This window comes from Anguilla anguilla, chromosome 10 (assembly GCF_013347855.1).
Source record: "Anguilla anguilla isolate fAngAng1 chromosome 10, fAngAng1.pri, whole genome shotgun sequence".
NCBI classification, from domain to species: domain Eukaryota; kingdom Metazoa; phylum Chordata; class Actinopteri; order Anguilliformes; family Anguillidae; genus Anguilla; species Anguilla anguilla.
The window spans coordinates 457,373-518,320 of record NC_049210.1 but is presented as its reverse complement, the minus strand read 5'-3'; the positions used below and the strand labels follow the sequence as shown (position 1 = coordinate 518,320).

The following is a 60,948-nucleotide window of genomic DNA, read 5'->3' as shown; positions in this document are numbered from 1 at the left end:
CTTGCTACCAGGGCAAAGTAAAAGGAATGAGTCTTCTAGCAAACTTTTTCCTACTCTGGCCTAACTATCTATAAACGTGTTAAAAACAAGAAAAAAAAAAGAAACTGCCTGACCACCTTCAACAGAAAACAGAATGAGATCGTTGCAAAGTGTAACGGAATCTCTGAAAGGCCCCACAAACTAAGGTGTCTTCAGGCTTTATCTGATTGGCTGTCAAGTGGACACAGGTGCTCATCATCAGGCAATCAAGCCCTAATCAGCTCCACCTGCAGTACTGAGACTGGCACGCGGACTCCACAAAGCACGGGAATGTTACAAAATGGAGAACCAAACTGAAACCTTAATACAAGGAGACCCCCACCCCGTTCCGGCCGGTGGAGTCCCTCAGTTTAACCGCTGACACCTGAGAGGTAAATACACGACCATATCCGCAAAGACCATCGAACACAACAATGGCGCTACTTGAAATGCATTTAAAGGCTTGCTCGTTTTCAGTGGGCCAGAATTTTGGTTGAACTATAAAAACAACAAACAAACAAAGAACCAATTTGCAAAAGGAAACCTTTTTACTATGTGAAACCGTATTCTGCACAGTAGCCTATCTGATGAGCTACTGTTGTCGATAATGGACGAGAAAAACGCAGACGAGGAGGAACCTTTCACAACGCTCTTATCTACGTTCACCTATGTGTCGCTTCCATCATTGCAACATCGGCTGTGTAAGGCTTTGGTTTGGCGAGGGCAATTCATACTCGGTCTGACCTGATGTCCCGGCCAATAGTACTTTTAACGCTGTCGGTCCAAGACCACACCATTCCCCACCCCACCCCCCCGAGTCTCCAAGTAATTGCACAATCAAAAATGAACAAATGCATAAATGTCTATTCTGAAACATCACGCCGTACTTTAAAACAATTAACTCTTTATTTGGATGTTGGCAATATCTCAATTGAACATTTTAACACCTGTTAGTGTGGATTCAGGTATTTACTCCACAAAATTAAACTGTGATAATCCGATATTTTTTTAAATTGCGTAACGTTCATATTGTGGGCTGTTCGTATTATTTACTTGGAGGAGCTATCAAGTGTTAAACGGTCTACGGCGAAACGCCTCTGCTGCATTTTGATTGGGCACACCTCCAAAAAGGCTGTTTCATATTGTCCCTCCTATTGGTCAACTTCCTGAATATCTAGGGAGTAGCAAATATTTGTTCTCTTATTGGCTGGTTCTGCTTTCAGTCTCTAATGCGCTACACTTTTTCATACATTGGGTTCTCGGCTGATGTGGAACCAGGCTTCTTTCAACCAATCAAATCGGAAACTTGGTAGTGGCGTGCCCCCACACGATATCATTCCGCAAGCATCAGCTTCTGGAAAAGAAAGAGACGGTGTGGTATTTTTATTCAGCGGATTGTCAACATGTAAGATTCTGATTCTGGATTCTGGTTTATACAGCAATTTCGTTTTTATGGACCTAACCGTTTAGGCCGTCCTGAGGACTTGCGATATCCCCGCGCTTTTACAACTGCCTGATACATCATAGATCGTGCGTGTGCAAGTTATCTGTGGAAAATGAATAAAATGATTTATTTTTATTTCATATCTGTTGATGTAACTGGCATACTTACTGAACAAGGGAAAAGCTTGTTTACTATGTTTTATATTAAGATGATGTATGAGGGAACAGCTGACAACTGATTGATCCTATCAGGAATAATTACTTGTTGCACGTGATTTCATTTTAATTACTCAAAACTCAACAGGAGTAAGTGATAGATATGACACTAGCCTATATACTATTGGGGAAAAAGATAAATGTGACATTATTTGAAAATATATATGATTGTGTGCATGGTTAACTGTAGATAAACTGATATCTAAACTCATGTTTAGCTTGCCAGGTACAGATAGGATTAAGAAAACATGGATAACAAGACAAATCATCATATTAATAATACCTACAAAACTGATTACATTTGGTATTATGATGTCCTTGGAGGTTGCACTGGAAAGGCGGCTCCTGATACAGAAGTAAACAGAATGGAAGTTTATTGCACACATACCACAGAGAAACATGAGATTTGGGCCTGTAATGTCTGCTGAAATGAAATGGATCAGTGAGTGAGCTGTAGATTCTTAGTCTTGGATTAAATATTACAGCATATAAGGTATAAAATCTAATTCACAAACCTAACTGTCATATATGCCTTACTACCAGTCAGTGGTAGAATCATAAGCACAAAGACCTCTTCATTTTAAGAGCTCATTCAATGCAGTCCAGTGCTATGTTGGCACTATATCAAGAAAGGAATAAAACAAACAATCATTGAAATTACCCAAATCTGCACAAGGGCATATTGCTTTAGATTGTTTGACTGTTATCCCTGCTTGTGATAACCTTGGTCTGCTCTCGACGCTACGCTAGCACTTTATCTCTGCCCCCATTGCTTGGAGATTTGTATGTGCTGCAACACTGGTAGTTTATGATGCTCAAATTACTGAGCCTCTTTTCCTCTAGAATAATGACATAAAACTGGGAGATGAGAGAACGCCTCTTGGGGGTTGAACCACTGGTGATGCATACATTTTTCAGTCTTTGCGTTTCAATGCTGTATTACTGTGTAGGCTATGCTGGCCTCTCTCTCAGAACAGATGTGTTAAACAATAAATTGCAATGCAATTTTTAAACACACCTCCATATTTAGTTAAGGACAACACATTTTGTGTTACTTTCAACACAGTCAGTGTTAAAGTCTTCCTTTATAACATGTAAATAGTATATTTGTTACACAAAAGCAGTAACTTTGACACAAAATGTGTTGAAAGTAACAGAAAAGTAGGAACACGGTGTGTGTCTGTGTGTGTGTATGTGTTGGATATTAACACATTGTTCTAAGTGTAGTAGTAGTAGTATCTTATTGGGAGGCAAAACTGGCAGCATATAAGCTTAAAAGGCTGCAAAGCTTTTTGTCTCAAGGTAGGGTTTTAATGTTCTTTTTTTATGGAATAACTGATTAAAGTCAATTCAATTCAGATGATCAAATTTCAGGCTCTTGATACATAGTAATATTCCTGGAATGTCACATTCAATGTCCATTTAAATCAATTAAAAGGTGTATCCAGGCCACAAGCCCTTAAAATGGCATTCCGTGTAAATGCCTTTTTGAATTCCAGTCAAAGAGAATGTTTCCTTGGATTGCCACATTACAAGGATGAGGAATCAAATTATTTTACAGCCCCCCCCCCCCCCCCCCAGTAATACTAAAACCTGAGATGATATACTACCACCCATTAATCATTTAATATTGCTTGATTGCATCATGTTTTAATATAAAACATATCCATAAATATAACATCGGCAGGCGTAATCGGTCTATATTGTTGAGAGGAAGGATACTTGTTGCACGGGAGGAGCACAGACGGTGCGGGGCGGGGACGGGCGGCGGTGGGCGGGGACAGCAGGAGTTTATTCGCGGCTGTTGGAAGACACAGACTGCGAGTGTGCGTGGAACGGAGAAACTTGGCAGCTACTGTGGGCTCCAGCAGGTAAATAAGGAACATCCGCGTTGTGCTAAGAAGGATCCGCAATGTCTAAAGATACCGAAGCAATGCGTGAGGAAATCATGGAGTCGAAGGTATTGTGGTACCCGGACTCAAAGAAGAATACTCAGATGGACAGATTCAGGACGCAGGTCAACCGAGACTTCGGACTTAATTTAGGTGAGTAGCCGGACCCCGACGGATGACAGTGGTGATCACATGTAGGTGACCCACTGCGCGAGATAAACCACTATAAGCGAGGTGACAGCTAGCTAGCGTGACATTTAGGATTCATCGATGCATATCTGGGTCGCTTCCTATCTACGTAATTAGTTGTTACGTTTTGTATATTGCCAATGTTTATGGCTGAAGTTTATGAAGCGCACGCACGTTAGCTTTTGTCGCCGAACCTCAGAGCATGCTGGGGAATGAAGACACAGCATTGACTGGTCCCTGACGTTACGCGTTTGGCTACGTGTGCTGCGTGCGGAGGCGCGGCTGACCGTTGCTACTCTTTTAGTCTGAAGAATGATTTCTTTATTGAATCTGTTCCCCGTTTATGAATATGCACCTATTACAGCCAGGGAGCCAGACATCGAGAGAACGAAAGGAATGCCATTCCTGCCCATGCCATCTAAACATGGGCCCAGGCAGAGGGCTAGCCGAGCTGGATGCCTCTGATATGCCAGGGGTTGCTAACATGTTAGCGAGCGTTAAACTTTAGCGTTAACCCTAGGATGCCGAGAACAGTACCGCAACAGGAGCACGTTTGTGTTAGGTTGTGTGCACATCTCGGGGTTACGAGATGCTCTCTGTAATTTGTTAACAGTCTGGTATTTTCTTCCCCCTCGGTTTTGTTTAGCACACTTGCTCACATTTTTGATGGTCCAGGCCTGATTTTTGCGCAATGGTTCATTCTGTTTACTCTCAAGCGTCTTCGTGCCACTGTTTCTGTAAAAATCGCTATGCAGATAAAATTGATTTGAGAGGCAGTAGGCTGTGAGAATCTGCTACGGCATCAGGATGCCTGCGCTCAGGTAGCCAGATGCGACGGCAGGTGTACCGGCATCTGCGGAGCAGACCCACTCCCCATACCTGTACTGCCCTGAGAGTTCGGCAGCTTTCAGGGTTTCCCACGGAAATACTTATCACCAAAAATAGACATTCTTAATTATTACCTCAATTATTTTTATTTAACTTGTAAACTGCGCAAGACCCGATGTTTTAGTATCACTACCTGACAGAAGATTTTTTATTTTTATTTTTAATTTTTTTTTTAACATTGCTATTCTTATTTACTTTTTATGTTTTTGAAAAAACATACCTGGTAGCAAGTGAATGTTGGAACACAAATGGGCAGCATTCCTATGTAGCTGGTTTAGTTTTTGTGAAAGCTTATTTGTAACTTGACATCATTTAGAATTTGTTTTTAATGCAGACAGGTGCATAGAGAAGTTTTGCTTTCCGCATACAAGTAACCTTTGAAAATGTCTTTGTCGAGATCATGTATAACCAGAATGTATTATAAAAATAAACAGAAAGCTGGTCCCATTTTTACATATAATTTTTACTTTCATGTATAATCTATTAAAATTCCTTGCTTCTCCGTTAAGACTTTTCTCCCAGGAATCCTGATTTGATTTAGATGTTAATGGTAAATTTCTTGGTAAGTTGGTGGCAGTCAAATGACACATTCTTCTCTGTGGGCATGATCTCTACATTTTTGTCTCTTGCTCTGCAGCCAATTACAATGATCTGTACCAGTGGTCCATCGAGAGTTACCCCGAGTTCTGGGCCGAAGTGTGGCGGTACTGTGGTGTGGTCAGCTCTAAGATTTATGAAGAGGTGAGTTCCTCTCACGTGCTGCTAAGCAACAGTGCCCAACCTCCACACGACCTCTGCCCTCCCCATCCCCTTACTGATATGTAGCTTAAACTGAACTATAATGAGTCCTGTTGCCTAACATCTCGCCCTGAAGGTGCTCTGCTCCTGTGGAGATGGGCTGGCCTTCCTTGTAATTCAGGTGCCCCGGGTGTGTGGAGCCCCGGGTGTGTGGTACCCGGGGTGTGTGGTGCCCCGGTTCTCTGCTGACAAAATGGCCGCTCTCTCTCTCTGACCTCTCCTGTGCTGTGGGTGGTCTTTGCATTTTCCCTCATTCACACACACAAGTTTTTCTTTTTTTCTTTCTAAACTGCCCTGTCCCGTGCAGGTGGTGGATGTGACCAAGAGAATTTCGGACGTTCCGGAGTGGTTTAAGGGCAGCCGCATGAACTACGCTGAGAACCTTCTGAAACATAAAGACCAGGACAAAGTAGCCCTCTACGCAGCTGGTGAGTGCACTCTGATGGGTGGTGTACGTGGCTGGTAAAAGCCCCCCCCTGACTGGAAAGCCCCACCCCCTGACTGAACCAGGGGAACCTGCTGGATGTCTCCACTCCCTGCCCTTTCAGTGTCTGCAGGGGGAAAAGCACACCTTGTTTGGTGAGGTGTGGTCCAAGGGACTTAATGCAGGCTAAGGAACGGGGCTGTGGTACTTTCATCATCAGATACTATGAAAGCTGACCACTGATTGGCTGGAGTGCATGCTTCTGGAACATCATTGGCTCTGAGGTGACCAAGGTCCCCTCATCCCCTCAGAACCCACAGCTTAAAACACAATTGCACTTCAAGTATAAAACCTTATATATGGCTGGAGGGGTATTTTCATAAGGGTAATTTCATTTGGGTTACCAGTGTGAGTGTCTGTACACTGTTTGCTAACCTCCCTGCCGGTGCTGTAAGGCCTACTGCATCCTTTCCTGTTTGAGCTCAGTGCAGTCAGAGCGAATCTCAAATGTTCCTCCTCGCGCAAGACATCCTGCTAAACACGTTTCCACCTCTGTGTCTCTCATTCTCCACCTCCGTGTGCAAGGTGTATAACCACGTTCCATAACTCAGTGTGAAAAGTACCTGCTTGGGCACTGCCCCAGCCACCTGACTGCTGTGATGTCACACAGGAATTGAATAATCTGTGATGTCACACAGGAACAGAACGCTCTGTGGTTCTTACACAGAGAGTATAGAGTGTTACTGTGACGTCTTTTTGTAGGCTAACTCGGACTTTTCTTCCGCCATGGCTTCCCTCGACAGATTTCCAATTCTTTTTTTTCCCATAGGGACATATCGCAACTTGTTAGAAACTTTTAAAGCACATAACTGCTTTGAAATTCACGGTTCAGATATTAATGGGTATAATTTCTTGTAGAACAAAACGTGAAACTCTCTTAGGCTAACGTTCACCACAGATCATGTTTTCTGTAGAAAACGAAATCCCTCTGGGGGAAACGGCACTGGAACTCTGCCGAGGAACCCGGGGCTCTGAAGTACAAACTTACTTTTGGGTTTTAGGGCTACAAACTGTTACACTATTGGAAGGACACATACTGGCAAAACAAACTAGGCCATTAGTGACAATATGCCATTTACCAGTGTCTGGTGAAGCAAGGCACTTAATCTGCATTGCTTCAGTATATATCCAGCTGTATAATGGATGCTATGTAAATGTTGTGCAAGTCGCTCTGAATAAGGGTGTCTGCTAAATGCCTGTAATGTAATGTAATTATTAGTGAAAGAGTAAATGGATTTAATGGAGAGACCCTGTGATTGGTGTGCGCAGAATAAAGCTGTAATTTGATTGGTGCGTGTCTGTGGCTGCGCAGCGGAGGCCAGGGAGGAGATCACCAAGGTGACCTTCGGGGAGCTGAGGCGCGGTGTGGCGCTGTTCGCCGCTGCCATGCGCAAGATGGGCATCTGCACCGGGGACCGGGTCGTGGGTGAGTACCGGCCGAATCGGCCTCCGTCCCTCAGCGCGGCCGTCTGATTGGCTGTCTGACTCTCTCACAGAGGACGTGGGGGTGTCCTGTGATTTATGTTCTCTCCGCCTCAGTGGAGAATGTAGCAGAAAGACAGGACTGAAATCCAGTCGTGGAATTCATATTTGCACATAAGTGCTTTTAAGACAGGACAGGACACCTCACACACATTACACACGGTAGTCACAATACACACAATACACTCAGTACACAGGGTACTCTCGATACACACAATACACACAATACACACATTACTCATGGTACTCCCAAAACCCATAATACACTCGGCACTCCCAGGCCTCACAGTCAGCTGGGAAACTGTGCTGGAAGAGAGAGAGGTTGTGTTCTTTAGCTTGTGTTGGGTAGCTGGGGACCCCTGTTTTCTCTGTCCTGTAAATGTGTCGTTGTCATGGAGATCATGTGTACAGAAAGCCATTCGATGCAGCAGCCCTGTGCCAGGGTGTGGTGCCCCGGGGTCCTGTGCTGTGACTCCGCCCCTCCCTGTAAGACCGGCGGCCGGTTTGACAGGCGGCCTGCAGAACTGGAATGTTGGGGTAGCCATGGCGACACCGGTGTGATCTGACACGTCTGATGTGGACACAGCAGGGCTCAGAAGCAGGAAGTGAAACAGGGCTGTGATTGGATGAATCACACGACAGCCCTTCAGACTTAGGACAGCCCTGCTGTGCATTTTAGTGAACACTTTAATGTCCTTTTTTATTTTGGTATATGGGGGCAGCAGTGGGATAGGGAAAGGGGCAGTAGTGTCTGTTCTTTCTGAAGGATATTCTGAATGGCTGTTCTTATTCCAGCTTTGCTCGTCATCATTTGGCCTGAACGCTGCATATGTGGATCTTGTGTGACGCCTGCATGATCTTGGACCTTGGTATAAAAGCGTTTATGTGAGAGGAAGTGGTGATTAGATAAAGCAGGTAAAAATGGAACTGCTACTGTTACATGACCTCACTCAGGGACGAATGAAGACTAAACACAGTGCTGTCTCTGCACTGACACGCCTGCCTCCCGCAAGGTCTCCTCTGTCTGACCCCTCTTCAAGTCTCCAGCTCTGTGATTGGTCGAGCCCTCTGCCCGGTTTGGAGGCCTGCTCTGTGATTGGCTGAGGGTTAGGGTTGTGTGGGAGGCTCTGTCCAGCTGACCTGCAGCCCAGTCTTACGCCAGAGGATCTTCCGTGGCGCTTGAACCTGGAGCCCAGGACTCCCAGACCTTACTCCAGTCCGCGTGTCCAAACCGCGCGGTTCTGCTCTTTTTGGGCCCGGTGTTTGTTTTGCGTCAGTGGGCTGTTTGCCTTGTAACTGGGCCAGTATGTCTCAATGCCACCAAACAGCAGCTCTGATTGGCCCGTCCCCGTTGGCAGAGTTCTGGCTGAGCCGATGTGCCCATCGGGAAACTGTCAGGCCACCGGTCACTGCAGGGGACATGAACTCGCTATCAGTCCTGTTCCCTGCGGGGCTGTGAGCTGCTCCTGTTCCCTCTCTGAGCTGCTCCTGTTCCCTCTCTGTGAGCTGCTCTGTCCCCTGTGGCTCTGTGAGCTGCTCCTGTTCCCTCTCTGAGCTGCTCCTGTTCCCTCTCTGTGAGCTGCTCCTGTTCCCTGCGGGGCTGTGAGCTGCTCCTGTTCCCTCTCTGAGCTGCTCCTGTTCCCTCTCTGTGAGCTGCTCTGTCCCCTGTGGCTCTGTGAGCTGCTCCTGTTCCCTGCGGGTCTGTGAGCTGCGCCTGTTCCCTGCGGGTCTGTGAGCTGCGCCTGTTCCCTGCGGGTCTGTGAGCTGCGCCTGTTCCCTGCGGGTCTGTGAGCTGCTCCTGTTCCCTGTGGGGCTGTGAGCTGCTCCTGTTCCCTGCGGGGCTGTGAGCTGCTCCTGTTCCCTGCGGGGCTGTGAGCTGCTCCTGTTCCCTGTGGGGCTGTGAGCTGCTCCTGTTCCCTGTGGGGCTGTGAGCTGCTCCTGTTCCCTCTCTGTGAGCTGCTCCTGTTCCCTGTGGGGCTGTGAGCTGCTCCTGTTCCCTGTGGGGCTGTGAGCTGCTCCTGTTCCCTCTCTGTGAGCTGCTCCTGTTCCCTGTGGGGCTGTGAGCTGCTCCTGTTCCCTGTGGGGCTGTGAGCTGCTCCTGTTCCCTGTGGGGCTGTGAGCTGCTCCTGTTCCCTGTGGGGCTGTGAGCTGCTCCTGTTCCCTGTGGGGCTGTGAGCTGCTCCTGTTCCCTGTGGCTCTGTGAGCTGCTCCTGTTCCCTGTGGGGCTGTGAGCTGCTCCTGTTCCCTCTCTGTGAGCTGCTCCTGTTCCCTCTCTGTGAGCTGCTCCTGTTCCCTGTGGGGCTGTGAGCTGCTCCTGTTCCCTGTGGGGCTGTGAGCTGCTCCTGTTCCGCTGACCTTGTCTCTGCTCATTCCATTAGCCATTTACCGCACTCATCTGCTTAATGTGTGCGGTGTGGCGGTGCGGTGAGTCGAGGGACGGCGGCTCGGGGGGGCTGGTGGTGGCGGACGGTGGGGCGGGGGGGGGTGGACGGCGGGTCGGGGGGGCTGGTGCACGCGCTCCGTAACGAGCCGCCTGCCGAGGAAATTGGATGATGTGTGTGTGCGTGACGTCCTGAGCTGCCAGAGTTCTGTCTCCCGGCAACGGCCGTCCTGTACTGACTGCTCTGCCCTGAGGCTTAATCAAGCTGAGTGCAGCGGGGGGGGCGGGGGCGGGGGGGGTTAGGGAGCTGGAGTTGTAAATCAGAGGGTGACCGTTTGATTCCATGCTGAATGGAACACTCATACCCTTGAGCAGTGTAAAAGTGTTCAGCTGTGAGTGGACAGGAAGTTAATATCTGAGTGTAAGTGGATAGTAAGTTACTATCTAGTATTAGTATAAATAGTAAGTATATAGTATAGAAACATTGGCTGCATCTAAGTGGCTAACTGTGAAAGTGGGGAAAGGGGGCAGTGTTGTGCAATCATGGGGCACTGTGTGTTTAGAAGAGGGGCCCCTGTCCCCCCTGTGGGGTCACCCCCCACCCCCCCCTCCCCGAGCCAGGCACACTCTCTCAGCTCTTGGGCCGGTCGTCCTAGCTGATTCCAGGTTCTGATTGGCTGAGACGGTGGGGCAGGTTAAGCCTGTGTGAGTGTGGGTCAGGGATTGGGCGGGTGGGTAATTAGCAGTTGTAGGTCAGAGGTTTAATGTGAGCTGCTGGGGGGGGGGAGGGGGGGGTTTAACGCAACTGACCCAGTCAGAAACGCACACACTCACCCCACACACAAACATCAGCTCTCATCAATTCTCTGGCCCACAAAGATGGTGTGAGTTTTAAAAAAGAGACTCTCTGCATGCACACACAATGCCATTAAAGGAACAAACTCCATCCTTACGGTGACCTCTTGACTGACTGTGTGTGAGGGAGACCCTCTGTGCCATTAGCATTTAGCCGCTACGCTTCACCAGCGGCTGCACACCCCCTGCAGTTCCGTTAGCATGTAGCCGCTACGCTTCACCAGCTGCTGCACACTGCCTGTGGTTCTGTTAGCATGTAGCCGCTACGCTTCACCAGCGGCTGCACACCCCCTGCAGTTCCGTTAGCATGTAGCTGCTACGCTTCACCAGCGGCTGCACACCCCCTGCAGTTCCGTTAGCATGTAGCCGCTACGCTTCACCAGCGGCTGCACACCCCCTGCAGTTCTGTTAGCATGTAGCCGCTACACTTCACCAGATGCTGCACACTGCCTGCGCTTTCGTTAGCATGTAGCCGCTACGCTTCACCAGCTGCTGCACACCGCCTGCGCTTCGAAAGCTAATTTAGTTAAAATACATGGAGGATAAATTTATTAGCACAGTTTTGAGATGTAATTTGAGAGCTGGTTGGCTGGCTCTGGCTACCCATAAATTTAGAAGGAGAGGGAGAGAGAGAATAAGGGGGAGAAAGGAAGAGAAGGAGAGAGAGGGGGCGGCAGATCAGTACAGCTGTTGGTCTCTGGCCCAAACGAGGTCAGGAGGTGCTAGATCATGAGGGCCAATCAGCAGCCAAGAACCTCAGCTTCAAAGCCACGCCCCTTTTCGTGGTGTCGTCGTGTCATGACTAAGCATGGCCTTGATTGCATGTTGCCAAGGTTTCACCACAGATGATATCATGCTGGCAGCAGTAGGGTGTGTGTGTATATGGGGTGGAGGTTGTGTGCGGTTATGTGCAGACCTGTGGTATTACTGCACAGATAAGCATGGCAGACAGGAGGACTGTGTGTGAGGGGGACACAGTTATCACCGAGGCTGCTGCAGTATCACTCTGAGAGACGACCCGCTCCCGCTTCCTCCATAAATCTGCTCCTCGTACATCAGCTCCTTCCTGCTCGCAGACACCTCCAATCGCACTCTCTTTTATGAGCATGGCAGCTAGCCGAGAGCGAGAGAGAGGCTGGCCTTTGGTCGATTTTATTAATTTAGTCGCTTCATTTTTTATTTTCATTGGATGATTAATCGCTCCGTGTATTGATTTGGTTTCGGTAGTAAATGGGCGCTGCAGTGCACTGAAAGGCTCTCAGTGCGCGTGTGAGATTTGTGCAGATGTGTGGTAGTGGAGCTTTCACCCTCCTGCACTGAAAACCTCTCTTTATAAACCTGCTTATTACACAGTAATGGCTTAAACTGGTTATTGAGCGTTGTCCTATTTTTTCTTTGTCTTATTTTCTTCTCCACCATCATGTATTAATCACTTGTCCTGACACAGCTTCTTAACATACAGATTCTCTCTCTCTCTCTTCCTCTTCCACCCCCTAACCTGCTGCTTAGTTGGTTTCGAGGGTTAGGGTGTTCCTTTTCCATCCTTCATTGGGGGATGAGGTACAGTGTTGTTACAAAGGGAAAGGGTTATCTGATTTATGAGTCTGGCTTGGCTAAACTGTGTTTGGAAGACGTATTCGTGGGGCTGGTTCCGCTGATCCTGGAAGTATTCTTAAGGGCACGATGGCTGCAGGCTCAATTTGCGTATCGAGTTTCAATTAATGGCACACTGGGGTTTTGTGTGAGTGTGAGTGTGAGTGTGAGTGTGAGTGTGAGTGTGAGTGTGAGTGTGAGTGTGAGTGTGAGTGTGAGTGTGAGTGTGAGTGTGAGTGTGAGTGTGAGTGTGAGTGTGAGTGTGAGTGTGTCTTTGCTTCGTTGGCGATGATGGCCCAGTTGACTTTCAGTTTTTGTAATTTGATGTACACTGCTCATGCTCATGAATTCTGTCCCCTGTGACATGAAAAGGGAAAATGACTGAGATGTATTGAGATGTATTGACTGGGTCCTGCAGTTCAGGGTAACCCACCGCCCGTGTAAAACATTGAACAATAGATGGTTTGTTAAATGAAATCTCTCTCTCTGTCTTTCTCCCTCTTTTCCCCCTCTCTCCCCCCTCTCTCTCTCTTCCTCCCCTCCCCCTCTCTCTCTTCCTCCCCTCCCTCTCTCTCTCTTCCTCCCCCAGGTTATCTGCCCAATGGGGTCCATGCGGTTGAGGCCATGCTAGCTGCCGCTAGCATTGGTGCTATCTGGAGCTCCACCTCCCCAGACTTCGGGGTCAATGTAAGTACTTAATGCAGTGGGCTGGTGGGCTGTGTGCAGTGGGCTGGTGGGCAGTGGGCTGGTGTGCAGTGGGCTGGTGGGCTGTGTGCAGTGTGCAGTGTGCTGTGTGCTGTGTGCTGTGTGCTGTGTGCAGTGTGCAGTGGGTTGGTGTGCAGTGTGCAGTGTGCAGTGTGCAGTGTGCAGTGTGCAGTGTGCAGTGGGCTGGTGGGCTGGTGGGCTGGTGGGCTGGTGGGCTGGTGGGCTGGTGGGCTGGTGGGCTGTGTGCAGTGTGCAGTGTGCAGTGTGCAGTGTGCAGTGTGCAGTGTGCAGTGTGCAGTGTGCAGGTGTGCAGGTGTGCAGGTGTGCAGGTGGGCTGGTGGGCTGGTGGGCTGGTGGGCTGGTGGGCTGTGTGCAGTGTGCAGTGTGCAGTGTGCAGTGTGCAGTGTGCAGTGTGCAGTGTGCAGTGTGCAGTGTGCAGTGTGCAGTGTGCAGTGTGCAGTGTGCAGTGTGCAGTGTGCAGTGTTGGGCACATTGTTACTCTGATGTGAGTGTGAATAGGAGCTGATTCTGCTGCCGTACGTAACTGAAGTGGGTGTGGGGGGGCGTGGGTAATTAAAACGAGCTTGGGTAACCCTCTCGCGCTCAGGGCGGGTCTGTACCCAGCCGGGCTGCTCGGCCAATCACGCTCCTCCAGCTCGCTGAGGCCCTCGCGCTCAGTGTGAGGCGCTATAAATAGCGGGAGTGCCGTTGTCTGACAGCCTGAATAGAGAGCAGCACAGCCAGCCAGAGGGGTTGCATAAATGTGATCTGCATGGCCTGCCTGCCCTCTGGTGGTGGGTTGATGGTATTACAGCAGAGGCTGTGTGACCTGGTGCAGCCTGAGGGCTGGCGGCTAGTGGCTGTAGTGGACGTGAGTCATGCGTGCGCTTTGACCGGGTTTACAGCCATTTTAAATTCCGTATCAGAACATTTTTTGGGACCCGGTCTAGGGTCATGTGTTCACACTTTCACTAGATGCTGAAAGTCAGGAAATGAGCAAACGCTGCAGGGGTGTGCGCGTGTAACCGGTCTGCTCTGTGTTTGTCCTGCAGGGGGTGCTGGATCGCTTCTCGCAGATCCAGCCCAAACTCATCTTCTCTGTGGCTGCGGTCGTCTACAACGGCAAGCAGCACGACCACATGGAGAAGCTGCAGAGCGTGGTGAAAGGTCAGGAGCAGCCATACCCCCAAACCCACCGTACCCCAAAACCCAACACCTCGCTCCCCCAAAACTATCTAACTGTATCCGTAAACCCATCACACAACTGCACCCCAAAACCCACAGTATAACCACACTATACCCCAAAAACCCACCATATAACTGTACCCCAAAATCCACCACATCTCGCTACTCCGATGTGGCTCTGTGTAATTGGTGGCTGGTAGGTGCCACTAGGTGGCGCTTGTACAGGGAGAACCAGAGGATTCTGGGCCAAATCTAACCCAGCCTGCCCATTCTGCTCCTCTCCGTAGAGCTGACCCAGCACACTCACAGCTGACTGCTGTTTGAGCTGCTGTCCACAAGGTGGCACTGCAGATACCTTTACGTCTCACTGAATGTGCGTGCGTGCGATCCGTGTTTCTCCATCGTTGTTTCTGGTTCCTCGCTCTCCAGGGTTGCCAGATCTGAAGAAGGTGGTTGTGATTCCGTACGTGCGCTCCAGGGAAGAGACCGATTTGTCCCGGCTGCCAAACAGGTGCGTCTCAGAACGGCCCACGAGTGCGGAATGTGTGCTCTGCTACGTTAGCATAGCAAGAACAGGCCAGGCAGCGCTCAATCTGTGACTGTGTCTCCCTCTCTCTTCCCCCCCCCCCCAGTGTGTTCCTGGAGGACTTCCTGGCGATGGGGAAAGAGGGGGATCAGGACCCCCAGCTGGAGTTTGAGCAGCTGCCCTTCAGCCACCCCCTGTTCATCATGTTCTCCTCTGGCACCACCGGCGCCCCCAAGTGCATGGTGCACTCCGCCGGGGTGAGTGGGCGAGAGAGCCGGGCGTTAGCCTAGCGAGGAGCCGGGCGTTAGCCTGGTGAAGGGCGACCATTTTGCCTTTTGCCTAGCAAAGTTTGCTGCTGCTTTAGTTCTCATTTCGCCCCCCGCCCCTGAACGGTTCTTGTTCCGCCCCCCCACCCCCCCAGCGGGTCCCGTTCCTCTCCAGGTCTCCTGCGCTGTGGTTCGCTGTGAGGGCTCGCCGCCTCACTTTGTCTCCGTGGCGATGACAACCCGGATCTCTCACTGACAGTGTGCTGCTGCCGTGGCAACAAACCTGCAAGCCGAGACCGGGCGGGGGTTCTGGGAGGCGGGGGGGCGGGGGCACGTTTCTGGTCTGGTGCCTCCTCCCCAGCAGAGCGCCCTGCTTCCTGTAAATCGCAGGCTCAGGTGAAGCGCTGCCCTTCCCAGCAGTGGCCACTAGATGGCAGCGTGGGCCTGCCTGAAATGGGAGAAGCGTTTCCGTGGCGTTTCTCTGGAGACGGTCGGGGGGAGGATCTCAGACAGACGCAGCAGTCCGAGCGCAGCCTGAGCTCTGGGGGACAGGCCAGGCTTCTCACTGGAGCAAAGCTGGGCTGGTTTGGTGTGCGTGTGCGTGTGCGTGTGCGTGTGCGTGTGCGTGTGCGTGTGCGTGTGCGTGTGCGTGTGCGTGTGCGTGTGCTGCACAGTGCTCCGTGTGCTCAGTGACAGGAGTCTGTATGAGGCGTGGCCCTGTTCTCCTGCTGGATGAGCTGGGCCCAGCGGTGGCGCTCGGGGTTAGGGTTAGTTTAGTGTTAGTTTAGGGTAAGTTTAGGGTTAGGATTAGGGTTAGTTTAGTGTTAGGGCTAGTTTCCCTCTCAGTGTAATTATGACAGTGTGAAGTCGCCGGGTTGCTGATGTGCGCTCTGCCAGTTAAACTGTTTGCTTAATGATGGCGTGTGAAGCGAATATGAGGCAGCTCATTAGACCCTGTGTGTGTGTGTGTGTGAGAGAGTGTCTGTGTATAGTGTAGTGTGTGTGTATAGTGAGTGTGTGTGTGTGTCTGTGTGTACGCACGTGTGTGCAGTGTGTGTGTATAGTATGTGTGCTGTGTGTGTGTATAGTGTGTAGTGTGTGCAGTGTGTGTGTGTGTGTGTAGTGTGTAGTGTGTAGTGTGCAGTGTGTGTGTGTATAGTGAGTGTGTGTGTGTGTATGGGGCAGTTGGTTAGACTCTGTGCTCAGCACAGAGAGGAGTTTCAGCTCAAAGTCATCAGGCTGATCCTCGCGCTGCTAATTAGCCTCGCTGGCTAGCGGAACCGCTCTGTGCTGTCGGGCTTCCATACCGCTGCTCCAACGTCTGGCGGCTGGAAAGGGCTGGACCAATCCCAGCGCAGCGTCACGCGGTCCTTCCGCTGACTTCCTGGCTGTTGAGGAAGTTGATTGCTTTGTGCTTTGAGCCATTGGACTGGGACAGCAGAACGGTGGAGCAGAAGAGCTGTTCTCTACACAACCCGCCTGTTCTACAGCTCGGCAGTATGACTGGATTCTACCTCACAATGCTGCCCCATGCAGACTGGATCTACCACTGTCAATCAGGCGGGGGTAGTGTGTGTGTGTGTGTGTGTGTGTGTGTGTGTGTACGTGCACCCACGCACCCACACACGCACACACAAACATGTAGGCGCACAGGCTTAATATGAATATTTTTTTGGGCCCAGTAACTATTGTTTACATGTTTTTCGGAAACTTTGGAAACGCAGTTAGAAGCTCCTGCTGGTTTGTGGAAATCTGGCAGGTTAGTACAGGGCTGGGATTCACACACACAATATGGCCGCTACGGCCTCACAGTGCCAGTGTGTAAGCTGGGTTTTTTTTTGTGTTAAAGTCATTAAGGAACAGACTGCACATGAGAGAGATCTGCATCACTTTGCATGTGTTTCCTTCATTCCCACCGCCCAGCTTATTCTTTTGCCTATTATATTTAATTTTTTATTTTTGCCAAACAGGTTCTCCTCTGTGACGGTTTTTCATAATTGACATGGAGCTGTTGGTGAATGTTCTTGTGAAGCTCGTCTTTAAAAGTGAAAAAAAGAGTGACTCTGGGGGAGGTGGGGAAACATGGCCGCCGCCTCTGGCCAATTTGCTGGTGGTATTTGCACATGGGATCAGAAGGCAGGATCCATTCAGTCTGTACACATGACATTTGGTGGATATATTTTTGTCGTTGCTATTGTACTTTTACATCGACCCATTTTACCGGAACTGCTCTTTCAGCCTGACCAATAGAAAGCTTGTACTGTGTGTGAAACATGGCCACCGGCAGCCAATCCAGCGATGTCGTTTGTGCATAATAAGCAGGTTGTTGTAACATAAGCGTTGGATGGCTTGGTGTGAAATTGGGTGTAAACAGCATGTCCTGTCTAACGGGGGGGTGCTTCTGAGGGGCGCTGTAAGGCTTCCACGCGTCGCTGGCTTTTATCTTCATTATCGTTTGTGTTCTGTGCTCCTCTCTGGGACCGCTTGACACATGAACCTGGGGGATATTGTTCCATAAAATATTTAATTATGAATGTTATCAGAGGGAAGGGCCAGCGTCCAAAACGGGAACGTTCCACACAGTGTAGTGCACTGCGCTGAAGTGTGATTTACTGTTAATGATACGGGTTTCAGCTGAGAATCTGTGTGGCTAGTCTGTATCAGAGCATATAGACTGTATGGTTAGTCTGTATCAGAGTGTATAGACTGTGGCTAGTCTGTATCTTGGCGTATAGACTGGTTAGTCTGTATCTGAGCTAATTACATTTTCACCACACCCTTCCCTTTCACCCTTTCATCCCTCCCTTTATCTATCTTTCTGTCTGTCTGCAGGGCACCCTTATTCAGCACCTGAAGGAACACATTCTCCATGGCAACATGACCAGTAGTGATGTCATCATTTACTACACCACGGTATGCACCGCACCGCCCCCCCCAATTCAGATTCCTCCAGCCAGCAGTACCCGCGCACAGCTTGCTTCAGAACACTGCGCCGTCTGTGATTGGCTGGAAAAGACACATCTAACATCACCTCAGCTAAAGCCACACTGACTGCAGCAGGGCAGACTGACACAGCCGAAACGCAGCCCAGAACACAGCCCTACAGCCTAGAACACAGTTTTGGTGGAGGACGGTGTGTTTTGGAGGGGAGGGGGGGGCGATTTCTGGGTGTCCTGACGCCTCTCTTGCTGTCCCACAGATAGGTTGGATGATGTGGAACTGGCTGTGGTTTGGGGGGGAGGGGGTGTGTTTGGGGGGGAGGAGGTGTTTTTTGGGGTGGGGGGGGGGGGTTTAGGGTATCCTGACGCCTCTCTCGCTGTCCCACAGACGGGCTGGATGATGTGGAACTGGCTGATCTCCTCGCTGGCGGTGGGGGCGTCGGTGGTGCTGTACGACGGCTCCCCCCTCGTCCCCACGCCCACCGTGCTCTGGGACCTGGTGGACCAGCTGGGGTAAGAGCGGCAGTGTGGAACTGCAGGGTGGGGTGGGGCTGGGTCGGAGGGCTGGGGGGCGGGCGGTGTGGGGCTCAGTGGGCAGTGTGGGGCGGGGCTGGCGGTGTGGGGCTCAGTGGGCGGTGTGGGGCGGGGCTGGCGGTGTGGGGCTCAGTGGGCGGTGGGGGGCTCAGTGGGCGGTGGGGGGCGGGGCTGGCGGTGGGGGGCAGTTGAGACGCCAGTATCCAGTCTGAGATCCTGCGGTGCTGTGCTGATCCGTCTCGCCCTCTCAGGTGAGCTCAGGTAACTGATGAGTGAGCGCAGGTGAGCGTTTCTGGATCGCTCTGGATCGCTCTGGATCGCTCTCTCCTCGCTCATGGCGGTGGCTCCTCCTGGCCCCGCCCCGCCCTGCCTGCGGAGGCCCGTGGTGTTTGATTGATGGGCAGGAACAGGCCTGAGACTCCTCTCTCAGATTGAGGTTTATCTGACTGGCAGCGGGTCATATAGGCCGGCTTCCTGTCAGCACAGGAAGTGTGGCTTTTGTGCTTCTTATCTGACTGTGTCCGGTGTGTTAGGCTCTCCTCTGTGAGAGCAGCGTTAGTTTGTGTGCTGAACGCTGGCTCTGCCCTCTCAACACTCTCCAGAGAAAACACACCCTGCTGTCAGCCTGTGGAGAGAGACCGTCACACTAAACACACACACACTAAACACACGCTCTAAACACACACGCATGCACATGCACACACACACACACACACACAGACACACAAAACACACACACACGCAAACATGCGCGCACACACTGAATACACACGCACACTCAGAAGCTGTGTGGTATGAGGACCATCATATCTTGCTCCACAGAATGGTCTCCTATCTCTGAAATATGCAAATGTGAGCAAACAGCGTGTCCAGGGCAACCGGTTTTGCTGGGGAAGTTTGTGTCTCCAGCCTGGGCGTTGGGCCAGCCCTGTATGAATTTGCCTTCTCGTCCAGAAAAGACTGCGTGTGAGTGAGCACTTTAAATCAGCAGCCAGAGCTTCAGTTTTCCGGGGTGTGGATCCTGGCCCCCCAGGGAAAATTCTTGGGGGGGGGCAGCAGCATCACATGCCCTGTGAAAGAGCAGTGTGACAGTTCGTCTCCACAGAAGTGAGTTGTGTGAGTGTCAGTCACACAGCAGGACGGTAACGCACCAAGGACACACAGCCGTCACTGCAGTGACTGCCTCTCACATCCCTATACACAGTGCATTTATCACAGCCCCCTCGCTGTCCGCTACCTGCGCCCCCCCACCCCCCCACCCTGCTGTCCCTACCTGCTCCCCACCCTGCTGTCCCTACCTGCTCCCCCCCCCCTCGCTGTCCGCTACCTGCCCCCCCCCCCTCGCTGTCCGCTACCTGCCCCCCCCCCCCTCGCTGTCCGCTACCTGCGCCCCCCCCCCTTGCTGTCCCTACTTGCGCGCCCCCCCCTCGCTGTCCCTACCTGCCCCCCCCCCCCCCCCCCCCCCCCCCCCCGCCGTCTCTGCCTGCGCTGGAGTGACTCTGGACTCTTCTGGTGGGCTCTAGCCTGGGTCAGGTTCCTTCAGCTTACTTGGTTCTGCTCTTCAGAGCCTCATGCTCACATACAGGCAGCCAGTGTGTGACATTTCAGACACACAGATGCCCATTCAGTGCAAAGGGCTCCTCACTAGGCCTTCCTACATAACCCAGCGTCTATAAAGCTTCTGACCACAGGAAGGTGCCGCTGTGTGCTTCTGGGCACCGTGGAGCTGGATGTTCTGTTTGAGGCCCTTGGCATAGAGTACCCTTGGCCAGATGGCATCAGGACGGGCTCAGAAGTCACGCTGCAAGCCGGGTCACTGAGTAGCTGTGCTGTCTGCCAAGCGGATGTGGTGAAATGAAAACTGCACATCTACTGTGAGGAATCTGTGACCCTGCAGGAGCTCCAGTCCAGCTGGGTTGCAGGGGGAAGGGGAGTCACTCCTGCAGGGCTGGGCTTTTGGGGAAGGGGAGTCACTCCTGCAGGGCTTTGGGGGAAGAGGAGCTTCCGTGATTGTGGACACCTCAGCTGGGTGGAAGGCGATTGCACTCAGTGGGGTCCCCTCTTCCTCTCAGTGGGGTCCCCTCCTCCTCTTTACCAGCCCAGATATGGGGTGTGGCGGGACATCTACCAAACCCCTAAATCTGAATCACTTTCTTCCCAGAGTTCAGTCTGTTGTCATCTGGGATTAGAGGGAGTGAGAAATAAGTTTTATATATAAAATGTAATATCAATATCTGTGATATCTCCGGAGAGGGGGGATGGTGAGTGCGGTTTAATAAAGTCGGTGTAAAGTCTGCAGTGATTTCATTCTCAGTGGCTGGAGCTGTGTTCACTCAGCTGAAATTGTAATCTTTGAATTGCAGTGAATTTTGATCCCTAATGTCTACGCTTGGGTTGGCTCTCCAAGTCTCTCTGGATAAGAGCACCTTTGTAAATGTCAGTAAAGATTTCATTGTTGCCATTTCTATTGAAAAAAATAATAACACGATTGTGAATGGATAAATTAAATGGCTCCTGTGACTTGCGTCTTTCTACTGTTTGATCTGATTAAAGATGAAATTGTTGTGGGATATGACTTCAATCTAGCCGTTCTGTCATATTGGTATTGATGTTTGTGTAAATTTGCTTGCCTATTGGAAAACAGGCTCAGTTTGTGAGACCTTGTTGGATGTCTAGTTTTTAGATTATCGTCTTTGAGAAACAGACGGTATAATCCCACATCCTGCTGCCTTATTTTCTTTCTTCTTAATGTTATTTCTGAACTTTTAATAGGGCTGTTCACATTTTTACACAAACACAGAATTAATGTTGTATTACACAACACAGGAATATTGAGCGATTTTTGTCTGTCAGTCTATCATAAATAATACCTTTCTCTTGTATTTTTAGTTTAGTCCAATTAATCAGTCTTGCATTTTCTGTATTCCGTTGTTAATTTGATTTGTGCTCATTTATCATGTGAAATGTTGATTAATGAGTGTTTTCAAATGTAGCAGAGCATCCTATTGGTCACCTCTAGTCATAATAGAAAGATACACTGGTCTGTGCGTGAGTTTGGTGTGTGTGACTTTGTTCTGTGTGTTCGGACTGTTTATTTTGTACAGAAAAACAGAATTATAAATCTTCATCAGAGCAATGAATTAAGTGTTCAAATGGGTGGATTATCTTTTTATCTGATTACTGTTTTACTCTTTGGCGTAGTTTTACCATGACAACCGTAGGAGGGCAAGACTGTGCAGGTATCTGTCCTGTGACCCGGACTCTCCCAGTCTGCTCTGTGGTCATGTGACCCCGGGAGTCAGGATGATGAATTTTCAGACTCCTCTTTGGTGTTATTGGTGGGCACTGGGCATCACAACTCCATCATAATCATCATGCAGCGACTTTGCTGTAACGTTGCAGTGATATTGTAGAAATGTTTCAGTAATGTTGCTGTAGCGTTGCGGTAGCATTGCTGTAGTGTTTCAGTACCAGTGCAGCAGTGGGCCTGTCCCCACTGTGAACTCAGACTGTGCCGAGCAGCTGTGCTGATTAGCGTTAGCATTGTGCTGTTAATGTGGGCCTTTAATTACTGAGTCCCACTATGAGCCCGGCTCCTCTGTCGGATCCGTATCGATCCACTTCATGTTTTATTTAGGATCGGCAGCGAGGCACTGCCCGTGATTGGACTGCCAGCCTGGGTCTCCCCCGGAGCCGGATGGGGCAGCATTGTTTCCCCTCTCCTTATTTACAGCCTGCTGGTTAATGCCATATATTAGCCCGGGATTCAGTCAAGATCTGTTCTTAACTAACTCGCAAATAAATGCGAGTGTAATATTTTTTCCTTTGTAAGCACAGGTTGGCAGGTTAATTTTAGTGATTTCCAAACTGCAAGCTGTTTTTTAGGTGATAATGAATGGTTGGATTTGACTGAGTTAGAGCTAAGGTGGGAATGGTGGTTAACCCAGAGCTTGCAGTCTGAGAGGGTTTAGCAGGGCTGTATCTCAGCGCTGGTTCAGCAGGGCTGTATCTCAGCGCTGGTTCAGCAGGGCTGTATCTCAGCGCTGGTTCAGCAGGGCTGTATCTCAGCGCTGGTTCAGCAGGGCTGTATCTCAGCGCTGGTTTAGCAGGGCTGTATCTCAGCGCTGGTTTAGCAGGGCTGTCTCTCAGCGCTGGTGGTTCAGCAGGGCTGTATCTCAGCGCTGGTTCAGCAGGGCTGTATCTCAGCGCTGGTGGTTCAGCAGGGCTGTATCTCCACGCTGGTTTAGCTGGGCTGTATCTCAGCGCTGGTTTAGCTGGGCTGTATCTCAGCGCTGGTTTAGCAGGGCTGTATCTCAGCGCTGGTTTAGCAGGGCTGTATCTCCGCACTGGTGGTTCAGCAGGGCTGTATCTCAGCGCTGGTTCAGCAGGGCTGTATCTCAGCGCTGGTGGTTTAGCAGGGCTGTATCTCCATGCTGGTGGTTCAGCAGGGCTGTATCTCAGCGCTGGTTCAGCAGGGCTGTATCTCAGCGCTGGTGGTTTAGCAGGGCTGTATCTCCACGCTGGTGGTTCAGCAGGGCTGTATCTCAGCGCTGGTTCAGCAGGGCTGTATCTCAGCGCTGGTGGTTTAGCAGGGCTGTATCTCAGCGCTGGTTTAGCAGGGCTGTATCTCAGCGCTGGTTTAGCAGGGCTGTATCTCAGCGCTGGTGGTTCAGCAGGGCTGTATCTCCACGCTGGTGGTTTAGCAGGGCTGTATCTCCACGCTGGTGGTTCAGCAGGGCTGTATCTCCACGCTGGTGGTTCAGCAGGGCTGTATCTCCACGCTGGTGGTTCAGCAGGGCTGTATCTCCACGCTGGTGGTTCAGCAGGGCTGTATCTCCACGCTGGTGGTTTAGCAGGGCTGTATCTCCACGCTGGTGGTTTAGCAGGGCTGTATCTCAGCGCTGGTTCAGCAGGGCTGTATCTCCACGCTGGTTCAGCAGGGCTGTATCTCAGCGCTGGTGGTTCAGCAGCGCTGTATCTCAGCGCTGGTTCAGCAGGGCTGTATCTCAGCGCTGGTTCAGCAGGGCTGTATCTCCACGCTGGTGGTTCAGCAGGGCTGTATCTCAGCGCTGGTTCAGCAGGGCTGTATCTCAGCGCTGGTTCAGCAGGGCTGTATCTCAGCGCTGGTTCAGCAGGGCTGTATCTCAGCGCTGGTTCAGCAGGGCTGTATCTCCACGCTGGTGGTTTAGCAGGGCTGTATCTCCACGCTGGTGGTTTAGCAGGGCTGTATCTCAGCGCTGGTTTAGCAGGGCTGTATCTCAGCGCTGGTGGTTCAGCAGGGCTGTATCTCAGCGCTGGTTCAGCAGGGCTGTATCTCAGCGCTGGTTCAGCAGGGCTGTATCTCAGCACTGGTTCAGCTGGGCTGTATCTCAGCGCTGGTTCAGCAGGGCTGTATCTCCACGCTGGTGGTTCAGCAGGGCTGTATCTCAGCGCTGGTTCAGCAGGGCTGTATCTCCACGCTGGTGGTTCAGCAGGGCTGTATCTCAGCGCTGGTTCAGCAGGGCTGTATCTCAGCGCTGGTTTAGCAGGGCTGTATCTCAGCGCTGGTTTAGCAGGGCTGTATCTCAGCGCTGGTTTAGCAGGGCTGTATCTCAGCGCTGGTTTAGCAGGGCTGTATCTCCACGCTGGTGGTTCAGCAGGGCTGTATCTCAGCACTGGTTCAGCAGGGCTGTATCTCAGCGCTGGTGGTTTAGCAGGGCTGTATCTCAGCGCTGGTTCAGCAGGGCTGTATCTCAGCGCTGGTGGTTCAGCAGGGCTGTATCTCAGCGCTGGTGGTTCAGCAGGGCTGTATCTCAGCGCTGGTGGTTTAGCAGGGCTGTATCTCAGCGCTGGTTCAGCAGGGCTGTATCTCAGTGCTGGTGGTTTAGCAGGGCTGTATCTCCACGCTGGTGGTTCAGCAGGGCTGTATCTCAGCACTGGTTCAGCAGGGCTGTATCTCAGCGCTGGTGGTTTAGCAGGGCTGTATCTCAGCGCTGGTTCAGCAGGGCTGTATCTCAGCGCTGGTGGTTCAGCAGGGCTGTATCTCAGCGCTGGTGGTTCAGCAGGGCTGTATCTCAGCGCTGGTGGTTTAGCAGGGCTGTATCTCAGCGCTGGTTCAGCAGGGCTGTATCTCAGTGCTGGTGGTTTAGCAGGGCTGTATCTCAGCGCTGGTTCAGCAGGGCTTTATCTCAGCGCTGGTTCAGCAGGGCTTTATCTCAGCGCTGGTTCAGCAGGGCTGTTTCTCTAGAGGTGATGGCTGCTTCCTCACAGAGATGGAGATGGACTCCTGCCAGCCAAAGGGAAATTAGCATTTAGATTTGTACCAATTAACTGCGTTCAGAAGCAGGCTAACGAGGCAGCAGGCCTCTGTGGGGACAGGAAACGATTCATAAATCACCTGAACCGCTGCTGACAAACCGCCAGCTGGTCAGGACCTGTTTGAATGTCACTCCTTTACGTGTACGTGTGTATTTATGCATGTGTGTGTGTTTATGTATGTTTCGCACACATGCGCACTTACACACAGACGCATGCACACACACACATTCTGCATATGTAAATGTGCACAGACACACAAACACACCAAAATAAAAATCCAGTGCGCACTCTTAGGCTTCTTCTGTACGGGGTCATTTGTGTGTGAGGGGAAGTGAAATGAGATTTTAGTGGGACGCAGGAAGCGGGGAAGATTCCGGCGTGGTTTCAGCCCGCTGTGTGAACACCCTGCACCTCAGGTGACCTTTCTGAAACATTCCGGAGAGAACCTCCTTCTGTGGCGGCTGGCTGATGCATGCTGGGAGGAGGAGGTTCTCACTGATTCCGCTTGACCTGAATGATTCCTCTGACAAATCTCTATCCCTACTGCTACCTCAGTGTGGAGTATTGTTAGCGCTACCTCAGTGTGGAGTTTGTTAGCGCTACCTCAGTGTGGAGTATTGTTAGCGCTACCTCAGTGTGGAGTATTGTTAGCGCTACCTCAGTGTGGAGTATTGTTAGCGCTACCTCAGTGTGGAGTATTGTTAGCACTGCCTCAGTGTGGAGTTTGTTAGCGCTACCTCAGTGTGGAGTATTGTTAGCGCTACCTCAGTGTGGAGTATTGTTAGCGCTACCTCAGTGTGGGAGTTTGTTAGCGCTACCTCAGTGTGGAGTATTGTTAGCGCTACCTCAGTGTGGGAGTTTGTTAGCGCTACCTCAGTGTGGAGTATTGTTAGCGCTACCTCAGTGTGGGAGTTTGTTAGCGCTACCTCAGTGTGGGAGTTTGTTAGCACTACCTCAGTGTGGAGTTTGTTAGCACTACCTCAGTGTGGGAGTTTGTTAGCGCTATCTCAGTGTGGGTGTGTAGGTGTTCTGAGGTCAGGTGTGTAGATGTGCTGAGCTCAGGTGTGTAGGTTGGTAGGTGTGCAGGTGTGCTGAATGCTGGGGTCAGGTGCGTAAGTGTGTAGGTATCTGCCTCGCCGCGCTAGGTGAGGGATGTGCTCATTCCCGTGGCGACCGGTCCAGCGGTGCCAGTCACAGTTGCCGTGCTTTGACTGAAGAGGGCGTTAATGTCCCGTCTGACCGGCCGGCTCGGACCGGCCGGCTCGCAGGAAGAGTGGGAGAAATGTGTTGCCGTGACAGCAGCCCAGGCACCAGCGGGGCGGGGCGGGGCATCGTGCCATGGCACACGGAGGCATGCAGGTGCATTAAACTCCCATGATTCCCTGGGACGCGAGCGTGAATAGCACGAGACACTGTCGAGCGGATCTTCCTTGAAGGTTCTGGCCTAAACTTCACGAAAAGCTGCCTTTTATTTTCATAAATATGCTGTTTGCAAAGAAGCTCTGTTTAGTATTTTAAAATGCATCTTAAATATGTTTGTTTTCAAACTGTGAGCCTGTATGTCTTTAGTACTGCTTTTAACGGCCCGCTGATTGCCGCTGTGATGTGCAGGTGTGTGCGGGTGTGCGTGGTGTGATTGGTGTGCAGGTGTGTGTGGTGTGAAGGTGTGATTGGTGTGCGGGTGTGATTGGTGTACCTGGTCAGGCGCATGTCTGCAGGTGTAAATCGGGTGTGTGGGGAAGGCCGGGGGCTCGGTCCATGTGCTGCTGGTGTTTATGTGAAGCTTCTCCTCCTCTTCCTCGCTCTTAACGGTCTTGGGAGATTTTAGCTGTCAAAGCGACTCTGAGAGTGATAACCAGCGACAGGAACTCTCTCTCGCGTCCATTTCCCACAACCCCCTGGGGCGCTCTGCGCTCTGTCCGTCACTGCTGTGACAGGTGGGCGTGGCCCACTCAGAATGTTCCCTCCGTCACCGCTGTAGCAGAGCTCCGACCTTTGACCTTTTGGCCCTCAGGTCTCCTCTCCTGTAATATGCCAGTCGGGTCATCAGTTATCAGCTGAATAGGTCAGGGTGAAGCTGAATAGGTCAGGGTGAAGCTGAATAGGTCAGGGTGAAGCTGAATAGGTCAGGGTGAAGCTGAATCACTGCGGGGTGTAAATCCTGGCTCTGAGGCTCTCCTCTGAGAGATGCTGATACTCTGGAGAGTTTGAGGCTGCTGACTGACGCTTGTGCCGTTCTATCAATGATGTTCCCCAGCTCTGTTTACTGCGTCAATGTTGCTTCTGTTCCTGCAAACATTGGATGAATGTTTCTGCAACTGATCTAGAAACCCTTCTGTCGTTTTTAGGATCACCATCTTCGGGACAGGAGCCAAGTGGCTGGCTGTGCTGGAGGAGAGGAACCTCAAACCCGGTGAGTTTGGGCTCAGCAAACTCTTCGCCCGGTTTCCGGACGTTTTGGCCGCTGAAGCAGCCGTGTGTGCTCATGAAACCGACCCCTGCGTTGAGCCGGTGGGACGGAAGTGTGAGGCGGCGCGTTCAGCTGCGGCAGAGCTTAGCGCTGAGCCTTACTGTCCGTGTGTCAGGCTGCAGCACCTGCATCGGACTGCGCAGGTAAACGTGCGTGAGCCTCCTGCATGCGATGAGTGGGCGGGGTTTTACCGCCCGGGGAAGCCTGTGTCTGTGCGTCGTACCTGAGAGATCTCACCTGGCTCAGCGACTCCCGGTGTTTAATCCCACAAATGCCCCTGCCCCATGCTCCTGCCCCTGCCCCTGCCCCTCAGTATATGTGTTCAGACTGAAGCGTTTGTGTTCAGGTTAAGAGCAGCACCTGACTCAACGATAAGCCATCGCAGAATTATCCCCGGGGGAATGTGGAGAATTATGGAGCTCTGGGTCCCAGTGAACAGCAGACATTTTCTCCCCCCCCCCCCCCCCCCCCGTCATCCTGGAGTGCCCTGGCGTGCAGTTTGACCAGGGGCTGTGCAAATCTCACGCTTGGCTGTTTTCCGCTGTTTGAACTGGTTTGGAGCGCGTTTTGTTTAAACTTGTTTGGAGCGCGTTTCTCCTGGTTAAATATGCAGATGAGCTTTAATTTCGCACATTTATTCGCGAGCTTCCACCTCGGGGCTCCTCTCCCTGCCAAATCCGATCCTGATTGGCTCGGCACCCACACCTCATGTTTATTCATGCGTGCTGACCCGTTCCCATGGCGATTATGGGGAGTAAGTGTCTGGCTCCCTGCAACCTGCTGTCCGGCCTGGAGTGGGGGTTCGCTGTCTGTACCCCCCCCCCCCCCGCCGCTGGACCCTGGGGGGGTTTTTAAGAGGGGCAGCTGTCCCACAGCAAGGCAGGAGGGAGTGTTTTGGAGAGGTCGGGGTGGGGGGGATCCTCCTCATCTCCCCCATCCTGTCCTTCCGGTGACATTTATCGCTAACACCTGCCCCGGCACGGAAGGGGGGGTGGGGCGCGTTTTGTCCTGTGGGGTGGGGGCAGAGGGGTTGGCTGTGAGCAGCTTGTGTGACCAGCATTTCCTTATGATCAGCAGCTCAATGCCTCTCACATTTGTGATCTGTGTGTGCGGTGTGTTGTGTTATGATGCTGTGTGTTGTGTTATGATGCTGTGTGTTTGCGGTGTGTTGTGTTATGATGCTGTGTGTGTGCGGTGTGTTGTGGCATGATGCTGTGTGGTGTGTTATGATGCTGTGTGATGATGCTGTGTGTGTGCGGTGTGTTGTGTTGTTATGCTGCTTTACGTGCCTGTGTTCCTGTGCTCCCTCTGCGCAGCTGAAACGCACAGCCTGCAGACGCTGCACACCATCCTGTCCACGGGCTCCCCGCTGAAACCCCAGAGCTACGAGTACGTGTACCGCTGCATCAAGAGCAACGTGCTGCTGGGCTCCATCTCAGGTGAGCGCCCCCTACAGGCGTGTGCGTGTACATACGCTACATCTCCAAAAGCCTGTGGACACCTGAACATCACACCCACGACCTCATCCCAAACCCACGGAGTGTCCAACTCCCCCTTTTTCCTCTGGGTGCTCTGGTTTCCTCCCACAGTCCAAAGACATGCAGGTAGGCTTATTGGAGACTCTAAAATTGCCCACTACACCCTTCAGTACCCTGCAGTCCCGTTCTGTGAGCTTGTGTGGCCTACCGCTTAGCGGCTGAGCTGTTGTTGCTCCTGTATGTTTCCACTTCACAATAACAGCACTTTGATGCTTGATGCTATGCACCTGTTAGCAGTGACTGTGGCTGAAATGGCTGGAAGCCCTCATTAGGCGGGGTGTCCACATACTTTTGGAACTGCGGTGTATCTCAGCACTGGCGTCTCACAGCCTTTATGAGTTTCCAGCTGACCTCCCCAGTTAAATAAAGGTAAAACATGATGTGAGCGCAAGCCCCATAAACCCTGATGTCCGCGCGAGGAGCTGGTATTTAGAGCTGATCATAAAACCTGACTGTCTCTTTGGGTCTGAGTCTGCCATGCAGAAACTCCCCCTGGCTCACATTTACTGAGGAAATCACTGCACGGGCACACGCGCACACACACACACACACACACACTTACACACACACACTCTCTCTCTCACACACACATTCCACACACACACACACACACTCTCTCATACACACACACACACACACATTCCACACACACACACACTATTCACACACACACACACACACACACACACAGGCTCGCGCACACACTCACACACACTACTTGCGTGCGCGCGCACACACACACACACACACACACACAAACTATTCACACACACACATGCATGCGTGCGCTCACATACAATATCTTCATCTCTGTGATATCAGCCTGTGTGATATCAGCTCTGTGCAGCAGCGCTGGGGGTGCAGTCCTACAGTGAGACAGACACGGCATGAATAAGTGAAGATGAGCCTGAGTGTGGGGATCAGTAATATCTGATTAAATTTACATGAAGGCCTTTGACTGAGCTCCTGTCCCCGAGCCTGTAGCCCCCGCTGCTCCTGTCCCCGAGCCTGTAGCCCCCGCTGCTCCTGTCCCCGAGCCTGTAGCCCCCGCTGCTCCTGTCCCCGAGCCTGTAGCCCCCGCTGCTCCTGTCCTCGAGCCTGTAGCCCCCGCTGCTCCTGTCCCCGAGCCTGTAGCCCTGTCCCCGAGCCTGTAGCCCCCGCTGCTCCTGTCCCCGAGCCTGTAGCCCCCGCTGCTCCTGTCCCCGAGCCTGTAGCCCTGTCCCCGAGCCTGTAGCCCCCGCTGCTCCTGCCCCCGAGCCTGCAGGCCCCGCTGCTCCTGTCCCCGAGCCTGTAGGCCCCGCTGCTCCTGTAGGCCCCGCTGCTCCTGTCCCCGAGCCTGTAGCCCCCGCTGCTCCTGTCCCCGAGCCTGTAGCCCCCCCTGCTCCTGCCCCCGAGCCTGTAGGCCCCGCTGCTCCTGCCCCCGCTGTTCCTGCCCCCGAGCCTGTAGCCCCCGCTGCTCCTGCCCCCGAGCCTGTAGGCCCCCCCTGCTCCTGCCCCCGAGCCTGTAGGCCCCGCTGCTCCTGTCCCCAAGCCTGTAGGCCCCGCTGCTCCTGTAGGCCCCGCTGCTCCTGTCCCCAAGCCTGTAGGCCCCGCTGCTCCTGTAGGCCCCGCTGCTCCTGTAGGCCCCGCTGCTCCTGTCCCCAAGCCTGTAGGCCCCGCTGCTCCTGTCCCCAAGCCTGTAGGCCCCGCTGCTCCTGCCCCCAAGCCTGTAGGCCCCGCTGCTCCTGTCCCCAAGCCTGCAGGCCCTGCTGCTCCTGTCCTTAATCATTTAACAGGTCCTTCAGCCTGCTCCCATTACATCGCCTCACTGAGCTTTTACTCTGTGTGCATGAGCCGTACCCCGAATCGTCCCCCTGAACCCTACCCCAGACTGTACCCCCAAACCATCCCCGGAACCCTACCCAGAACCGTACCCCGAGTCTTACCCCGAGTTTTAACCCCACGACTGTACTCACGAATCATGCCCCTGAACAGTACCCCAAACTGTACTGGAATCTTACCCTGAACCGTACCCCAGTCTTACCCAAAACCGTACCCCGAGAGAGCGTTCACGAGAACAGAGTGGAGCGGGGACGAGGAGAGGCGCTGAGTGGAGCAGCGCTGTGCAGTGTGGGGGGGGGGGCGGCGGCTTTCCCTGCGGACCCAATTAAAACACGAGGGCCAGGATGGGTTCTGTTAGCCATCCCCTCCGCTCATAAGTGCCTGTAGAGATCACTGATAAATGGAGGGATGGAAAGAAGGGTGGATCGGTCAGATGATGAAAGAATAAATTTGTTGGTGGTTAGTCACATGGTGTGTCAGTGGCACCTTGGTATGATCTGTGACATCATCTCACCAGCTCCGCCTCTTTCCACAGTCTGTATTTTAGGGAGAGCAATGTTCCAGAGTCCGGGTCTAACGCGGGTCTAACGCGGGTCTAACGCGGGTCTAACGCGGGTCTAACGCGGGTCTAACGCGGGTCTAACGCGGGTCTAACGCGGGTCTAACGCGGGTCTAACGCGGGTCTGTTCTGTTTTCAGGTGGGACAGACATCGTCTCCTGTTTCATGGGTCAGAACCTGACGGTGCCGGTGTACCGGGGGGAGATTCAGGCCCGAAATCTGGGCATGGCGGTGGAGGCCTGGAGCTACGAAGGTAAGCTTGACCTGCCGCGCAGGATGACGGCTAGCACCCCGAGCGCAGCCACGGGATTGGCCAGTTACCACCCCGAGCGCAGCCACGGGATTGGCCAGTAACTCCGGGAGTATTCCGCTATGATTCCAGGGAAGCCTGTTTGGGGGGAGAGCGGGGAGCTGGTGTGCCTGAAGCCCATTCCTTGCCAGCCCACACAGTTCTGGAATGACGAGAACGGGAGCAAATACCACAAGGCCTACTTCTCCACCTTCCCAGGTGAGCGCCCCCTGGTGGTGTGTGCACTGGTGTGTTTGATGTCTAAAATTTAGGGCGCAAGTTAAGTTTCCCACAGACGGTTCCTTTTCTTCTTCATATGGGAATTCAGAATCATCATAATCGATATCATTTTTGTCATTAACAAGTGGTTTTAATTGCAAACCTTATTTAATTATCCAGTTGTGTGAGTGAGCGCTGTGATGCACATTACACGCTGCCCTGCAGAGGGATGGGGGGGCGCGTTTGGGCCCCCCCCCCATGGCCGTGCCTGCACATACCACAGCAGCGGTGTGGAGCACGTTTCTCATCATCGCGCCCCCCCCCTCACCACCCTGGGACTCCGGATCATTCCGCTCCGTTTCTCTGGCCGGCGGTGTTTACTCTCCCTGCCGTCCCGCCAGCTCGCCCCGGCTGAGGGGGGGGCAGGGGGGACCGGGTTTTAAAGGCCTTGGTAACGGCCTGTTTGGCATGCAAGCTCACGGTCAGGGGTAGCAGAGCGCCCTAACCTGCCCCCCCCCACCCCCCCCCCCCCCCCCACCCCAGCTCCTCACTGACCTGGCCCCCCTGTGCGGATTCTGATGCCTGTGCTGCTCTCCTCCCTGCAGGGGTCTGGGCCCACGGCGATTACTGCAAAATCAACCCCAAGACCGGAGGCATCGTCATGCTGGGCCGGAGGTGAGCAACACAGCCTCCCTAACTGTGCTGCGGTAACTGTGCTGCAGGATAACTGTGCTACAAGGTAACTGCTGCAGGATAACTGTGCTGCGGTAATAACTCTGCTGCAGGATAACTGTGCTACGGTAATAATTGTGCTGCAGGATAACTGTGCTACAAGGTAACTGTGCTGCAGGTTAACTGTGCTGCAGTAATAACCGTGCTGCGATAATAACTGTGCTGCAGGGTAACTGTGCTGCGGTAATAACTGTGCTGCAGGATAACTGCCTCAGAAGTGACTGTAATGTCTCTCTGAATCGTTTCAGCGACGGGACCTTGAATCCCAACGGTGTGCGATTCGGGAGCTCTGAGATTTACAACATCGGTGAGATCCGTGTTTGAGAGCCCCCCGCCCCCCTCCCCCCTCCCCCCTCCCCTTCCCCAGCCCTGTGAGCCCCAGAGCACACCCCGCTCCTGGAGGAGCGACTGTCCCCCGCTGCAGCGCTAAAGCTGCTTGTTCTGGATTTTTGGGGTTTTTATTTGTTTTGCATGTGCAGTAATTGTGTGATTAATGGCTGGATTAGTGTCTGTTTGTTTGTTAATATTTGGCACAGTCCCGCCTCCCTTGGTGCGCCCCCCTAATCCCTCCCTCTTTCCTTGCAGTGGAGGCCTTTGAGGAGGTGTCCGACAGCCTTTGTGTTCCTCAGTACAACAGCGACGGCGAGGAGAGGGTGATCCTCTTCCTGAAGATGGCGCCCAACCAGGCCTTCGGTCCGGGGCTGGTCCAGAAGATCCGCGGGGCCATCCGGGTGGGGCTGTCCGCTCGCCACGTTCCCGCCCTCCTGCTGGAGACCCGAGACATTCCGGTATTCCCATCCCCGCCTTCCCGTTACCGCCCCCCCCCCCCCCCATGGCCAGCAGAGCTGAGCGGTACGCTCGCTCTGTTTGTGGAGCGGTACGCTCGCTCTGTTTGTGGAGCGGTACGCTCGCTCTGTTTGTGGAGCGCTACGCTCGCTCTGTTTGTGGAGCGCTACGCTCGCTCTGTTTCTGGAGCGCTACGCTCGCTCTGTTTCTGGAGCGGTACGCTCGCTCTGTTTCTGGAGCGCTGCGCTCGCTCTGTTTCTGGAGCGCTACGCTCGCTCTGTTTCTGGAGCGCTACGCTCGCTCTGTTTCTGGAGCGCTACGCTCGCTCTGTTTCTGTTTCGCTCTGTTTGTGGAGCGGTACGCTTGCTCTGTTTCTGGAGCGGTACGCTTGCTCTGTTTCTGGAGCGCTACGCTTGCTCTGTTTCTGGAGCGGTACGCTCGCTCTGTTTGTGGAGCGGTACGCTTGCTCTGTTTCGGGAGCGCTACGCTCGCTCTGTTTGTGGAGCGGTACGCTTGCTCTGTTTCGGGAGCGCTACGCTCGCTCTGTTTCGGGAGCGCTACGCTCGCTCTGTTTCGGGAGCGCTACGCTCGCTCTGTTTCGGGAGCGCTACGCTCGCTCTGTTTCGGGAGCGCTACGCTCGCTCTGTTTCGGGAGCGCTACGCTCGCTCTGTTTCGGGAGCGCTACGCTCGCTCTGTTTCTGGAGCGCTACGCTCGCTCTGTTTCTGGAGCGCTACGCTCGCTCTGTTTGTGGAGCGGTACGCTCGCTCTGTTTCGGGAGCACTACGCTCGCTCTGTTTCTGGAGCGCTACGCTCGCTCTGTTTCTGGAGCGGTATGCTCGCTCTGTTTGTGGAGCGGTATGCTTGCTCTGTTTCTGGAGCGGTACGCTCGCTCTGTTTCTGGAACGGTATGCTTGCTCTGTTTGTGGAGCGGTATGCTTGCTCTGTTTATGGAGCGGTATGCTCGCTCTGTTTGTGGAGCGGTACGCTTGCTCTGTTTCTGGAGCGGTACGCTTGCTCTGTTTGTGGAGCGCTACGCTCGCTCTGTTTATGGAGCGGTATGCTTGCTCTGTGGAGCGCTACGCTCGCTCTGTTTCTGGAGCGGTACGCTTGCTCTGTTTCTGGAGCGGTACGCTTGCTCTGTTTGTGGAGCGGTATGCTTGCTCTTTCTGGAGCGGTATGCTCGCTCTGTTTCTGGAGCGCTACGCTCGCTCTGTTTGTGGAGCGCTACGCTCGCTCTGTTTCGGGAGCGCTACGCTCGCTCTGTTTCTGGAGCGCTACGCTCGCTCTGTTTCTGGAGCGCTACGCTTGCTCTGTTTCGGGAGCGCTACGCTTGCTCTGTTTCGGGAGCGCTACGCTCGCTCTGTTTCTGGAGCGCTACGCTTGCTCTGTTTCGGGAGCGGTATGCTCGCTCTGTTTCTGTTCCCCCGTCTCTGCCGTGTCAATAATAAACGATCGAAAAGAGATGTTTCAAATATTTTTTTTATCGGAACTGCACGCACGCACACACACGCACACGCGCGCACACACACACACGCACGCACGCACGCACACACACACACACACACACACACACGCGCGCACACACACACACACACGTGCACACACACGCGCGCACACACACGCTGTGCTTCATTTCCTCTCCAGCGCCAGTAGCTCTGAGAGGCCAGCGTGCCCCAGACAGACTGGCGGTCCAGCGGCTGATTTCTGCCCTGGGGGGTTGATTGAATCTCTGTGACTCACTTCTATTTTTTGGCGCCTGTTTTTATGACTGCCCCCCCCCCCCCCGTGCCCCTCCCCCACAGTACACCATCAGCGGGAAAAAGGTGGAGGTGGCGGTGAAACAGGTGATCGCTGGGAAGGAGGTGACCCAGCGCGGCGCGTTCTCGAACCCGGACTCCTTGGACCTTTACAAGAACCTTCCAGAACTTCAGAACTTCTAAGCTGCGGGTGACGGCGGGGAAAGCCAGGCCTGGATGAGCCTGTGTTCTCTAGGGACTGCTCTGGTAAAGGGCCTCTGTGACGGAGGAGGTTCAGCTCTGCTACTGACTTTTCTTATGCAGCATATTGTGTATATTAATTCTGATTTCTTTCTTTTTTTATTATTATGGTTATTATTCATCTTGTGTGTTTTCTCATCAACCTGTCATTTTGATGGAGGTTTCCTTCAATTCGCATCACAAAAATAACAGGAGAAAATCAGGGAAAAGGACACGCCCCTCCGCTGTCTGATTGGCTGTTTGGTGATGTTCCACAATCAGGTCTGGACTCTGTAGAACAGGAGGAGGTCTCACCTCACCTTGCCTGCCCTGCTCATGCTGAGTAACTGAATGGGGGAAGTGTGCAGTAGCGTGTGCAGTCTCGCTGTGGGTTGGTTTTCGGTTGTGTGGAGTTGAGCGTGTCTGAGAGATGGGGGGTGTTTGGGGGGTGCAGTCAGGTGCGATGCTGAGAGATGGGGGGTGTTTGGGGGGTGCAGTCTGGTACAGCGCTGAGAGATGGGGGGTGTTTGGGGGGTGCAGTCTGGTACAGCGCTGAGAGATGGGGGGTGTTTGGGGGGTGTTTGGGGGGCGGCGCTGACACCCCTGTGCCGCGGGGCGTGACCGGTCCGCTACGCTTTCCGATCCGCGGGATGGTAACCAGGGAGACGAGCGAGTCAAACTCGGGGAGAAATGTTCAGACTGTCCGCTTCCCTTCGCTCTGTAGACACAGCGAGCGGGGGGGGGGGGGGGGGGGCGCTGTCCATCACAAACACGCTGGCGCCTCCCCCCCCCCAGCCCGCCCGAGCAGACGCTGGCCACGCCCCCGCACTAACACGCTGATTAAGCTCGCACCCTGAGCACTGTGTGCTGATAGGACAGTTTTACTGGAGTGGCCCGTGATTGGGCGTCCAGGGCACTGAACTGGCGTAATGGCTGTGAAACAGCTTTTGAAGTTTGGGGTTTAGATTGGGGGTGAGATTTCATCTCTTTCACACAGCGTGTTATGAGACTGCTCCAAATCCTTCAGCGCGTTTCATTCCACTGCGTGTTTCAGCAGACTGGGCTGTCCAGACCAGACCATCGTGGTCTGAAACAGCTCGTTTTCCTCTTATTTTCACAAGATGAACTCATAATGAGTTTACTTTGATTGGCTTTAACTGTCTTACAGCAGTAGTCTGTACATGCAGTCAGTTGTAAGCAGTCATTCAGTCTCTTGCAGTGTATTAAACAGTCAGGACCCCCCTGTGTGTCACTAGCTGTGGTCTGTTAGCATGCTACTCAAACATACGTGGAGTTCTACAACGCTAGAACACCCCACAGGCAGACTGAGTCCGTGTGTGTGTGTGTGTGTGTGTGTGTGTGTGTGTGTAATGCGTAGCGCTCCTCCAGGGCGTGGTGTTGGTTCTGTGGTGTGTGTGTGTGTGTGTGTGACTGTGGTGAGAAACGTGTGACCTGCACTGACCTCTACAAACCGCGAACATGCTACCGCCCCCCGCCCCCCCCCCCACCCCACCAGGAGAAGACAGCCGCTGAGTGGGGTACCCTGCCCCCCAACCCCACCCTAACACCCCCCCCCCCCCCCCACAGGAGAACACAGCGCTGAGGGTTGAGGTTAGGGTTAGGGGGGTACCCTGCAGTTCTGCCTTTTCTCTGATTCAAAGACATTCCTGGGACTGGAATCCCATTTTTTTTTTCTTTCTTTCTTTCTTTCTTTTACGAGATTATTGAACAACTGCTGAACACTACAAATGAGTGTTTGCTATGACTGTGTCCAGTAAACAACCCCAGATTATGATTATAGACCCGTTTTTAAAGTTTTCATCTGTTTCAATAATGAAAGGGGAAAAGGTAGATTTTATTTAACGTTCGTACATTTTTATTTTTGTCATTGTTTATATTTTAATGTAATAATATGAATACAGATTAGACTTAAATGTGCTTGGGGGCCTGTCTGTCTGACTACAGTAGAAACTATAGGAAAAAATATAAATGTTTGTGTGTGTGATCCGTTGTGTGTGTATGTATGTATGTATGTATGTGTGTGTGTGTGTATATATATATATATATATATATATATATATATATATATATATATATATATATATATATATATATATATATATATATATATATATGTATATGTATATGTATATGTATATGTATATATGTATATATGTATATGTATATGTATATATGTATATATATACGTATATATATATATATATATATACGTATATGTATATGTATATGTATATGTATATGTATATATGTATATATGTATATGTATATGTATATATGTATATATATACGTATATATATATATATATATATATACGTATATATATATATATATATATATATATATATATATATATATATATATGTGTATATGTATATATATATATGTGTATATATATATATATATGTATATATATCTATATATATATGTGTATATATATATATATATATATATATATATATATATATATATATATATATATATACACACACACGCGCTGTGTGTTTGTGTGCGTGTGTGTGCGTGTGTTTGTATGACACTAACACACACAATATAAATACTATATAAATGCAGAGGAATATTCAGTTCCATATCTGTTAGAGATAAAATAAACTATTAATACAACTCAGTTTGTTGTTGTGTGATCCTTTTACATCTTCAGCAAATTCCACTGCAGCAGGAGAAATCATGCTTGGGTCTGTATGGAAGCCATAACTGGACTGTGGATCCCATTTATAGCACAACTGTGACATTTTATCTGCATTATGAATAATGTTTTACATGTCCTGCATTCATCCTCATTTTGGGTTTGATCTTAATCTTCACTCCAGACTGCTCTGGTAAACACATTGTATGTGTGTGTGAGAGAGAGAGAGACAGAAATACGGAAAGGCTACTTGTTTAGGGCCTGTTTTATAGGAAAATATGAAAGCTTGTTATAAATTGAAACGCACAGACATGATTTACTATTTACAAGAGATGGAGGATGAGGAACCAAGAACGGATCAAATAAAGTCAGCCGGTTTCAGACGTGAACCTGCGGAGCGTCACTGAAAGCGTGCAGATGAAACTCGTGGTTCCATCGCTGACACTGTTGGGTAATTCTGAGGTTACTTTCACATTATTTATTCCTTTGGATCAGATTCTCTACGCAGTGCGAATGTGAGCGAGGAAAAGAAGATGGCTGCTCGCTGTCATTCCGCTGGTGCGGGGGGGATGGGGGGTGGGGGGGGCAGGTAGGCGATACAGGTGTTGCCAGCTGTCAGGCATGCGCTCTAATTGGGTGACTGATGGCCGTGGACGTGAGTGGCTTCCTGTGCAATAAAAAGATCAATCAATCAATTATCACCTCGTCAGAAGGGCTGGAGGGTGACCGAGTGCGTTCTGAACGCAGCGCACGGCGTGCTCCGTGAACGCTTCCCACATGACAGCGGCGAGCTCCGGGGGCGGGCGGGGCGTGGGGGAGCGGGGTGTGGGGGAGCTTTGGGGACGGGCGGGGCGTGGGGGAGCGGGGTGTGGGGGAGCTCCGGGGGCGTGGGGGAGCTTTGGGGACGGGCGGGGCGTGGGGGAGCGGGGTGTGGGGGAGCTCCGGGAGTGAGCGGGGCGTGGGGGAGCTTTGGGGGTGAGCGGGGCGTGGGGGAGCTTTGGGGGTGAGCGGGGCGTGGGGGACCTTTGGGGATGAGCGGGGCGTGGGGGAGCTTTGGGGATGAGCGGGGCGTGGGGGAGCTTTGGGGACGAGCGGGGCGTGGGGGAACAGTGGGGGTGCATGGTGTACAATCCGATTGGCCAGCGGAAAGGGAGTCTCTTTGGGCCTGGGGAGGCATTTCAGTTACAGACCCCAGCTGGTACATCTCCTTTCCCTCCCTCCAACCCTCTTTCCTTCTCTCCCCCTCTCCCTCCATCTCTCCCTCTCGCTTCCCCCCCCCCCCACTCCTCTCTCTCTCCCTCTCTCCGTTGCCCTATGGGGCTGTTGTGTTCTGAATGAAATTTGGCTTCAAAGCGTATTAAAAAGTAGGAATTTCAATAAACTTCAAAGGCGAAGTCACGCTACACCTTTTCCATCAGCCCAGCATGAAGGACCCGTGCAGGAGGCGGGGGCTGCGGCTGAACCTCATTTCACTGGCTTATGTAAAGCGCAGAATATCCATTACTCTGAGAACAGACCTGCACTCGGAGCCACTGCCAAATAGCTGAGATTTTTTGGTATGATGGAAACTTTGGGAGAGGTTTGCCAAACAAAGCTGTTTGCGTGATTGGAGAGCGTGGAGGAAATGAGAGCGCGGGTTTGAGGAGGCGAGCTGGTTGGTCTCCAGCATCGCCTGCGGAACTCTACGGCCTTTACAATGAGAACGCGTGCCGGGCTGTCCTGGCATGCGGACGGTGACGGAGGGAGCGGACGGAGCAAACGGGCGGGAATGGCGGGTGTTCTGGCGTGTGCCTGAGTGCAGCTCCTGGGCTGTAGCTGCTTTTCTCTCTGGATGTGAGACCAAACGGCCCACAGGAAACTCCCCCAACCCTGCCCCTGCCCCCCACTACTGCCCCTGCCCCCAACGCTAACCCCCCACCCCCCACCCCCCACTACTGCCCCTGCCCCCAACGCTAACCCCCCACCCCCCACCCCCCACTACTGCCCCTGCCCCCAACGCTAACCCCCCACCCCCCACTACTGGAGCCGCAGCCCGTAGTGAGCCCCCCCAACGCTAACCCCCATCAACCCCCCCACCCCCACCCCCACCCCCACCCCCAAGGCTGATCCCAGAGCAGACTGAGGAGCTGATCCCAGGGGTTGTGAGACAGTCAGGTGAGCCCATCAGGTGAGCTGCTCCTTCTGCTCAAGGCTCTGGGAGGATCTTATACACTGCAGACCCAGACAGAGCTTCAGTGAGACGCTCACACTCGCGCTTCTTCTGCTTTCTAGTTAAAGAGCCGTGCTAATTAATGCAGGCTGAGCATCATTTCCCAGAATGCATCAGACCTGAGCCGGGCGGAGGCGGTGGGTAGGTGCGAGTCCTTGGCAGCTGAAGGATATCTTCATCACATTATTGACTGGAGTTTCTTTTTTAAAATGAATTTATTAATTTCATTATTGCTGGGCAGCTGAGTAATTGCAGCCTGCTCCTGACCCTGCCATTAGGGCCTGGCTCCTGGGCGCCCACGGGCCGAGCAGGAGCGGGAATCTGCCCTAATTAGACGCAGAGGCTTTCCTGTGAGCACCTGCAGGTTGCACTTCTTCAGGTAATTAAAAAGTGGAGGGATGGCAGAGGCAGTGGTGGATGCTTGCTGCTGTAAGCCTGTTTGATCCTGGGTAGCTCTCTCTGGAGCTGAGATGGGGTCTGTGCTCAGCTGCTGTGTAACGCTCCTTTCTGAAGCTCGCCTTGATTTGAAACGGCATCACTGCCTTTTAACTGCAGCTCTTAACAACATATTCATTTCATTCAAGCATGAATCACCTCAACGTGTTTTACCTCCACGCAAAATTCCAGTTCAGTGACTGAGTGAATATCCGCACAAACACTTTCAAAGCTTTTTTTGAGATTAGCCCCAGTACCCCTCTCAAAGATACACGTTCCTTCATAAAAGTCTACAATAAAAAAAATGTTTGATAATCCAATAGTCAGGGTGAGACTCTGAGATCAGAAACGTGATTTCGCTCTGAAGCCGGGGACCCAGCCTCCTGTGGGGCTGAAGTTCGTCAGGAGGCGTCCCAGCTCCCCTCAAATGGCTGTTCGCTGAATGAAGGCAGTAATTGGCTTAATGAAGAGGAGAGTCTGAGTTCTGACACAGTTCTGTTCTCTTTACCACGGACCTTACAGGCCGATTTTCACCGTACTGCTCCCACCCCACCCACCCCCCCACCCACCCACCCACCCACCCACCACACAAATTACTGTTCCCAACCCCCCACCCACCACCTTACTGCTCCTCAGCCAGATTACTGTTCCTGTTTCTTTGATTGGCCCCCCCCCCCCCGCCTCTGGAAAGCACAGCTCTGTGCAGTGATGATGGTACAGATCCTGTTCAGCTCCAGTCCTGTTTACCTGCAGGACGAGGCTTGTTTCTAAATGCACGCGACGCTCTGCAGTCAATCAGATGCAAATCAGAAAACAGGATGCGGGTTGTTTCCACCGACGTGTGCAATGCATGTGCAAACACTGCCTGTCAGGTGACTGATGACTCATTGTCATCTGATTGGCTCTCTCCTGCCACTGGGACTGTGTATGTGTTTTCATTGCTTCCATTTTTTTTAAAGAAGGAAAATATGAATATTAATGCACCTTGGGATTACAGCGGTGGCTGATTGTGAAATCCTCTGCATGTGTTACCCCGGCTCCACACGGCCCCTAATCCCCCGATAAAGCCAGGTGTGCCAGCCGAGAGCGCCGATCGCCCCGCACAGCCGCATCACGAGCCCTGGCCTGGAACACATCGACAGCCAGGAGCAGCTCTTCACGCGGCGCTGACCCCTGGGCAGGCGGGGCGGAATCTTCCGCAGGGTGCAGGGGTGTGTGCCTGGATTAGGACTGAGGGGAAATTGCTTGCATTTGCATCATAAAATTGCGTTTGGTGGTGTTGGAAAAAGGATTGTCTTGTTTGCTTGGGCCTGCGTGTGGGGAAGGGTAGAGAGGCGCTCTGTGCTGCTCAAAATGGCTGCTGTGCCCTCGTTTCTGGTATTGGGTTCAGACCTTGAAGCTTAATTGCTTAATTGGATTAATTACCTGTCCTAATTAGCCTTTATGGCCACATGTTCTAGTTTATGCATGCATGCTTTTTTCTGATGATTTTGAGCACAGAAGAAGGGTACAGACTCCTTATGATTTTTGAGGGGGGGGGGGCTCTAGGCAGGTCAGAGGTCATTCACTCACAAACGTGACCAGACTGAGATGCTTCAGCACATAAGCTGTTCTGCTGCAGCATGCTTATAGGACTCCTTCATTTGGGAGGAGTGTTCAGGCCAGAATAATGCCGCGGGAATTAACCAAATCTACCCCTCCTCTCTGTCAGCTGGTATATACCATATACTGATATAGTGGTGTATATACTGGTATATACCATATACTGCTATAGTGGTGTATATACTGGTGTATACAATGTACTGTTATATGGTATATACTGGTTGTATTCTGTATACTGTTGCGTAGTATATCATGTATACTTATTTTTACTGTGTACTGGTATATACCTTTTTGTGTTAGGACTACCTTGTGTCCTGTGGCTTAACTAATGGATAGTTGCAAGTCTGTTTTTAATAGCCTTCCACTGATAACTGACTACAGATACCGAAACCATCATCACAAACAAAAAGACTAATCTTGGAGAAACATCGGGAGTTAACGTGTAATTGGATCAGAACAAGCCTTTCTGGGCATGGTAGCCGGTGAAAGTAATTGTATTGATTTATCATCCTATTGGGTGTCTGTACTGACTGATTTAGCTGTTATATCGTATGGTGTTGGACATGGAGGGGTGATAATTGACTGCAATGTTTTGTAGACGAGCAAACGAGCTGAAACGGTTTTACATGGCTGCTGAGAGCCAGGAGAGCGTCGCTCCAGTCAGTCAATCAGAGTTTATGCTCAGAGTTAGTGCTCAGAGTCAGCCAATCAGAGTTAGCGCTCAGAGTTAGCATTGAGTACTGCAAGCAACGCTCTCACATGCAACGAAAAACATGTTGACAAATACTCTACTCTAGTTTTACAATTATTTTCTTTCTTTTTTTTCAATCCACTATTAATAGCAGGAGAGGGCGGCTTGGATGGTTATAGGTGTGAAATGAAACCAGGGGGATTAGCTACAGAAACAGCGCATTAATGCCGTCGCCCAGCGAGCGGGAGAATCGATAAGCGCTGATGTACTGAAGCAGCTGAAGGCTTCACCAGAGATCATTTTCACCTTAATGAGCAGCTCAAGGGCACTTTTAATTTTTCTGATAAAAATGTGTGTTTCTCTTTCGGCTGCTCAGACTAAACTCTAATTTCAGTGACCTCTGATGGATTGCCGTTCGAGGGATTATACTGAAGGGCGCATTTTTCAGTATGAAACGAAGTCTGGCATCTTTTAATTGGACTGAAAATAGTGCTGGAACTGAAGCCGTATCGGCAAACAGGAAATCATCAGGTTCACGGGCCGAATTGCCTGCGAACTGCTCATTTCTGCTCCTGTTCTGAGCGGCTTGTCGGTGTTTTTTGGGATGAGCGTTCCGGCAGAACTGAGCTCAGAGGAAAACTGCAGCGTTCCAGAAAGATCTGGGCCCTTAAAGCCAGACCAGTCTGCAGTCTCATCTCTGCTCTCCGGCAGAAAATAGAACATAAAGTGCACACCGGCTCCGGCTCCTGGGTCTGAAGATGGCGAGTTTAGCAGAAAAATCAGACGGTCCCTGTTTTTGACAGAGGTGTGTGGAAACGGAGACAGCTGGGCGGGAGAAGGGCTCTCCATGAGCCTGTGAAATGAACTCCTGCGGTTGTGTAATGAGGAGGAGGAGGAGAGTGGAGAGGAGGAGAAGAGCGCAGGAAGCTTTCTCTCCGTCCTCACGGCTCTCCTCCGGCCATTACGGTCTAATGACACAGCCGTCTGATTGGTGAATCAGGGGCGCGGGGTTGGAGAAGTCTGAGATCTGAGAGCCAGGCGGACTGTGGACTGTCCCAGCTCTGCTGACCTCAACTAAAAAGGACTTTGGTTTTTGCTGGAAATGTCCTGTGTGTGGGGATGCTGTGTGTTCAGGTGCAGTGCATCAGTGAGCAGTTTACTCAGTGCGCATTGCAATGCAGATGAACCAGCCGTAACAGTGTTTATTTATTTAGCTTTCCTGCTATTTGAGAGCAGGTCGTCCTCCAATGCAAACACACAGCCTACCCCCACCTGACTGTCCATCAGCGATGGAGCTTCCACATCGACCCCCCAGCCCCCGCCCCTGCTTCGGCCCCCCCGCCCCCCGCTGTGGGGCTGGATATTGCTGTTAGGTGTCCATCCCTACAAACAGAGCTCAAACAGAGTGCTGAATATTCATGAGAAGCTGTCGCGTCTCTGGTGCGAGTCCAGAAATCAGGGCCCGAGAAAATTGCTCGTGGAAAAAAAAAAAAAAAAAAAAAGCGTTGGCTGCCAATGGGGCCTGTGGTGTGTGGAGAAGCCTTAAGCCCCAAACCCTGCTTCCAAACGCGCTGCTGTTCCAAACCCCGCTTCCAAACGCGCTGCTATTCCAAGCCCCGCTTCCAAACGCGCTGCTGTTCCAAGCCCCACTTCCAAACGCGCTGCTGTTCCAAGCCCCGCTTCCAAACGCGCTGCTATTCCAAACCCCTATTCCAAACGCTTCCAAACGCGCTGCGATTCCAAACCCCGCTCCAAACGCGCTGCTGTTCCAAACCCCGCTTCCAAACGCGCTGCTGTTCCAAACGCTTCCAAACGCGCTGCTATTCCAAACCCCGCTTCCAAACGCGCTGCTGTTCCAAACACTTCCAAACGCGCTGCTATTCCAAACCCCGCTTCCAAACGCGCTGCTGTTCCAAGCCCTGCACACGCGTTCTGGCAGTGAGCTGCAAGAGTTTCTTCAGGTTGAGTTCTGTTCGTAGAATGAGGGGACATAAATGGAAATTAGCAAAAGGTAAATTCCGTACAGACATTAGGAAGAATTTTTTCATGCAGAGAGTAGGTAGTGTGTGGAATAGCCTGCCAGGTCACGTAGCAGGGGCAGAAATTCTGGGGATTTTCAAGACTAGGCTTGATACAGTGTTAGATACTATCTAATCTGTAGGTAATCAGAGCACTAGTCAGGAAAATGGTGAACATTGTTGGGCTGAATGGTCTGTTCTCGTTGTGTTGTGTTGAGTTGTGTTTTAGGACCACTATTGATTCAGGAAAGAAAACAGAGGTCTCTTAGAAAGGAGTCAAAGTGAACGCTCAGTTTGTGATGTGTGCATCTTCATTTGTTATTTTCCTTTTGAGACTTGAGCTGCTGATTTTCTTTCTACTTCAGAAATGTTTCTGCCGGAGTCTTTTTTCTGAGCGTACAGAATTCGTGTCATTCAGTTAATTTCACCTGACACCCTTATCCAATCCAGTCTGGATGTGCTCTATTAATTACAAGTGGCAGTCTTTAGATCATGTGAAAGGTTGTGCCTCCTGATTGGCTGGCACTGATAAGCTGGCGGTGTTTCAGTGAGGTGGCGGGGGGGTGTGGGGAGCGAGGCGGCGCTCGAGCACGCTGCAGAGTCGTGACTCACAGCGAGCGTTCGAGAGCTGCGTGCGCTCCAACCGCAAAGAATGCCGGACGCGTGCGTCATGGTGCCAATTGCCCTGCTCTCCCGCCCCCTGCACCCCCCCGCCCTCCCCCCCACGGCTCTGCATGTCTAACGGTCCCTTTCAGAGGGAAAGTGGCAGCTGTGCATCTGCAGCAGCGTGAAAGGAACGCCTTCGCCATGGCGACGCAGGACCTGGTGGGCTCGGGGGCTGCTGGGGGGAGATGGGAGACATGTCATGCTTTTATGCTGCTTTGCTTGTTTTCTTCCTGTTTTCATTGGTACACGACTGCCTTTGTTCAGTTTCCTGCTGCCTGGGCATCAGGACAGGGGAGGTAATGCAACTGCTCGCATGCGGCCCTTGAAGGGCTGCCATTCCGGCTCACTGCCTTGGCAAACCGTCGCACTGGAGGAAATTTAATCTGTGACTAGAGAAGCGGGAAATGGCTGTCTTTCCCTGCACTTAAGAGTGATACACACACACGCACGCACACACACACACGCGCACATACATTTTCCTACATCTTTTCCAAATTAAAGACAGACAGAACCCTGCTTACGAGGCCCCGCCCCTCTCAGAACCCTGCTCACGAGGCCCCGCCCCTCTATGTGTGTGTGTGTGTGGGGAGGGGGGGGTGTGTATGTGTGTATGTGTGTGTGTGGGGGGGGGGGTGTGTATGTGTGTATGTACAGGACAGTAACTCCAGCAAAGCAGCCAGGTCTTGGTCACTGTTCCCTGGCCAATCCAATTAGCCCTGAATGTGGACAGTAATGGCGCCTGCAGTCTGTCTTTTACGCACAGTGACTCCACTGACTCCGCCTCTCACACTGTACCCAGTGCTTATGCTCGCTGGAACAACTCCCCTGTGCTGCAATATTCATTTCTGTTACCAACAATTATCATTATGGCAGTAGTGTGGGTTTCACCATTCTCAGACAACTGAAATATGCTGCATTTTGTGCTCTGAGTTAATTGGCCTGGTTTGGAGGGAAGCTCTGTGGGATTGTGGGAACTCTGCGTTTATGACTTCAGAGAGAGCCGCTGTGGACAGGAGTGACTCTTAAAGGCGCTCGAGCGGCAGGGTCCTGGGCCGGCTGGCGATGGCGTGGCGGGGTGCTAGGCTGGATGGCGGGAGTCACTCTTAAACAGATTCGTGGGGCGGGGCGCTGGACAGGATGGGCCACAGACTCGCTGAAGCATTACCTCAGTGATTTCGGGAAATGCAGCGCCCAGTGGGAGGCTTGGAGATGGAGGGCTCTGACCGGGGGACCCCCAAACAGGCCCTGCACCCCCCCTCCCGCGCGGGACACACCCGCGCATCTCATTACCGACTTTAAACATCCAGCGCGCTGCATTCTGGGCGCTGAACACAGGACCCGCTCCAGCTGCGACGCCTCTGCTCCCCAGCCCGGCGGAAGAATCCGGATTCCTTAATGCGCCTGGCTCTGGTGGAGAACGCCGGGGGACGCGAGGCTCCTGATGCGCTCGGAATGACAGACTGCGCCTCTCCGCAGCTCTGCCTCACAGAGCTCGTCCCTCCGCTCGTTAAACTGCTGGACCAGCACCACTCCCTCGCCGCCGCCACATTAATTAGATGCTAAAGTAATGTTACATTTGCTAATGTGAATTATTCACTGAGGCTTGTCCTATGCAATACTACCACAGACAAGAGTAGGGGAGGGGAGGACAAGTGTGTGTATGTGTGTGTGTGTGTGCGTGTGTGTGCGCGGGTGTGTGTGTGTGTGTGTGTGTGCAGATTTAGTGTGGTCCAGGTATGTGTGCAGATTTGGTGTGGTACAGGTATGTGTGCAGATTTGGTGTGGTACAGGTATGTGTGCAGATTTAGTGTGGTACAGGTACAGGTATGTGTGCAGATTTGGTGTGGTACAGGTAGAGGTATGTGTGCAGATTTGGTGTGGTACAGGTACAGGTATGTGTGCAGATTTAGCCGTTCATGGCAGTGTGGCTTAATGAGTGCTCTCATTACCCAGCTCTAATAGCACAGCGCCTCCTGTCTGTCACTTGTGTAGTGCGGGTAATGCAGGCGCATATATGCATGAGCCGTGTGTTTAAACCACTGACACAACGGCAGCGCCACGTCCTGCCGCGTCCCCACACGCTCTTTCTTCTTGGAAGCGCCGAGAATCGTGGTAGTGGGGGGGGGCACAGAGAGGCATGAAGCGAGATGAAGTCAACAGCGTACGGAGGAGGAGGAGGGGAGGGGGAGGGGGGGAGGAGGAGGGAGAGGGGAGGAAGGGGGACTCTGCAAACAGGATGTGTTTGTCTGGCCCGCTTGCGAGGGTCATTTCGACTGTTTTTGTGCACAGTGTTGTCCTTTCTCCCAGTAACAAGCACACAGCAAGGCCATCTGTCCAAACACTGGCAAGTATTTTTTTATTTCTCGTTTGTGTTCATTCTGGCAATTATCACCCCCCCCCCCCTTCTGGGGAAGGACAGCACGGTTGACGCAGTTTTCATTAAAAACCACCCCCCCCTCTTTTTTCAGCCTTTCCAGCACGGTTACCTTTATTAATCCTCCTGTTTCATGCATAGCGCTGTGATGGAGGTCGCTGGAGCAGGGTTGGGACGGTGGAGCAGGGTTTGGAGGCAGCACAGATCATTCTGGATGCTGCAGTTTTAACTTTAATCAGGCCAGTGTATCAGTGCTCCGAATAAGGAGTGAAACGTATGGGATCCACACTGACTGTGTTCCCCCCTGGCCTGTGTCCTGGCCTGTGTCCTGGCCTGTGCAAACTGTGCTCTTTCTCTGCAGCCAGACAGAAGCTGTTTGTCTGAGTGACTGATCATTATACATCCACTTATCTGGCAAAGAAACGCCCTGTTTAGACGGTAAATAAAGACGGTCATGTTTCACCGTCTCAGCAGCAGCTGAGGTCAGTTCTAAGTGCTGCTCTTGGATATTCAGCATTTTTATTTATCTTTTATTTCACCACGCGAGGCCCATTGAGATCTCCGGCACCTCTTACACTCCGTGTGTGTCGTGTGTATTCAGGCTGCTTTAAGCTCGGTTTCTAAGTGCTGTACTTTGGGACACTGGCTGCAAAGTGCCTACTGTACTTTGAAAAGGTGTTTTCAGCCTGGCTTTGGTTCTGTCCGAAATAAACAAAAGGGCAGAGAAGCCCTGTGTGATCTGGAAGAGTAAAGCTGCTCAGTTGTACTTCCCTTGTGTACCTGTGTTCTACCTTAGAGGGTTCTGTACCTGTGTTCTACTGTACAGGGTTCTGTACCTGTGTTCTGCTGTACAGGGTTCTGTACCTGTGTTCTGCTGTACAGGGTTCTGTACCTGTGTTCTGCTGTACAGGGTTCTGTACCTGTGTTCTGCTGTGGATGGTTCTGTTGTGTATGTTGGCTGTATCCTGATGTCTGGTTGCAGCTTTTAGGATTAGGGCAACATGCAGCCTGAATTAATCAGGGGGTCTGATGGCAGATCGTTTTCAGGGGTCTGAGGGCAGTACAGCGTGTTCAGGGGTCTGAGGGCAGTACAGCGTGTTCAGGGGTCTGAGGGCAGTACAGCGTGTTCAGGGGTCTGAGGGCTCTAGGGTGTGTCTGCACTGTGCTCAGTGTGTGGTGCAGGTGTGTCTCTGAGTGCTCAGCCTCCCCTTGTGCTACGAAGGGGGGGAGTTGGGGGGGGGGGCTAACGCAGTTCATGGCTTTGCCAAACTGCCCCCTCATGCCCCACCCGTGAGGTGATTTGGGGGAAGGGGTAAGGGCACCTCTGCCAGGTAAACCTCGCATTTTATTCCGGGCGCCACCGTCTCCCCTCACGCATACCAGACTGTGCCGTGCCGAATGCCAATCGGCTGTCCCCAGATAACTCCTCTGAGCTTCCGCTTACAGCCAGCCTGCGCAGACCTGCGCAGACCCGCGCAGCGCTGCGCAGACCCGCGCTGGGCGCTGGGCCTGGCGGTAACCAGGCGGTAACCAGGCGGTAACCAGGCTGTAACCAGGCTGTAACCAGGCGGTAACCAGGCTGTAACCAGGCGGTAACCAGGCGGTAACCAGGCGGTAACCAGGCGGTAACCAGGCGGTAACCAGGCTGTAACCAGGCGGTAACCAGGCGGTAACCAGGCTGTAACCAGGCGGTAACCAGGCGGTAACCAGGCTGATGGTCATGAATGTGGTGCTCTTAAAAGGCCTCTGAAATGCCCTCATGCCCCAAACGCGGCGTTGCGCGGTCCCGTCACAGACGGGCGTTTTACCCCGCTGACGAGCCCGGTCCCAGCGGGGGGGAGGCTGTGCCGGATCCGACCCGGCAGGAGCAGCGCAGAGCAGGACTCTGGGACCGCTCTGCATCTTAAGAGATGGAAAATAAGACAGAAAATGCCTTCAGGCTCTACAGTAAGCAGGCAGAGAAATAACGCTTCCTCTGACTGAGCTTTAAACAGCTCCTCTGAGCTGCCACAGTGCTGCCGTTCACCCCTCTCCTGTGTCTCCGCTCCTGGGGCGTGGGGAGAGCCCTTTATCCCGCTCAGAATGATGGTGGGGGGGTTATCTGTGCTGGGTTTGGGTACTCACGCAGGGGAATGCTGGTCCTGTCCATGGTTCTGCTGCAGTAGAGTGGGTCCAGTCCAAGGTCTGAAGTGTGAAGGTTAGCCAGGCTGAGGTCCAGGCAGCAGCATTCTGGACTGGTTTCAGTGGCCGGGTGGCTCAGGCCAGTAAGCCAGCCAGTAGGGTGTTACAGTCGTCCAGACGAGATAATTAAACGTGAATTCTTTCCAGTAACAACATGCAACTCCCTGAGAAGCTGCAGTAAAAGTTCAGCAAAACCTACCGCAAACTTTCATTCTCACTTTTAAAAAAATTATATTTATCCCCAGTTTTAAATGCCCCATTGTATTTTTATCTGTGTTCATTACTGCAGTCCCCTTTATCAGTCCAGGAGAGAGGAGATAAGCATGTGCTGCCACCGCCACTTTCATATCAAACCGCCAATCAGACCGCAGATCCCAGCTCATGTGCGGCACAACCGGCACACTTGCAGCTGCCCGATCGGCCAGCAGGGGTCGCTGGTGTGTAAGGAGACACGGTTGTCCTGGTTGAGTGGTGGAGCCCGTTTTGGGCGGCCCTGTGGGGCTGCTGGCCACAGGGTGTACGGATGGAGGAGCCTGGCTGATCAGTGTGCCAACAGGATGAGACGTTCAGCAGCCCCCATTTCACCGTTACCTCTACCCGAGAAATTAAATTTATTTTTCTGCTGTCTTATAGCATTTAACAATACAACACAAACATTTAATAGAAACTCTTATCGAGACAAACTTTTCAACATAGTATCCATTGATACAGTAGGGTATATAATCAGTGAGTTCAGTGAAGCGCTTTGCTCATGGGTTCCATGGCACTGTCCCCCCGAGAATCAAACCTGCAATCTTTACAAGGCCAGTTCCCTAATTGCTATACTACACGACACTGAGCCTGTCTGTGGGCATGTAACTGAGCCCATGGAATGTAAACGGCGGTCCTGAGAACACAGAGTAACTTTAGCTGCTACAGTGAGGTAATGCAGAAGACAGTCATGCGGGCATTAGGGCTCCATAAACTATCCCGGGACGCTGATGCGATGGAAAAGCCTGTTAGCTGAATAAACAGTTTTAAAGTAGTGGGGACCTGTGGGGCCGAATGCTATGCTAATGGGAACCGGTGATGGGCTGGAGCAGCTCCTGTCCCCAGACTGCCCCTTCTTCGTTTTTAAATTCATCACAAAACAAAACAAACTGGCAGGAATGCTAATTCTGCTCGCGGCGCGATGCGGCTAGCGGTTAGCGGCTAGCTGCTCCGCACGGGCCCCGAATGCGTCAGGAGGTCCTGAGGGAGACAATCAGATGCAAATCACTGTAATTAAGTCCCCTCGTCTGACAGGACAGGATCAAAATGAATATTTGCATACATGGTAATGAATTCTCCTCCCTGCACAGGTGGGACTCTCACGACTGTCCCAGGGGTAATTTGGCTGCAAATTGGATGTTTGTTTGAATCGCTTGGCCGTGAGATCCACTACATGAGAAATTTGTTATTACGGTTATTGTTATTATTATTATCTGAGGGTGTTTGTTTAACAGATGTAAAGGAAGCTAGGCGGAGAGGCCTGTGTCTGTTGGGCAAGGCGCTAGGACTCTAATTACAGGCCCCCTCCTCAGTGTTTCACAACATAAATTTTACTTTGCACAGAAATGTTGGCTTAAAAGATTTTTCTATAATTCTAGCATGCGGCCGACAGAGGCCAATCACACGGAGCGGTGCTCAGCGAGGGGGATTCGCCCATCAGGCCGGCGGATGTGGAACAGGGAGCAGCGGATTGTGACGTGCTGAAGACTGGCTCATCACTCCTCCTGACATTTAATATAACTCGCCTGGTTTAACCCTGCTGCGCGGCCCTGTCTGCTGTGTGTAGTGAGTGGCAGGCATTACCCTGTCTTTTCCTTTCAGAAGAGCAGCGGAGTGGAGCAGTGGTGTGGAGCAGCAGCAGTGTGAAGCAGTGATGTGGAGCAGCAGTGTGGATCAGTGGTGTGGAGCAGCAGCAGTGTGGAGCAGTGGTGTGGAGCAGCAGTGGTGTGGAGCAGCAACAGTGTGGAGCAGCGGAGTGGAGCAGCAGCAGTGTGGAGCAGCAATGGTGTGGAGCAGGGACAGTATGGAGCAGCGGTGTGGAGCAGTGATGTGGAGCAGCAGTGGTGTTAAGCAGCAGCAGTGTGGAGCAGTGATGTGGAGCAGCAACAGTGTGGAACAGCAGCGGTGTGGAGCAGCAGTGGTTTGGAGCAGCGGTGTGGAGCAGCAGAAGTGTGGAGGAGCAGCGGTGTGGAGCAGCAGTGGTTTGGAGCAGCGGTGTGGAGGAGCAGTGGTGTGGAGCAGCAGTGTGGAGGGAAGCAATGTAGAGCAGCAGCAGTGTGGAGTGACTCTGTTCATGAAGCCTGGAGGTGAGACAGCTGTGATCACAGCGGCTTCTTCTGCCTCCGTTCTGCCTGCTTCCAGTTTCACTGTATGCTCAGTCTGTGATTTATTCAGCCAGAGATCCCTCAGTGATCCACAGAGATCAGTCACAGAGCTGAGGGGGGTGAGGGGTGTGGCCCCCAGAGGGGCAGGGGTAGCAGGACGGTTGTAAAATGGCTGCTGCTCAACAGCTCTCAAATCTCTGTCCAATTTGCATTATCAGTTCAGGATTCCTCCTTCGACTCTCCTGCCAAAAAACCCAGGTGCATCATGGGAAAACAGCGCTAATGCACTGAGCTGCTTGCTGGTCCTGTGTGGTGGCTCCACCCACCAGGGAAAGCCGTGTCAACAGAAGTGGCGAGATTAATGGAATTCTTTCCAGAAAAGTCTCCTAGCAACCGGAGGATGAGGTAGCTGCTGTCTGCAGACCCCTCCCCCCACAGACAGAACCCCCCGGCGACAATCTCATAGCACCCCCCCACCCCAGCCCCTCCCCGGCGACCATCTCATAGCACCCCCCCCACCCCAGCCCCCCCCCCCCCCCCCCCCCCCAGCGACCATCTCATAGCACCCCCCCACCCTCTCACCCCCCCAGATTACAATCTCATCCCAGGTGCCTGATTCCTCTGATGATCTCAAAATATGCAAACACAACTACAAACATGCAGCCCCCTGCAAATCAACCACAAGGTTCCACACTGTTCACTGACGCTTCTTCACATGATACATTTTTTATTTATTTAATATAGTTTTGAAAGTCTTCAGAAAAGCCTTGGATAAATACCTGGAGTGGCCTTTTAGCACGGAGTTCTCTTCGTTATTGATGGCAGAAACAGCCATTATTTCATTTGAAGAGCCCAGTAAACAAGCGGTATTGGACAGGTGTAATATGGAAATCTTACACTCGTAGAGCAAAGGTAAGAGTTATGTGTCTCAGGGCACCAGCGCTGTTCCGTCTAATATACTCTCAGCAGATTTAGTCATTAGGAAGAGCCGGGTCAAGGCCAAATTGACATCAAATGGTCTAAATTAGCCCCACTCTTGCCCATTGATTTATACTCAGCTGTAAATTGCATCTGCTGTGAAGAACTCTTAAACAATGGGCTGGAGTCTAATTGATCTGTGGGCTGGAGGCGTCGTTAGGCTGGTTCTGGGCAGCGGAGAGTGCTGATTACTATCAGACTGCGCCGCAGCACAAAGGAGGCCTCCTCCAGCACGGCACAGCGCCCGCGGGCACACAGGGCCCCCCGTCCTCCAGCGCGGCAGTGCCCGCGGGCACACAGGGCCTCCCATCCTCCAGCGCGGCACAGCGTCCGCGGGCACACAGGGCCTCCCGTCCTCCAGCGCGGCACAGCGCCCGCGGGCACACAGGGCCCCCCGTCCTCCAGCGCGGCAGTGCCCGCGGGCACACAGGGCCCCCCGTCCTCCAGCGCGGCAGCGCCCGCGGGCACACAGGGCCTCCCGTCCTCCAGCGCGGCACAGCGCCCGCGGGCACACAGGGCCTCCCGTCCTCCAGCGCGGCAGTGCCCGCGGGCACACAGGGCCTCCCGTCCTCCAGCGCGGCACAGCGTCCGCGGGCACACAGGGCCTCCCGTCCTCCAGCGCGGCACAGCGCCCGCGGGCACACAGGGCCTCCCGTCCTCCAGCGCGGCAGTGCCCGTGGGCACACAGGGCCTCCCGTCCTCCAGCGCGGCAGCGCCCGCGGGCACACAGGGCCCCCCGTCCTCCAGCGTGGCACAGCGTCCGTGGGCACACAGGGCCCCCCGTCCTCCAGCGCGGCAGCGCCCGCGGGCACACAGGGCCCCCCGTCCTCCAGCGCGGCACAGCGTCCGTGGGCACACAGGGCCTCCCGTCCTCCAGCGCGGCAGTGCCCGTGGGCACACAGGGCCTCCCGTCCTCCAGCGCGGCACAGCGTCCGTGGGCACGCAGGGATCCGCTTCCGTCTCGTTAGCACGTTAGCGCTTAAGCGTAGCCGCTGGGGGATGGCGCATGTTTCCGAAACGCATGCCGCTTACCCGCCGTGGAGAACGAGCCGCGCGCCTCTGACCCCCCCCCCCCCCCCCAGGGCGTTATGGTCTCGTACGCTTTTCTCACTGAACTGTAATCCCTCAGATTGGACATGTTGCTGTGCCAGAGCAGCGGAGGCCCTGTGCAGTTGGGCTGCGGGGGATCAGAGGGAGTTAAAGAGGAGGAATTATACGGCTTTACCAGCGCTGCTCAACACGGTTTCCCAGGGATGCTTCACTTATGCCCTCAATGCATCCGAGTTTATTTGTTTTTCTTTACACTCAGCTTTATAGGTTTGCAAAATAAGAAAAAGCGTTCATAATAACCGTCTGATGCTGTCGGCGATTCTTACTGATGGCACGTTTCATTACAGACCTTGTTTGTCCCCAGATGCAGTCAGTATCAGTGAATATAACCCACCCAAGCGCTTACGGCTGCCCAAAACACTCTCGCTACGCCGTGGCAACAGTGTGACACCTGGCCTGGCGTTCCTCTGCATTGGGGTGTGTTCCCCAGCGGGACAGGACAGAGTCAGGTATGTGTGTGTGTGTATATTTTATGGGATGTGTGTGTATGTGTATATTATGGGTGTGTATGTGTATAGAACGGGGGGGTGTATATTATGGCTTTGTGTGTGTGTGTGTTCAATATGTGGGTGTGTTTGTGTATAGAATCGGGGGCGGGGGTGTGTTTGTATATTATAGGGGGGGTTGTGAAACAGGCTGTGAAAGGTGTCTCATTCCCTGTGTTTCGTGTGTGGATATGCCAAGATCCACCTTCCAAATGAAGCTGCAGAAACATTTATTATTATTATTATTATTATTAATTGTTTTGGCCTAAACGCATCCCACAAGTGTGACACTGAGGATCAGCACTGAAACGGCGAGTTAGCCCCGTACACAGCGAGGAAGGCGCGGTCGGCTGTACTTTCCATACATTTTCTTTTTTTTCCCCTGATGAAGGCCTTACAATCTGAATTTACACACAAAATAGCAGGAGACGCATTCGCTGCTGTTCCTGGTACAGGCTTACCGGAACAGACCTTCCGGTGGCCCATGAGAACCTGTACGTTATCAATCAGGAATGACGGGTTATGCACTCGTGTTGAAATTAACAATAAATAAATAAATAAATCCTCACTTGGATGAGAATATTTCCACCCGTTGTTTTGTATCTCGAACTCTTTCTGTAAAAGCACAGTAATTAAAACGCTGTTACAACGCAGTGCGTTTATTTTATACTCGTCTCTCTTGATATTCAATTAGACGTGACCTCGAGTGAGCATATGCTTCGGTTGCATATGGAATCCGTGCATGCTCTGTTTAACTGCACTGCACACAGCTGGTCCCGTCAGAGCCCACGGTCTTTACTAACTGCCATTATACACACACTCCGGTTTGGCGCTTAGTCCAGCCCAGAGCATATCCAGTTATGAGAAGTTTAATGTTTTAGGCATTTTCAGCCTTTTAAAAAATAATACCATTAGATAATAACTTACTGTTAAATGATAACACGCTTAATGACCCAGAGAGAATGCAATTAGAATAGGTTTAAATCCCAAATCGAGCGGATGTTTATCTTAATTATCGTGCCGATGCTGGGGTTCCGAAACCGGAAGCAGTTAATTGGCAGTGGCTCAGAATGAGACCCCCTGCACGCGGCGAGATTTCAGATTTGCGATGATTCCTGTTTGACTAAATACAAGAAATACAACGTAATTAAAACAAGAATTGATGCTAAGTTGTCATGGTCTGCATTTCTTCTCACAACGAATACTAGGCTGCTGTTATTATCCAGACTAATATCTGGCCTCTGGACTGAAAAACGGACACTGAAATTGGTATTGATCAGAACCGAAAGCGTACGCTTCCTACTTCTGAGGAAACCGTGCAGGGTTTATCTACTATAAGTATTATTTCCCGAAAAAATGACAAAAATTTCCCTGGTGAGGGAATTTCAGTATGATTCATTTCTGATCATTACTTTGTATAGCCTATTCACGCAATTGTGTTTTATCTGGTTTTCAGTCGCAAATATTACTGACCGTGAAGTAAATATAAAAAAACGATTGCTGTATTCGCAACGACGAGAACGACTCCCACCAGGGGTCGCTGGTACTCCTCCAGTGACTTCTCGAACCGCACCCGGGCAGCAATCGCGAAATTGTTCCAGGGTATCGGTATGACCTGCAAGAAGAAATATTGGATCTTTCGCAATCTAGAAACTCACAGCATCATTTATCGGGTTAAGAGCGTTTAGCGTACTGCTGAAACTACACAAGTCGAGCATATCGCAAAGTGAACAGTAAAATGTCCTCGGTGATTCCCGTCTCGTGACCTCTGGGAAGACGCTCGGTCTCCGCGCTTCTCTCGTTTCCAGCACTTTGGCTTTACTTCACATACTGACATTCACCCGATCGATCCATCTGCCTACGGTACAGTAAAGGTTTGCCTAACCTTGGAGCATGAATTATGTAAAATGGCGGACATTAATACTTGTCCACATCAACTCCCTTGATGTTATCCTTAAGAATAACCGTAGTTAAAGTGGAGTCATCCAAGGACTGTTTCATCCCAGTAAAGAGCAAACGTTTATCGTGCGAACACTTTTTGAAGCTTTTAAAAAATTGTTTATATCTTAATAAATTATGATAGGGGTAGGCTTCATAAAAGTATTTTGGTTGCTACATTAGTTCTGAATGCAATTCCCCAATACTTTATAATTGGTGCATACATAAATGCGAATGGGGAATATTTCCAAATTGTATATAATTTGGAACACTTAATTCACATGTGCAAATCTAATCTGTAACTAATCTGTGAATGTGATTGACAGTTCCTCAGAAGTGGAAGAATACATTGGGATTTTGTTGCCTAATTTCACAGTGGGTTAGGATAAGGGGTGAAATTTTAGGGAGGCAGTTAGTTCCAGGTAATCTGTAACTGCGTCGCCGAGTCTCGCTCACAGACAGCCCGTCGTTCTTTACTTTAATTTGGAAGTTTTTAGTAATTTGGTTGGCTGCTACCAGACTAACTCCTTCCCTCACCTATTCCACAGAAGAGAACACTATTGGCTTTCAAACGTGTCACTGTAATCCCGCCCCCCCCCTCCCCCCAACAACAGCACCTCCCTTCCCGTACCCGGTGCTCCTCCGGAAAGTACGGACCCAAGTTTACCCACCGTAGATGTGTAAGATAAAACGAATGATGCGAGTTTGAAAGGAGCGTCGGGGTTGCGACGGGGGAATTTCGCGCACAGCGCAGTTCGGCGTTTCCAGCGATGCACGGCATTTCGGTGATCGGCGGCGAATGAAGGATGAGACGATCAATGGACGTGCCGCGCGCGTTTCCACCGCAATACTAAGTGAAACGGAACATTGTGCTTTCCTTTCAACTTGAGAAAACTCCGGAGTTAAACGCCAAGACTGGGAAGGGGAGCGACACAGAGCACATAGTGCTGCATTTCCGTTTGTTTTGGAATATGCAAGGGAATTCTGTGCTTCTGAAAGGAAAACAGGATTTTATGAGAACTATCGCTGTTGACCCCATCGCATGAACTGGACATAGCATTTACAGATCTGTTCTTTGACACGTTTAGTTCTAAAGTGGAATATGTAGCGCGAAAATGTTGTTTTCAAACTGAAAACGAACAAATGCATGCGCAGCGTTTGAACAGTTCCCTTAAAATATCCAAGATGAGTAGATTACGGATTGCAAAGGGGGACGCGCTTCGTGCTTGCCCGATATTAAAAATAATTTTCTTGACTTCCTTCTGGAGAGGTAAGATAATGACCCATTATATTTCCCAAACTTGTTGCATGACTGTTAATTTGGTTGATCCAGCTTTTTTTTTAAATCACGAAATTCAAACGTGCTAATATGATTTTGGTTTCTAGTAAAGACACGCATAAACTACCAACACTTTGATTTTAAAGTTAACATGTTTAAATTTGCGCGTTCTGTTGTGCTAGTATATCTACTTAAGATAAATATTTTTAAACCATTTTGTTATTTTTGCGGAAGGATTTTGAAATACAAGTTTATTGTGCGCATTGGGGGAAATTACTTTCTTCAGTATTTGTTCTGAGAATTGCACTTGCAAATGGTTTCATTTCAGAATTTACAATAAAAGCTGGAAACTACACGTCCCAGCTTTTTACAGTTATAAATCACAATTACATTTTTTATATCCTATCCGAATCTTGAGACTTAAGTTGGAATGATTTATGTCTTTGATATTAATATTAATATATTTGCGCTCTAGCTACTGTCAGTGTGCTTCGTCTTTCTGTTATCAAACCTGGACAAATGAAATGTCTTAAATTTAAACACGAGTTAAAAAAAAAAAAACAAACAAAATCAGTGTGTTCTGTTGTCATAAGAATTTCTATTGTAATAGCCTACTCCTTTTGAGTAGTAGGCTATCGTTTGAAAATACATTACGGTTTGATTTACGGCGGGATCACTAAACTGTGGTTTGTTGTAGTTTAAGACTTAACCCCGAGTCCTCTCGGACACGAGGCATTTGCGCCTTTTAAGAAGCGCCGCGTGCTGATAGATCTGATGCGTGTCAGGAACTTTCCGCCTCCCGTTTGCATCAGTGTCGCTGTCGGGTTTGATAGCAATATTCCAAAAGGAAAGGGGTCAGGTAGGCTAATCCGCGTGTCGCTTCACGTTTATTAGAGTTTTCAGTTTGAAAAATAATGAAATGTTTTGAAAGTATATGTTGTCTTTTCAAACACTAAATCGACGCGAAAGAACATAATTTTTAATCGCATATATGTGAATGACAATTAGAATAAAATGATTAGTTGGCTATACCAAATCTGATTTTAATTATGCACCGAATATTTCATTTATAATTATGAACAACCTTTGTTAATAGGCTTACTAGATGTATAATATAATTTAACGAGAACAGGAAATATCCAACATTTTAATAAATAACAAATTTGTGCAGGAACGACCTCTCGTCAGTTAAATGGGTAATTTCGAACAAATGATCTAGGCCCCGTTTGTTGTATAAAATCCAGTGTGTTTCGCCACGAGGCTGTGGAAATAAAGTCCATGCATCACTTCTGTGCATCGCGCACATTAATCTGAATTAGGCGCCCTGATTGTACCCATTCATTATCTGAACTAAAGACCACAGAGAATAATGTAGCCATTGTTCTCCAGTGCGAGGTATCGCGGCAAAGAATATCTGGACTATTCGGCTAATTTAACAGCGAGTCTTTCTAGGTTTTGCAGTCTGCTGAAACTCACACGCTTGCCACTATCGTTTTGGCTGAATGGAATAAGAACTACTGTTGTGAGCATTTTATCGACCTCGCATTCCGAATGTAGCTTTGGACGTTCTGTACGGCGCGCATTCGAAAATCTATATCTATTTTTTTCACCAGTTTACAATCACTTATAATGCTATCTCCCTTTCTTTATATCTTTCTGCAATGATTCATATATGGATCTGGCACCTTGTGCCACTGAGAGCTATGAGGCTGTCTCCCGGCATGATTCATTGAGAAGTCGTTGTTAGAAATGAGTTCTGAGCATTTTCACGCTGAGGTGACAATTTAGTTCTACCTCTCATTACTTTTTTGTGTCAGGGCGTGATTTTTATTCGCGCCGTGTCCGTTCCGTCCTAATAAAATGCTCTCTGCTCCTTCCGAATGAAGGGGCAAATCGAACAGGCTGCTGCGCGCGCTGGGGAATGCGGGGAAAGTGAGGGGCTCTTGACCCCCTGCTCTGCCAATCCATTGTGCGCGAGGAGTGCCGCTTCAAACAAGCAATCAATGGCCGCGTGGTTGCGCATGAAAACGAAGGGCGGCTGGAGTGTTTTGATTTGCGGCCGCTTATCCAGCGCAGGCTTCCATCTCCAGAAAAGGCTCTTCTCTCGCGTCCTTTTCTCGATCTGGTGTCACGAATCCATCTCTCCGTTGGACGCACATTTTAAATTTTGCTAGAATAATATTATTCCTAATTTTGTGGCAACACAAGAGTACGAGGTAGTAACTGAATTGGTTTGTGTGCTGGCGAGGGTGAGATAATTATCAATAAGCTTGATATGTTGAAAGCTGCATGCCATGCACAAGAAAAGCAAAATTAGACCAAGAATCAGATTTGTTTCCTTTTAATCTTCGTTTAATGATGGAAATGACTGTTTGCTTGTGTGAGAGAGTTAGTTTTATGTGAATAAGGCCCCCCTTTCCCTTAATCCACCTCATATGTAGGAAAGAGCCCATGTGTGTAATAACTCAAGACTGGCTGTTCCTAAAGAGGCACTCAAACAATCAGCATGAGCACTTGACCCTCATCATACAGAAGTAATCGCGGGATTGGCAGGTTTGCTCCGGTTGAGTGCTGACGGACGTCGTCACGGTGATGAAAGGCTGTGGGTCTGTGGGTGCCGGTCCGCCCGAGACCTGCTCTCGCACCGCGGCGGGATGGCGGCTGCACCGCGGCAGGACGGCGGCTGGACAGCGACGGGGCCGCTGCCTCTCCGCGGAGTTTGACTGGCTGCAGCCTCCTCACAGGAGAGGAGGGGAGAGGGCGGGCTCACGCAGTCTGACGCAGTCTGAAGCAGAGATATTACTGTAGGGCCTGAAACACCAAGAGGGTGTATACCCAGTATATGAGTTACACACGGTGTGTGTTGTGTGTTACACATGG

The 60,948-nt window shown here is 51.5% G+C and overlaps 2 protein-coding genes across 3 annotated transcripts in view; both read left to right on the top strand.

The window, feature by feature from the left end:
- Window positions 1–325: 325 nt before the first annotated feature.
- On the top strand, window positions 326–35,582 carry aacs (acetoacetyl-CoA synthetase). 2 transcript variants are annotated; one of them, XM_035378415.1, is made up of 18 exons: window positions 326–410; window positions 5,284–5,387; window positions 5,752–5,872; window positions 7,241–7,354; window positions 12,828–12,925; window positions 13,996–14,110; window positions 14,558–14,639; window positions 14,761–14,911; window positions 17,753–17,833; window positions 18,248–18,372; window positions 27,039–27,103; window positions 28,477–28,599; window positions 31,218–31,331; window positions 31,461–31,586; window positions 32,192–32,261; window positions 32,567–32,625; window positions 32,904–33,106; window positions 34,909–35,582. In XM_035378415.1, exons 3-18 carry the CDS (start codon window positions 5,809–5,811, stop codon window positions 35,044–35,046), a joined length of 1,728 nt encoding a protein of 575 aa, XP_035234306.1. In that variant the 5' UTR covers window positions 326–410; window positions 5,284–5,387; window positions 5,752–5,808; the 3' UTR covers window positions 35,047–35,582. The 2 variants fall into 2 exon arrangements, with proteins under 2 accessions (XP_035234306.1, XP_035234305.1); XM_035378414.1 differs by lacking the exon at window positions 326–410 and adding an exon at window positions 3,590–3,722 and having other exon boundaries at window positions 34,909–35,581.
- Window positions 35,583–57,392: 21,810 nt separating this feature from the next.
- The window catches only part of si:dkey-215k6.1 (transmembrane protein 132C), a 153,934-nt gene continuing 150,378 nt past the window's right edge, over window positions 57,393–60,948 (top strand). The window contains 1 exon segment of the mRNA XM_035380339.1: window positions 57,393–58,059. Within this exon segment, the coding sequence (XP_035236230.1) occupies window positions 57,933–58,059 (127 nt within the window). The 5' untranslated portion in view covers window positions 57,393–57,932.

Bases quoted from the DNA above. Each gene is read 5' to 3' on its own strand.
- aacs (XM_035378414.1), top strand. From the start codon at position 3,590: ATGTCTAAAGATACCGAAGCAATGCGTGAGGAAATCATGGAGTCGAAG. The intron at 7,355-12,827 runs GTGAGTACCGGC...TTCCTCCCCCAG, and splicing joins CACCGGGGACCGGGTCGTGG to GTTATCTGCCCAATGGGGTC. The intron at 33,107-34,908 runs GTATTCCCATCC...CCTCCCCCACAG, and splicing joins TGGAGACCCGAGACATTCCG to TACACCATCAGCGGGAAAAA.